The sequence below is a fragment of the Aegilops tauschii genome, chromosome 1 (assembly GCF_002575655.3).
Source record: "Aegilops tauschii subsp. strangulata cultivar AL8/78 chromosome 1, Aet v6.0, whole genome shotgun sequence".
Classification (NCBI taxonomy): domain Eukaryota; kingdom Viridiplantae; phylum Streptophyta; class Magnoliopsida; order Poales; family Poaceae; genus Aegilops; species Aegilops tauschii.
Window position 1 is genome coordinate 25,661,123 of NC_053035.3, and position 72,089 is coordinate 25,733,211.

The 72,089-nt window shown below is 47.8% G+C and overlaps 1 protein-coding gene across 7 annotated transcripts; it reads right to left on the reverse strand.

Annotated features, from left to right (window-relative positions):
* Window positions 1–38,438: 38,438 nt before the first annotated feature.
* LOC109787341 (disease resistance protein PIK6-NP) lies at window positions 38,439–45,010 on the reverse strand. Of its 7 annotated transcripts, none has more exons than XM_045228968.2 (5): window positions 44,502–45,010; window positions 43,966–44,089; window positions 42,682–42,881; window positions 42,351–42,590; window positions 38,439–42,158 (listed from the first exon to the last, which is right to left on the reverse strand). In XM_045228968.2, the coding sequence occupies exon 5, from the start codon at window positions 42,055–42,057 to the stop codon at window positions 38,707–38,709; it is 3,351 nt and encodes a 1,116-aa protein (XP_045084903.1). In that variant the 5' UTR covers window positions 42,058–42,158; window positions 42,351–42,590; window positions 42,682–42,881; window positions 43,966–44,089; window positions 44,502–45,010; the 3' UTR covers window positions 38,439–38,706. The 7 variants fall into 7 exon arrangements, with proteins under 7 accessions (XP_045084903.1, XP_045084887.1, XP_045084870.1 ...); XM_045228952.2 differs by having other exon boundaries at window positions 42,682–43,574; XM_045228935.2 differs by having other exon boundaries at window positions 42,682–44,089; window positions 44,696–45,010.
* Window positions 45,011–72,089: the final 27,079 nt, after the last annotated feature.

Below are 72,089 nucleotides of genomic sequence, written 5' to 3' on the forward strand. Positions count from 1 at the left end.
TGGCCTAGGAGAGGATCGCAGTTTGGCTGCATACACATCAACCGTGATAGAGCGGAAGGCCAAGCCAAGATCATGAGAGACTACTTTGATCCAAAGCCAACCTATCTAGAGAAGTACTTTCGCCAACGCTTTCAGACGCACACGTCTTTTTCTGACCATTGCAAAAGCCGTTGAGAGATATGATGGCTAGTTCAAGCTCCAGAGAAATGCATGTGGAGAGATAAGTGCAAGCCCTCTGATGAAGTGCATTGCGGTTGTTCGAGTCTTGGCATATGGGTGTTCGGCCGATGCAATTGATGACTACGTCCGCATTGCTGAAGGCACAGTCTTGGAGGCTATTTGAAGGTTCATTAAAGCAGTGATCACTGTTTTTGGCCCGGAGTACTTGAGAGCACCAACCGAGAAAGACACCCAGAGGCTGATGACTAAGAGTGAAGCAAGAGGATGGCCAGAGATGCTTGGATCATTTGACTATATGCATTGGACATGGACGAATTGTCCTGTAGGGTGGAAGGGTCTGTACAAAGGCCACTGCAATGATCCAGATCATTCTTGAGGCAGTTGCATCAAAGGATTATTGGATATGGCATTCATTATTTCGTTTTCCCGGCTCTCACAATGACTTGAATGTGTTGGCGAGATCGCCACTATTTTCTAGATTATTACAGGCGATGCTCCTGCTTGTAACTACTCGGTCAATGGGCACAACTACTCGATGTGTTAATACCTTGCGGATGGCATCTATCCACCATGGGCTACCTTGGTCAAAACAATTTCGCATCCAAAAGGTAACAAACACATTCACTTTGCCCAATGTCAAGAAGCTGCTAGGAAAGATGTTGAGAGAGCCTTCGGTGTGCTTCAGAAGCACTTTGCAATTGTTCGTGGCCCTTCCTAGTATGGTCGCTCCAAGGTTCTATGGCGGATCATGACTTGTTCTTGTTGCATCATATTGCATAGCATGCTCATTGAAGACGAGAGGGATATGCCTGAGAACTTTCGGTACATCGCCAACGGGACTCTGATTGAGTCAGAGTATAATATGAATAGGATCCTGATATTCCTTGAGGAGCATCGCAAAATCGAGAACCGACAAGTTCATGCTTAGCTCCAACAAGATCTTATTGAGCATCACTGGCAACGTCTTAGAGAGTCCTAGTTGTTTTATCACATGCTATTTGCTACATTTGGACCATTCGGCGTGTTTAAATTTGAATAATTTGGTTTGCAAACTTCGAATTTGGTTTGTAAACTATATTCATGATTTGCTTGAACATTCAAATTAATGTTTAGTTTCGCTATGTGTGCTAATATATAGTTGCAATGTATATTAGAATTGCAAAGTTTAGAAAAAACAAAAAATTACTCCGTTAAATATAGAAGATCGGTTAAGTCCAGCCAAAACTTAGTGGAGTAAATATACCCCACCAAGGGTTTAATCCACCGGACACTCCACTATTTTTAAAGTATCGGTTAGAAATGCCCTTAGAGCTTAAAGGAAAAATGAAAAGATACAACTATGTGTTTAAAGATAGTCTTTCAGGATGGCACGCAAGAAAAAAAGAACAAAGATACACCATCCAACAATGTCACAAAAGCATGTGTGAGTAACCACGGGAGCACACATTGTCTATTGGCAGCCGAGCATGTGAAGAGTTGTTTACTGTTGGAGCCTTTATAGAGCGAGTCTCCACGAGTGGTTGGTATTTGGAGGTACTATAGTACTGAAACGATTTGTTTTCTGCTGCAGGTTGAGTAGTAATTAATGAGATGGCCTCTGGAGCTATTCAAACGAAATATTTTCTTGTTTGGGGTCCAAACACCGAAGTTGTTTCTTTGGGGGTCCAAAAACGAAGCCGTACTTGGCATATCAATCACGCTAAGGTCCATGGTATGTCCAGAGTCAATTTTCACACATATGTCGTACTCCCTTCTTCATCTATATAGAGCCTAATGCGTTTTTCAAGACCGCCATTGACTATTGATAAGATTAATAATACATGAGATGTATAATGTGAAAATTATATCACCGGAAGCTCCTTTCACATATGAATTTGACGGTATGCTTTGTGTAATTTGCATGTCATATATTATTGCTCTAACACTTGGTCAAAATTAGCCTCAAAAAATGCATTAGGCCCTATATAGATGGAAGGAGGGAGTAGTTTAGGCGAGCAGATATCTCACATCTATATCTATACCAATATAGAAAAACCCAGTGGGGCAGATCCAACAGATCTCAGCCATCTATTAGCGTTAATCCGACAGTCCTTATTGTCCTAATGGTGAGCAATTAAACATGTTTAGCGCTAAATGCGTTTATGCTAATCAATCCTTTCTCTCCCCGATCCCCTTCCTTACGTACCCTTTCACACGAAAGGAAACTGCCACAGTTCCCTAAAAAAACTGCCACAACGAACCGCCCCACGATGCCGTCCCATCACCTCACTTCAGCGACGCACGCCGCTCCCATAGCCTCGACCCACAGCAGCTTCAAGGACGCCGCCCCTCACATCTCTGTGCCGCCCCTACCCATCGCCTTTGCGTAGCCTCGGCTGTAGCGACCCCCACCGCAACTTCAAGGACGCCGCCTAGACCGCCTGGCCGACCGGCGGGGGCGCGTCGGAGGCGCCGCCTGGACCGCCAGGACGCCCATCGCCGTCGGACTATCAGGGATGCCGCCTGGCCGTCCGTTGGCGTCGGGCCGTTAGACCATCAGGGACACTGCATGTACCGCCTGCCCGTCCCTCTCCGTCGGGTCGTCAGGGGACACGCCGCCTTCAAACACACAGCCGTCGGGCCAGAGGTCTTTCATCTTTGCTTTCTTCATTTCTTCCGGAGAAGATTGATTCACGTTTCACTGAACAGAAATGCAGCCTGTAAGCACTAAAAACTGAACCCATATCAGGCTTCAAAAACTGAACCAAAAGCAGCCTTGTGTGCACATATTCAGCAGTAATTAAGCTTTATTACCAATGTGCTATGAAACAACTAGGTTATATAGTGATATGGAACTTTTGGTAGCCGCTGGGTAGGGGATCAGTTGTGCTGATTTGAATAGATTGTGCTTAGATTTTTGGATTTCTCTTTTAGCCGCCTAACGACAAGGTATGTCCTCCTTCCCCTGGTCACTTGCATACCATTAACTACTTTGGATTAGTACAATTTTCAACCCATTTGAAGGAAGAGATGGACCTGCCGCTGGTGGTGCTTACACAAACTATTTCTTTTGATGCTACTTTTTTTTAAAAAAATTCAGGTATATCTTCAAGCCGGATTAAGATTACACGTGCGTTGCACATGCGAATTTACTAGTTGAATGAAGGAAAAGTGTTAAGAGCATCTCCAACAGCCATGCCAAATATCGCGCGCATGGGGGAAACATGTTTTTTAGCACGCGCGGAGCGGTTTCGCACGCTCCAGAAGGCGCGGGAGATTCCGGCGAGCGGGAAAAAATCGCGCGCGCGAGAAAAAGCGGCACGGCGTGCGGTAGTTTTGGCACGCGATGTCCCGTGCACGCCCGAGCCTGCCAACCGCACCCTCTAGCTCATTCTTCTTCCCCGCCGCCCCCTTCTTTCTTGCATCCAGCGCCACGCCGCTGCCGCCGCGCCCTTCTCCCGACGCCGCCGCGCCTTCTCCCCCGCCGCCGACACGGCATCGCGTAACCAGAGCAGCACTGGCTTCCGCGGCGTCCGTGACCTCCCCTCCGGCATGTTCTACGTGGAGATCTGCTCCGGTGACGTACGTCTCGTTCTCGGGACGTTCGACTCCGCCCACGAGGCTGCCTACGCGTACGACGCGGCAGCGTGGCGCCGCAACCCGCCACGTGGGTAGATGAATTTCTCGGACGTCTGGACAGGCGAGCAGGCGCAGGACCTCGCGCCTCCGCCGCGGCTAATAACCAACGAGGACTGCCGAGAACACCGTAGGCGGGAGCGCCGCCTCCTCGTCGCCGAGGCGGACGAGTACGCCATGGCGGAGTGGCGCCAGCGCTACCCGCAGGACGTCGCCACTGAGGAGGCCTTCTAGGGGGAGAGGAGGGCAAAGCAAGCCGCGGAACGGGGAACAGGCGTGCTCGGAAGGCACTGGCGGTAGTGCAGTGCGAACTTGGACATGAGTCGACCTTCGACGACAACGATCCTCGGTGGGATGACATGTTTCTTCTGGGCGTGCCTGTGCTGCTTCCGTCCCAGCACCTATCGTTGGTTGTATCGGTTGGTTGCTTTGTAATACAAAGCGGGGGAAACCTTTTTTGTCATTGTCATTGTCAGCACATTTTGTACCCTTCGTTGTTTCTTTTTTCCCTACCTTTCGTGGTTTCTCTGTTTTTTGTCATTGTCATTGTCAGCACGTCTTGTACCCTTCGTTATTTCTCCTTTTCTTCTCTGTGAGGTCTCTTCTCGCACTGTCGTTTGGCTCCGCCATGGACCAGATGAGATTAATTAGCCAGCGGTGCTACTTTCTCCGTCTCGGTTTATAAGGCATGCGCATTGTTCTAGGTTGACAATTTAACTAGCTAATTATGTATTATATTTGATGAAAAATATACATTTAGAAACTAAATCCACTTAAGAAGCTAATGATATATTTTTGGTGACATATAACTCATATTTAGTTAGTTAAATTGATGACCTGATCGCCTTTAGGCAGGCCGAGGTGAGACGGACGGTAAAGGGATTGGCGCTGTGCCATCTCAATTCTTTCCCCGTTCCCTCGCGTCGCCCTCTCGAGGGCGACTCGGGGGCGACCGATCTCCCCGTCCGCCTCCACCCTTCTCGATTCCTTCCCTCGCCGCCGCCGGAGACGGGCTCCGGGTCCCCCGCGCGGCCGCCGATGAGGGTGGCGGCGAGGCCCTCGGCCGCGACGCCGCTCGGGCTTGGGCCTATGGTTTGAGGCGGCAGCCTCTGCTGGTGAGGGCGGCGTCGTCCTGGGCGGGCGGCGCTCGCCGGTGTTGAGGGCGGCGTCTACTCGGCCGCGTGGGCGGCGAGTTGGCGGTGGAAGCGGGCGCCGCGTTGGAGGGATCCCCTGCTGCTCTCCTTCACCAGATCTGAAGACGGCGCCCCCGTGCTGCTGTTTCCTCTTCATCAGTCCCGCCGGATCCGGTGGCTGACTGTGCGGATGTGGGGTTGCGAGCTCTGGATCGGAGTAATTTCTTGGCCGGCTGCGGCGGCCACGACGTCGGCGGCGCTCCGGGCGTTGTTTCCTTCTTGAAGGCGGCTTCGAGATCCATCTCCCTCCCCCTCGTCCTCCCCCTGCACCCGGGTGAAAACCCACAACTTTGGTTAGGCGGCGGCGGTGCCCGACTCCGTCACCTTCTTGAAGGCGCCGCTTTGGGTCCGCCGGGAGGTGGGACAGCTGCAGTGCGTTCTTGGCATTCCTGATGGCGGCGGTTCTCTCTTTAGTGGTGTCGCTTCGCCATGGAGGTCGGCTGGTCCGGCTCTCATGATGATTGTGGTGCTCAACGCTTTGTCGTGTCTTCCTGGGTGCTCCCGTTCAGAGAGGCTGGAGGTGGAGCGGCTTCATCTTGCATGGAGCTTTGCTGGAGATGTCAAGTCATGCCTGACCGACAGGTGCTACGCTTTGTCATGCCTGGTCGGCAGGTGCTACGCACGACAGATCTTCCAAAGACTTCAAGCTGTGTCGGCTGGTGGTACTTGGCAGCATGGTGCTGAGGTGTATCAGTGACGACCGCGACGTGCTTAGCTGATTGCGCGCAGGGAGGAGGTGCCGTTGGGCGCCGTGGTGGCGTCGACGATAGCTGGACCGAGCAAGGTTGATGCATCAGTACAGTTCTGAAGATGGAGCGGTGGCAGTTAGCGGCGGCGGCCTCTGAGTGCACGCCGGACCGGTGAGACCCATGCCCGGCAGGCGTCCTGGATGGGACCCTAGGTCTTAGATGTTAGGTTTGGCTGCGATGTCTGTTTGGTATTAGGCCCAGGCTATCTGCGCCCCTTCATCAACTGGATAGGTGTAGCGACAGTCTGTTGCTTAGACGGCGGCTTTAGTCTTACTGTTGTATTTCTTTGTAAGGTCTTGTGAGAATAATTAATAAAGTGGCCGTATGCATCGCCCAGATGCAGAGGCCGGGGGTCATCCTCCTTTTCTAAAAAAAAAAAGTTAAATCGATGACCTACAACTACGCGCACGCCCTATAAACTGAGACGGAGGAAGTAGTTAGATTGTAATGAACCTCCTTGATTAATGAAAGCTTACTTTTTTTGCACAGAAAAGTTGGGTTAGGCACGAGCCCTATGTCGGGCTCGGCCAAGCCTTTTCTCTAAAACAATAATTTACGTGGAAAAAAGTTCGTCGAAACCTATCATTGTGAGATTTAGTTGTGAAGGTATTGATGCGAGGAGCGCAGTGATGAATACGATTCGTAATTTGGACGCACGCTGAGCATGGTATATTTTAAATCTAGAACTAAAAAAACGTACAAGTTCTTCAATCCCTTTCCCTAGGATGAGGAAGCCCACAAAAATTCTCTAGCGGTGACAAGTGACGCATAGGCGCTGCCCTACCTACGCCAACAGAGGAGTTTGGAGGTAACCTTTAACCAGCGATGATTTCGTATTCCACTTGCTCATGTTGATAAGTGGACGATTACATAGGCATGTTTACCCTGTCGCCCAAGATGGGCAAGGGACCACTGGATTCGGCTTTCTGTTCTGCATAGGAGTGGCTCGTTCCTACCTTGCTGTGGTTCGTCAGTCTTGTGGCTGACATGGGCGCTAACAGATTATCATCGTGCAACTAAACCTAATGTTATGAAAGAGGTACCGCTGCAGCCTATTCAACTCAGCATACATCCAACACAATCGGCCAATGTTTTTGATTCCTCTCACTCCTATTGAGAAGACTCTAAACTTGAATTACATCGCTCTTTTATCTTGTTTTTCTACAGCCAAGCTCTCCTCTATGGAGGGTGGGTATGAGAAATGAAAGAAGGAAAAACAAGCCACCTCCTCTTTATATCCGTGTGGACTGAACTGAATACACATGTCAAGTTCACTTGTTGGAAGAACTAAGTACTTTGTACGTACAATGAAGGCATTTGATGGTGCTAGGCCCCTACTAGATTTTGTAGATGGAAAAAAATCTTGTTCATTAGGTTTATATTTACTCTTCACTCACAGGCTTCTTACGTACCTTCCACTGTCAGCACTGGTAGAAAAAAGCCCTTTAGTCCCGGGTCGCAACAGCCTTTAGTCCCGGCTGCGCAACCGGGACTAAATATGCGCGACTAAAGACCCCCCCCCCTTAGTCGCGCCTCTTACGGACCGCGACTAAAGGCTTTAGTCCCGGTTCTTGTGGCTGACCGGGACTAAAGGCCCGTCCACGTGGGCGCCCGTGGTCCGTCGGGGCGGAGGACCTTTAGTCCCGGTTCTCGTGGCCAACCGGGACTAAAGGCCTCCTCCGCAGGTTTAGGGTTTTAGCCCCCCTAAACCTGGTTTCTTTTTAATTTGGAGTGTTTTATTTCTTTTATATTTTATTTTGTGTTTTATTTTAATTTTGATGAAGTTTCAGTACACATATTCTACGCTACTGTATACATGCATATGAAATTTCAAACAAGAAGAATTCAAAAGGAATATATAATATATATTCAATCTCGGGTGACCATATACAACTTCGAATAAGTTTCCATACACAATTAGGATGGATGACCATATACAACTTCGAACAAGTTTCAATCTCGGGTATGCATATAAATTTCTTCGTCCTCGGTATAGTGTTCTCCTTTAGGATTGATGACTTCCCTCATGAAAAATCCTGCTAATTCTTCTTGAATTGGTCGGAAGCGAGCTTCTGGACTAAGCCTCCTCCGCAAGTTATCCGTCGCGTTCCGCACGCTATCCGATGCCTTCCGCTCAGAGGTGTGTCTCCGGATGTTCTCACAAACATAGTATCCACATAGATTGGTCCCCGGTGGCTGCTTATCCACATTAACTAACCTTCTGAAATCTAGCTCATGTTTGAATTCACCGACAATTTCTTCTGAGAACCGTCTCCAAACCCTACAGGGCAAAGAAAATTAAATGAACAAGGGAGTTATTAGTTACTTTATATTAGGAAATGAACGAAAGAGACCGATCGATATAGAGCTCAAATGATTGAAAATAATTACTTTTGCAGCATTTTTCTCATGTCGGCCCAACGCTTTGGATCCGAATCCATAGAGTCCATGATTAGAACTCTGGAGGTGTGAAGTTCAATATTTAGCAGAATCCAGTGGAACCTGCGGACACGTTACATGCACAGTCATGCATAACTCATCGATTAGACATACCATGCATGGAGTAAACAAAAGAGAATGGGCACAAGAGAGAAACACTCACCCAAAATGGTAAGGAAATAGAATATGACTTTTGAGTTGATGCTTTCTAAGAAACTTGTACAAGTCTTTCTCCACGTCTTCGGGGTGATGTTGTAACACATGTCCATTAACGATATGTGGGTCAATGAACCCAACATCATGGATGTTTCTTATTTTGCATTCCCAAATCTTCAATCTGCATAATAGCGTACGCAACAATATAGTTAGGACAATATATATATATATATATATATATATATATATATATATATATATATATATATATATATATATAGTGCAGGCAATGAAGAACGAGATGAGGTAGAAATAAATCACTTACAGAATGTAGCAACTCAGCATAGATTTGTCGAGGTCGCGCAGATTGAACAACTGGAACAATTCACTCATATGAACTTGTACAGAGTACCGTTTGGCGTGATGCTCATCTGTAACATCCGCATAAACATATTCTTTGTCGGCCCATGTTATGAATTGCTTGTACCAACGTAGCAGATTTCGCATTTGTGGTGGTAGACTCTTTTCCCGCGCAGGCTCGACGAGAGGCCCATTCCGCACATATTGTAATGCTATCTCACATACTGGCGCATCCTCAAGGCCTAAGAAGGCACGAAGAGTCAAACCCATCTCGGACGCTTGTTTCATGGCACTCGCTACAGTCAATCCAAGTGCTGCCGCAGCTGCTATGATCTCGGGGTCCTCTTCCGGACCGACTTTCACTATGAGCGGGGGGATCGATTGTTTCTTCTGCATCCCGAGCTGGTCAACTTGTTTCCCGCTTTTTTATTTTCTTCTTTCTCCTCCTTCAATATTTTTGCTTGCCTACGAAGTTCATGTCCATAGTCGTCAGGCATATTCAGCTCGGCTTGGGACGGTGTCGTCAAAAAATCCTTAGCCCACTTCTTTTGCTTCTCAGTGAATACTTGCTTCGGCTCAGGCTCTTTTACCGCCTTCATATCCGCCTTCCATTTCTCATAATCAGCAGACGCGGCCAATTTGGTTTCAGCTTCACTAGTTCCCAAGGCCTTGGGAGGAGAGGCTTCAGTGATGGCTCCGGTACCCTTGTGGTCTTAGGTACATAAGGGTCCGGGTTAATAGTCCAGGAGCGGGTTTCCTTGCTGTCCGCCTGCTTCTGCTTCTTCGCCGGAGGTGGATTGGGGGGCGTCGTACCCGCCGGAGGAGGATTGGGGGGCGTCGTACCCGCCGGAGGTTGTGGATCGGGGGACGGCGTCGAATGGCGTGAAGGAGGTGTAGGTGAACCACCACGACCACCACCACCGCCACCACCACCACCACCACCATCGGAGGGGGGGTGGACTTGCTAGCCTTGGCGCCTCGCCTGGAAACACTATGTACTTCTTTTTCCATAGAATGATCTGGCGCTTGACATCTCCAAGTCTTCTCTCCCCTTCGGGTGTAGGTTTGTCAATCTCCAGGTCCTCAAACCCTTGGACTATGTCTTCCACCGTGACACGAGCATAGCCATATGCAATGGGGTTGTTGTGGTGGAGTGCTCCAGGTGTACAGGGTAAAGCACTGCCGCTAGCTACCTTCGTGGAAACATTCCCCACGGGATAATGCAGATCACATTCTTTCATCTCCTTTACATCATCCACGGGGTAGTGAGGCTCCGTTGCACGAATCTCGATCATCGGTGCACTAGCACCAGGCGGGGCATCCGTGGAAGCCACGCTGCTTCTCCGCTGCTGGCTTCCGCGATCCGCTTCATGATCTTCATGCGGCCCTGTAGCCGATTTTTCTTTTACTAGTTCATGCACGGTCTGCTTCAACTCATGGAGTTCCGATGCAAACTTCGTCATAAGATCTGCATCCCGGTCCGTCTTTCTCTTACGGCTTCTGTAACAGTACGGGTCATTGTCCTGGGAAAACCCTACTTTCCACGGAACTTTGCCTTTGCCTCGTACACGTCCTCCGTGTTCATCATTCCCGAGGGCTGTTGTCAGTGCGTCTTTCTCTCTGTTGAACTTGATCAAGCCCTCTTGAGCTTGGGTCATTGCGTCAATAAGGGCTTGGGTGGGAGCAAACTGTCTCTGCCGGTGAACACACACCCCTGTCTCCGGGTCTAGCGATCCCCCATGCCCGTACCACCAGCTTTTGGCCCTTGGGTCCCATCCCTCTGTACCTAGAGGGATTCCTCGCACCCTCAGGTCCTCCTCCATCTTCTGCCACCTAGGCTCCGAAAGGCGGTATCCTCCTGGCCCCATAATATGATGGAACTTTTTCTTACTCGCATTATCCTTATTTTTTTCGATATTTCCTTGAAATGCTCCGATTGCTTTTGCCTCACAAATTCTGGCCAATCATCTTTCAGTTTCTCATGTTGTCCATTGAAATCCGGAGTCTTGCCCTTGTTGACATAGTCACGGGTTAAAATTTTCTTGAAGTTCCGGAATGCTTCGCCCATCTTCTGAAGAGCGAACTCTTTAACTAGCCTCCTCCTCTGACGTCCACCCGGAACCTCGTTACCGAATTCATCGACTTTGTTGTATTCCGGAGGTAGAATGAAATGTTCCATAAGCTTTCTCCAGCAATCCTTTTTCGTTCTCTTGTCGACAAAACTGAAACCAAGACGTGCCTTCTTTGGCTCCTTCCATTCCTGGACGGTGATCGGGACGTTGTCTCTAACAACGACTCCGCATTGGTTGATAAACTTTGAGGTGTGCTGTAGGGGCTTGCCGGTTTCACTAACAAACTCAATGGCATATGTTCTCCTGTTTTCATCGCCTTGGATTTGCCACGCTTTGTCGTACTCGATCCGGAGGGCTAAAAAAAGAAAGAGAGTCGCGCGCATTAATACATATGTATTCACATTTCAGTAAGTTTGTATCACGAGAGGCTCAATCTATATATACCTCGCCGGAGGTGGTTGCTACTTGCAATTCGAGATCGTCGTTTGTTGACGGTTGACCTCCGTCGACAATGTCCGTTCCTTCACCTTCTTGATCATCGACAATCTCTGTTCCACCGTCAAGGTTCAGAAAAGAAGAGACTACATCCTCTTCTTGCTCATATTCTGAGCCCGGCACATAAGGAATCTCGTTGTTGATGATGCCCATTAAATAACGTTCAGCCTCCGGATCCCTAAGCGGCTCGGCTCTATCGTCCGCCATATGTCACTCCTGCATGTAGTAAAAATTCTTTAAGTATAATGGAATTAAAAAATAAGATTAAGGGGACATAGAGGAGGAGGAATTAAAAAATAAGATTATTGAGCACTGCCAAGTATTTTGTTTTGTTTTCTTTGTTTTTCTTTTTGGTTTTCATTTGGTTTCTTTCTTCTTCCTTTTTTCTTCTTTTTTTCTTCTTCTTCCTTTTTTCTTCTTTTTTTCTTCTTCTTCCTTTCTTCTTTCTTTCTTCTTCCTTCTTTCTTCTTTCTTTCTTCTTCTTCCTTTCTTCTTCCTTTCTTCTTCTTTTTTTCTTCTTCCTTTTTCTTTCTTCTTTCTTTTGGTTTTCATTTTTTTCTTCTTCCTTTTTCTTTCTTCGTTCTTTTGGTTTTCATTTGGTTTTCATTTTTTTCTTCTTCCTTTTTCTTTCTTCTTTTTTTCTTCTTCCTTTTTCTTCTGTTTTCTTTTGTTTTTCTTCTGTTTTTTTCTTCCTTTTTTCCTTTTTCCTTTTTTCTTCTGTTTTTTTCTTCTGTTTTTTTTCTTCTGTTTGTTTTTCTTCTGTTTTCTTTTTTCTTTCTTCTTCCTTTTTCTTTTGTTTTCTTTTTTTCTTCCTTTTTCCTTTTTTCTTCCTTTTTCTTGTTTTTCTTCTGTTTTCTTTTGTTTTCTTCTTCTGTTTTCTTTCTTCTTTCTTCTTCTTCCTTTTCCGGCGGCGGGAGGCGCGCAGAGGACGGCAGGCAGGGGCAGGCGGCGGGCGGCGGGCCGCAGGGCGTCGGGCGGCGGGCGGCAGGGCGTCGGGCGGCGGGCGGCGGGCAAGGGCAGGGGCTGCGGCGGGCAGGGCACGGGCGGCGGCGGCGCTCACTGGGGACGGGGGCGGCGGCGCGCAGGGCTTCGGCGTCGGCGTCGGCGTCGGGGCAGGCCTTCGGCGTCGGCGTCGGCGTCGGGGCAGGGCTTCGGCGTCGATCGGCGTCGGGGCAGGGCTTCGGCGTCGAGAGAGGAGAATGGGAAGTGGCGGAAACTGCTAAGTGCAGTATATATAGACATACCTTTAGTCCCGGTTGGGGAGGCGGACCGCGACTAAAGGTACCCTTTAGTCGCGGTTGTCCACACCAACTGCGACTAAAGGGTACCTTTAGTCGCGGTCCGCCTCCCCAACCGGGACTAAAGGGTTTTGGCGCCGCTTTCGTTCCCGCGCAGAAAGAGCCTTTAGTCGCGGTTGGGGACAACAACCGCTACTAAAGGGTACCTTTAGTCCCGGTCCGCCTCCCCAACCGGGACTAAAGGCATTGTGCTGCTACGCCCGCGTCGAAAGTTTAGTCCCACCTCGCTAGTTGAGAGGGGCGCGCAGTGGTTTATAAGCCCCACTGCCGCTCCCCTCTTGAGCTCCTCTCCATTGCAGGCTTACGGGCCTAATTGTCACTGCTATGCCTGATGGGCCTACTAGGCCTTCTGCGGGCCTAAATCCTGGCCCATCGATGGGTTTCTAGTCGTATTCAGGCCGTGGTGGCCCAGTAGGTGGCATATTTTTTATTTTTTGCCTGTTTTTTGTTTTATTTTTTGCTTTATTTATTTTGTTTTGGTTCTACTTACAACAAAAAACTTATTTATTTTATTTTATTTTGTTTCTAATTACTTATTTATTTTACTTTATGCTAATTATTTTTGCTATTAAAATGTTAAAAATACAAATAATATATCAAAAAAATCTGAAAAATAAAACTAATTCATTTTAAAATCTTAAAAATACAATTATATATCAAAAAAATCAGAAAAATAAAACTAATTCATTTTAAAATGTTAAAAATACAAATAATATATCAAAAAAATCAGAAAAATAAAACTAATTCATTTTAAAATCTTAAAAATACAATTATATATCAAAAAAATCAGAAAAATAAAACTAATTCATTTTAAAATCTTAAAAATACAAATAATATATCAAAAAATTCAGTTCATCGATCCCTTGAAGGTTTGACAAAAGGTTTGATACATCATTCAGTTCATCGACCAAATACAAAGTTTGGTACAATAAATTATTACACATCAATTCTTCCCTTGTGTCCCTGCTTGCTTACGATTGTGCCGTATCCATGGAGCATCCTCATCATTTAACTTAATGCTTGGGTCAGTGTTCACTTTGAAGGGCGGAATTTTACCAAACATATTATAATCTTCTGACATGTCTGTCCTGTCCTCCACTCCCACGATGTTTCTTTTCCCTGAAAGAACAATGTGGCGCTTTGGATCATCGCATGATGTACTGATCGTTTTCTTATCTTTCCGTTTCCTCGGTTTGCTACTCATGTCCTTCAAATAAAAAACATGAGTGACATCTTTGGCAAGGACGAATGGTTCGTCAAGGTAACCAAGATTGTTGAAATCCACCATTGTCATTCCGTATTGCTCGTCCACCTTTACCCCACCTCCTGTTAGCTTGAACCATTTGCACCGGAACAAAGGGACCTTAAAGGAGGGTCCATAATCAAGTTCCCATATCTCCTCTATGTAACCATAATATGTGACCTTTCGCCCATTCTCGGTTGCTGCATCAAAGCGGACACCACTGTTTTGGTTGGTGCTCTTTTTATCTTGGGCGATGGTGTAAAATGTATTCCCATTTATCTCGTACCCTTGGAAAATCGTTATAGTCGAAGATGGTTTCTTGGCCAACATGTACAGCTGATCTCCAACATCATTGTCATTCATTAAATGTTTTCGCAACCAACTGCCGAAAGTCTCCATGTGGGCCTTTCTAATCCAGGATTCAGGCTTCCCCGGGTTGTCCGAGCGTAAAATATTCTTGTGTTGCTCGAAGTACGGAGCCACAAAGCTGGAATTTTGCAGAACTGCGTGGTGTGCTTCAGTCATAGAATGACTGTCCATACATATCGTGGATTTCCTTCCGATCTTGTCTTTTCCACTTAGTCTCCCCTCGTGCCGCGATTGAGGAATACCAATCGGCTTAAGGTCAGGAACATAGTCAATACAGAACTCAATTACCTCCTCATTTCCATAGCCCTTGACGATGCTTCCTTCTGGCCTAGCATGGTTACGAACATATTTCTTTAATACTCCCACGAACCTCTCAAAGGGGAACATATTGTGTAGAAATACAGGACCGAGAATGGAAATCTCTTCGACTAGGTGGAGCAGGAGGTGCGTCATAATATCGAAGAAGGATGGTGGGAACACCAACTCGAAACTGACAAGGCATTGGACCACATCGTTCTGTAACCGTGGTAGATCTTCTGGATTGATTACCTTCTGAGAGATTGCATTGAGGAATGCACATAGCTTCACAATGGCTACTCGAACATTTTCCGGTAGGAGCCCCCTCAAAGCAATCGGAAGCAATTGCGTCATAATCACGTGGCAGTCGTGAGACTTCAGGTTTTGGAACTTTTTCTCCGCCATGTTTATTATTCCCTTTATATTCGACGAGAAGCCAGACGGGACCTTCATACTGCTCAGGCATTCAAAAAAAATGACCTTCTCTTCTTTGGTAAGAGCGTAGCTGGCACGACCTTGAAACCATTCCAGATGCCGGTCATCTGGGTCTTTCAAAAGTTGCTGGTCATGCCGTGCTTCCTTTGTATCATTTGTCTTCCCATACACGCCCAAGAAGCTTAGCAGGTTCATGCAAATATTCTTCGTAACATGCATCACGTCGATTGCAGAGCGGACATCTAGGACTTTCCAATATTCTAGCTCCAAAATATAGATTTCTTCTTCCACATGGGTGCGTGCCTGTCAACTCCCCGCGGAACTGATTGTCCGCCAGGACCCTTTCCAAAGATGACTTTCAAATCCTTGACCATATCAAATATCTCAGCACCAGTACGTTCCGCAGGCTTCGGCCGGTGATCTGCCTTGCCGTTGAAATGCTTGCCTTTCTTTCTTACGTTATGATTTCGGGGAAGAAATCAACGATGACCCAGGTACACGTTCTTCTTACAATTAACCAAACGTACACTTTCAGTCTCATGTAAGCAGTGCGTGCATGCATTGTATCCCTTATTTGTCTGTCCCGAAAGGTTTCTAAGAGCAGGCCAATCGTTGATGGTTACAAAAAGCAACGCTCGTAGGTCAAATTCCTCTCCTTTGTGCTCATCCCAGACACGTACACCAGGTCTGGCCCACAACTGTAAAAGTTCATCAACTAATGGCCTTAGGTACACATCGATGTCGTTCCCGGGTTGCTTTGGACCTTGGATGAGCACTGGCATCATAATGAACTTCCGCTTCATGCACAACCAAGGAGGAAGGTTGTAGATGCATAGAGTCACGGGCCAGGTGCTATGGCTGGAGCTCTGCTCGCCAAAAGGATTCATGCCATCAGTACTTAGACCAAATCTTATGTTCCTTGCGTCAGCTGCAAAATCTTTGAACACTCTGTCGATCTTTCTCCATTGCGTTCCATCAGCGGGGTGTCTCAACTCCCTGTCGGACTTACGGTCCTCTTTGTGCCATCGCAATGACTTGGCATGCTTTTTGTTCATGAACAGACGTTTCAACCATGGTATTATAGGAGCATACCACATCACCTTGGCGGGAACCCTCTTCCTGGGTTTCTCGCCCTCAACATCGTCACCAGGGTCATCGCCTCTGATCTTATAACGCAATGCAGTGCATACAGGGCATTCATTCAAATTCTCGTATTCACCGCGGTAGAGGATGCAGTCGTTAATGCATGCATGTATCTTCATAACCTCTAAACCTAGAGGGCAGACAACCTTCTTTGCTTCGTACGTACTGGCGGGCAACTCGTTATTCTTCGGAAACATATTCTTCAACATTTTCAGCAAATTTTCAAATGATGAGTCACCTACACCTTCCTGTGCCTTCCATTTTAGCAAATCCAGTGTGCAGCCCAGCTTTTTCAGACTATTATCGCATCCTGGATACAACGACTTTTTGTGATCCTCTAACATGCGATCCAAATTCTCCCTATCCTTGTCAGTTTCGCACCACGGTAGAGGATGCAGTCATTAGGGAATGCATGTATCTTCTGCACCTCCAATCCTAGAGGGCATACGACCTTTTTTGCTGCGTACGTACTGTCGGGCAATTCGTTATCCTTTGGAAGCTTCTTCTTCAGTATTTTCAGTAGCTTCTCAAATACTTTGTCAGGCACAACATTCTCTGCCTTCCACTGCAGCAATTCCAGTACGGTACCGAGCTTTGTGTTGCCATCTTCGCAATTGGGGTACAACCCTTTTTTGTGATCCTCTAACACGCGATCGAACTTCAGCTTCTCCTTTTGACTTTCGCATTGCGTCCTTGCATCGACAATGACCCGGCGGAGATCATCATCATCGGGCACATCGTCTGGTTCCTCTTGATCTTCAGCAGCTTCCCCCGTTGCAGCATCATCGGGCACATCGTCTGGTTCCTCGTATTCAGGGGGCACATAGTTGTCATCGTCCTCTTCTTCTTCGTCGTCTTCCATCATAACCCCTATTTCTCCGTGGCTCGTCCAAACACTATAGTGTGGCATGAAACCCTTGTAAAGCAGGTGGGTGTGAAGGATTTTTCGGTCAGAGTAAGACTTCGTATTCCCACATTTAGGGCATGGACAACACATAAAACCATTCTGCTTGTTTGCCTCAGCCACTTCGAGAAAATTATGCACGCCCTTAATGTACTCGGAGGTGTGTCTGTCACCGTACATCCATTGTCGGTTCATCTGCGTGCATTATATATAACTATGTGTGTCAAAAGTAAGAAAATCAGACAAGTATCTATCTAAAGTAAGAAAATAAGAAAGAAGATAAGAACAAGAGGCTCACCACGGTGGTGCCGGCGACGAGATCGGCGCGGGCGATCGACGGCGGTGAAAACGGGGACGGGGTGTGACGGACCGCTAAACCTAGAAAAATCCCGGGAAAAATGAAGCTCCAAGGTCAAGCTTCGAGAGGAGAAAGCTTAACTAATGTGAGTCGGGCATTTCATCGAACACCTCGTGTGCATAGGAGGTGAGCTAGAGCACCCAATGCCCTCCCCCTCGCCGGCCAGCAAAAAACAGAGCACTGTGGTGTGCTCTGCTGCGGCGATGGGGTATATATAGGCAACTTATTTGTGCCGGTTCGCGGCAGGAACCGGAACTAAACCCCCCCTTCTGTACCGGTTCTAGGCACGAACCGGTACCAATGGCTATGGGCCAGGAGCGCGGCCCATTGGTCCCGATTCGTGCCTAGAACTGGGACAAATGGATCCAGATGAACCGGGACCAATGCCCACGCGGCCCCGGCCGGCCCCCTGAGCTCACGAACCGGGTCTAATGCCCCCATGGATCCCGGTTCGTGAAGAACCGTGACTAATGGGCTGGCCAGGCCCGAACCAAAGCCTTGTTTTCTACTAGCACTACAAAAAAAACACATCCGTGACATTTTGGGCCGAATGAAATTTTTTTCTGTCATACATATGACACTTCTATGACGATAATTGTGACAAAACCCGGTATCATCATAGATGTGGTGGGCTCCTACTTCTATGACAAAAAATCATGACAGAAAATGGGCTTTTCGTCCTGGGCGGGCAGGAGACGAAGCTGCATGACATTCTTTGGGCCGTCCATGACGGAAAAAACCGTGGTAGAAGCGAGGGCGAGGAAAATTTCAGGGAGTTCCCGGTTACGGTGGGAGGTCGGGGGCCGAGCGATGCGCGTTTCTCTCGTACACGTACGCGCGTGTGTGCGAGGCGTTGGCTCTACCTGAACCCGAGCGAGGCGTTGGGCTCTAACTGAACCCGAGCGATTGCACTGCAGGATACGCGTTACTGAACCCGAGTGATCGATCGATGGCTGTTAACTGAACCCGATCGAGCGATTCCTTCGCTACTGCTGCTAACTGAAGCCGATCGATGCTGCCTCTGGGATGAACAGTGAGCGTTGCGGGGGGTTGGGGGGGTTTGGATGAACAGTGAGCGGTGGCGTTGCCTCTGGATGAACAGGACCCCGTGGTGTGGTGGAGGGCTGGATGAACAGTAGACGGTGGAGGGGTGCCCGTGGAGGGGTGGTTGAACAGGACCCCGTGGTGTGGAGGGCTGGATGAACAGTAGACGGTGGAGGGGGTGCCCGTGGAGGGGTGGTTGAACTGGACCCCATGGTGTGGAGGGCTGGATGAACAGTAGACGGTGGAGGGGTGTTTGAACAGTAGCCGGTGGAGTAGCGTGCGGTGGAGGCTGGATGAACAGGAGCCCGTGGAGGCTGGAGGAGGTCGACGGTAGCCCGTGGAGGCTGGAGGAGGTCGACGGTAGCCCGTGGAGGCTGGAGGAGGTCGACGGTGGAGATGAACAGTATCCCGTGGAGTCCCGTTTTGCGGTACGCCACACCCCTCCCGATGAACATGACCCCCGTTTCGACCGTAGGAGGTCCGTTTCGTCCGTTTTGAGGTACGCCACACCCCTCCCGATCAACAGGACCCCCGTTTCGACCGTAGGAGGTCCGTTTCCTCCGTTTTGGGGTACGCCACACCCCTCCCGATCAACAGGACCCCCGTTTCGACCGTAGGAGGTCCGTTTCCTCCGTTCTGCAGTACGCCAGGCCTCGTTTCCATTGCCTGTTCCGTCCAAGCCCTCCCGATGAACACGACCTTGCATTCCGTTCCGACCCAGCCGGTTGGCTCCCACGCGTTCCGTTGCCTCCTGCTGAACACGATGCATTCCGTTGCCTCCCCATGAACACGACGCATTCCGTTGCCTCCCCATGAACACAACGCATTCTGTTGCCTCCCCATGAACACCACGACGACGCTGTTTCTCCGTTCTGACCCAGCCATGTACACGAGCCCTGGCCGTACGTATGCGCGAGTAGGCGTTCGAGACCCCGCCCGTATGTACACATACGTGGCCGTATTTTCTTTCTTGCACCCTGGCCGCTGTACGTACGTGTACATGCTGCGTGCGCGCCTCTACTACGACACCTACGCGCCTCTACTACGACACGTGCGCGCCTCTACATCCACCACTATATATGTACGTACACGTTCGCGGCCAGAATGACAACGCTACGTACGCTTCGACCAGGTGGGTCCCAACTGTCAGGCACTTCCTTGCGTGCGAAGATGTAGCTGGTGGGTCCCAGCAGTCAGGGGGCGAATCGTTTTGTTATTTTTTTTGCCCGGACGCACTTCCTTGCGTGCGAAGGTGTAGCTGGTGGGTCCCAGCAGTCAGGGGGGAAACCTTTTTTTCGTGAAATACGGTGGCCCGTCCGGTGGGTCCCCGCTGTCAGGTGGAGGAATAATTATTTTGCACGTAATAAGGAGGCACTTCCTTGCTGCGGCCGTGGACCCAGCTGTCAGCCTCTCCACGTACAGTCCACGTCCGATGGAAGCCGTTCCTTGACCACGTTGACCACGCCGCGCCGAGAGCACCAGGGCGGTGGACGACGGCGAGGCCTAGGAAGGGGACGACGCGGAGCCGGGGAAGACGCGGCAGTGGAGGCCCACGCGTAGAGGAGTACGAGGGTCCACTGGTTCGCTGCGGTGGGAGGCTGCCGTCGCCGCAAAATAACAGGGGGTGTGGGTGAGTAGAGGGATGTCCTGGCCAGCGGTGGGAGTAGTAGGGGCGGTGAGGCCTCCGCCGCATCGCAGCCAGCCACGGGAGGTAGGAGCACGAGGCACGACCGGCGCTGGTTTGGGCGGCTGGAGCAAGAAGACCAGAGGTTGAAGAAGCACTACGGTCGTTGGATGGACATCGTACGGTCACTGGAGCTAGAATCGTGCATATTGACTAAGTTGACAAAGCCCTCCGTCCCCGTCAACTTAGTAGGCCCACAAGTCTGCCTGCCACTATACTGGGTCCCAGCTAACAGGGGGAGTATTCATTTTTTTGTTCGTAATAAGGAGGCACTTCCTTGCGTGCGAAGATATAGCTGGTGGGTCCGAGCTGTCACCGGCGGTAACATTTTTTTCACGAAATACAGAGGCCCTTTCGGTGGGTCCCTGATGTCAGGTGGAGGAATCATTATTTTGCGCGTAATAAGGAGGTATTTCCTTGCGTGCGGCCAGGGCGGTGGATGACGGCGAGGCCTAGGAAGGGAACGACACGGAGGCAGGGAAGACTCGGCAGTTGTTTCCCACACGGAGGGGAGTACGACTGTACGAGGGTTTACTGGTTCGTCTGCCGTCGCCAGAGAATAACAGTAGGTGTGGGTGAGTAGAGGGATGGCTAGGCCAGTGATGGGAGTACGGTGGGGCGGTGAGGCCTGCGCGGTAGCAGAGCCGGCCGCGGGGAGGAGGGAGCAGGCAGTCCCGCCGGCGCTTGTTTGAGCGGCTGGAGCAGGAAGAGCAGAGATTGAAAAAGCACGACAGCCATTGGATCGCCATCCAACAGTCATTGCTTGTGCGTCAACCTTTTTTTAGGAAAGCCCCAAATCTGTGGAAAACAGCATACAGCCCATCTGCCATTATTTCTAATAATTTACAGCCCATTTGCTAATTATTAAGGTTTTTTTGGAGCCCATATTCTTTTTGTTAGCATTACAGCCCATATTGTGGCCACGGTTAAAAAATTATATGAAATTTTGCATGTTTCAGTGCAGTCCGAACTGTTTTTAATCCCGAAATTTTGACTCATATTCAAACTGATTTTAAAAATAAATGTATATCAATATAAAATCCAACAAATTCTCCACGCATAAAAATTAATGTAATTTAAAATCTCGAAATGAAAAAAAGATATTTGAAACTAATTGCCGGTTTGATGTGTTTTAAAAATGTACAGGCCATTTCACATTACTGATGGGCCATTTCCTCGGCCAGCCGAGTGAAAGCTCTCCACGTCTTGAAAGATTTGCAGCCCAACACGCCTGACAAAGCGACTTACTTGGCAAATCACAAAAAACTGGGCTGTGGCCGTGGACCCAGCTGTCAGCCTCTCCACGTACAGTACTCTTCCGATGGAAGTCGTTCCTTGACCACGTTGACCACGCCGCGCGGAGAGCACCACGGCAGTGGACGACGGCGAGGCCTAGGAAGGGGATGACGCGGAGCCGGGGAAGACACGGCAGTGGAAGCCCGCACGGAGAGGAGTACAAGGGTTCACTGGTTCGGCTGCGGTGTGAGGCTGCCGTCGCCGCAGGTCCTGGCCAGCGGTGGGAATAGTAGGGGGCGGTGAGGCCTCCGCGGCAGCACAGCCGGCCACGGGAGGCAGGAGCATGCGGCACGACCAGCGCTGCTTTGGGCGGCTGGAGCAAGAAGACCAGAGGTTGAAGAAGGACTACGGCCGTTGGATGGACATCGTACGGTCACTAGAGCTAGAATCGTTCATATTGACTAAGTTGACAAAGCCCTCCGTCCCCGTCAACTTAGTAGGCCCACAAGTCAGCCTCCCACCATGGGGGGTCCCAGCTAGCAGGGGAGTATTCATTTTTCTGTGCGTAATAAGGAGGCACTTCCGGTGGGTCCGAGCTGACAGTGGGGGGAACGTTTTTTTCGCGAAATACGGTGGTCCGTCCGGTGGGTCCCAGTAGTCAGGGGCAAACGTTTTTTCGCAAAATACGGTGGCCCGTCCGGTGGGTCCCAACAGTCAGGGGGGAACGTTTTTTCCGTGAAATACTGGTGGCCCGTCCGGTGGGTCCCTGCTGTCAGGTGGAGGAATAATTATTTTGCGCGTAATAAGGAGGCACTTCCTTGCGGCTGCCGTGGACCCAGCTGTCAGCCTCTCCACGTATTGTACTCTTCCGATGGAAGTCGGTCGTTGGCCACATTGACGACGCCGCACCGAGAGCACCATGGCGGTGGACGACGGCGAGGCCTAGGAAGGGGACGACGCGGAGCCGGGGAAGACGCGGCAGTGGATGCCCACGCGGAGAGGAGTACGAGGGTTCACAGGTTCGGCTGCGGTGTGAGGCTACCGTCGCCGCAGAATAACAGGGGGAGTGGGTGAGTGGAGGGATGGCCTGGCCAGCGGTGGGAGTAGTATGGGGACGGTGAGGCCTCCGCGCAGCACAGCCGGCCACGGGAGGCAGGAGCATGCGGCATGACTGGCGCTGCTTTGGGCGGCTGGGGCAAGAAGACCAGAGGTTGAAGAAGCACTACGGCCGTTGGATGGACATCGTTGACCACGCCGCGCCGAGAGCACCAGGGCAGTGGACGACGGCGAGGCCTACGAAGGGAACGACATGGAGCCGGGGAAGACACGGCAGTGGCTGCCCACGCGGTGGAGAGTACGAGGGTTGACTGGTTCGGCTGCCGTCGCCGGAAAATAACAGGATGTGTGGGCGAGTAGAGGGATAGACAGGCCAGGGATGCGAGTATGATGGGGCCGTGACGCCTGCCCGGCAGCACTGCCGGCCACGGGAGGTGAGAGCAGGCGGTTTTGACGGCGCTGGTTTGGGCGGCTGGGGCAGGAAGATCAGAGACTGAAGAAGCACGATTGCCGTTAGATTGACATTTAACGGTGTGACGCTGGTAGAGTCGATTGTTGACTAAGTTTCTTTTTGAGAAACCTTGTGTACGCATGCACTTAGTAGGCCCACAAGTCAGCCTCCAAATATGTGGAAGACAACATAAAGCCCATTTGCTATTTTATATAATTTGCAGCCCATTTGCTAATTCTTAAGTAATTTATTACAGCCCATTTTCTGCCCAGGACCACGGTCAAAAAGTTCAACCTTATTTTGCATATTTCGGTGGAGTCCGAACTGTTGTAATCCCGAAATGATAAACATTTTTTAAGAACTTATTGATTTGCCAAAAAATCGTTTTGTTTTTGTAAGCAAATAAGACGTGGTTCAATTGAGTTGGTTTAAGGGAAAACCAGTGGTAAAAAAAATCAGCGCTGGGTGGGAAAGAACAACAAAAATAAGGATGTAAATATGAAAAGGGAATTTTTTGTGTTTTCAATATAATGATATGTGTATATGAACTAGTAAAACTATAGGTAGAGATTAGAAAACGGATCTAGGACATGCGTTTCAAGAGGAAAATAGAACTGGGCTGTGTGTTTGATTCAGTAAAAAAAACTGCCTGCAGATGTTGTAAGACAAAATATAACTAACGCTGGCGAGCCAGAGGCCAGTAGATACCTGCTGGATCTTTGTGCCCCGTTGTCGTCATGGGCTGGGCCTGTTAAAAACAAAACCAACCCTGGGCAGTCTACAGCCCAGTTGAAACTTGCTCGACCTGAAAAAACAATATACGTGCTCAATAAACGAGAGAATTCTGCAAGTACAGACTGATAACTGGGATGCAGCACGGATATTGTTTTTTTATCGTGATAATAAGTGCATGCACTTGTTTCGAAAAAATTGGAGAACTGGGAATTCGAACGGCGGGTGCTTATGCTACCCATCAAATAAAATCAGGTGCCTGAAAATTCGTTTCGAAACAAATGATTGAGCTTTATGTCCACGTCGACCCTCGGCATGATGGTTGGAAGAAAATGCAAGTTCATACCAAAAGATCGTTAACAACAGTACCAACTTGCGGACGACAAGGTAGTACAGCTACCAATACCAAACTAACTTATAATCTTTTTACTCCTGGCCCTAGTGTTCGTCTGGTAGAAAATCTTGCAGAGGACCAGCTCCCGCTCCTTCTCTTGCTCCAGGTCCCCGAGGTGGTACTGGTGCATCACCCAGTTGGTCCTCTACTGGTCGAAGTTCTTGTTGGTGTGCAGCACCAGAACCTTTTTTGCTGCCCCTCTTGTCGGCCGTTGACCATCACCGGCAAGGTATTGCCGGTCTTGTGCCACATCGCGTGCATGCCGCACTCCGACTGTATCTTGCGACGCGTCTACGTGCCCCTTTTGAACGCCCTGGAATTGCGCTGGAAGAAATGCTTCCTTAGGCCACTCAGTGTGATACCTGCAGTATTGTGGAATACAGGTTTTAGTGTACCTAGTTGGCATTTTCATAACATCTTCGGCATGTTGCAGTCACTTGTTTCACTTTTTATTAACTGTTAAATTGTAATTGCTTCACCAGGTCTGCGTCTAAAAAGAAAAATAGAGCTATAAACAAAGGAATATGTTTGTGCAAGTAGACAGCCGGTCGGTGTCTTACTTGGAAGTTTCTCAGGTTGGGTGTAGCATATGACGTGCTCGCTGTCGATGGTTGGTATGAACAAATCGATGAGAGACCGAAATCTCGCGCTGTCAGCACTCACTTTGGCCTCAAGGTGCTCGATCAGCTCCTGATCCATGGGATCGAACTTGACGCCAGCCGGCAGCACCAGCCAATCCTTCTTCGACTTGCATCGGTAATTCCAGTTATATGGTACTCAATGTATGATCAATCTACTGTTTTAAGTGAATGATGAAAGATTTCGACAGATAAGTGGTACTCCAAATCTGAAGTCCAGAATACCCGAACACGCCGTCGGGATTCTTGTGTCACCTCACGCGCAGCGTGTTGTCACGTCAATTCAATGTGTGGACATGATGAATAATTTGACCGACGTATACTAGTACTGCTACTAAACTACTTACTAGTCGTATTTAGTGTCACAATTTATACATAGGTTTAACTAACAAGTACGCACTTGAATCCTAACTGATATATATATGGCTTCTGTAGAGCATCTCCATCATCATTATCAGTACATCCTACGCAGGTGAGTTAGGATGCACTTGATCCCAGGAAGGTATCTATCCTTCAAACCAGAGGAGTGCTTCAAACTAACAACAGTACATAATATCCAACAAAAGAGGGTCGTGCTACAGCAGCAGAATACATGGCTCAGTCTAGATATCAGCACGAATCAAGTTGTGCATATTTGCTGTTGGCATGAACCACATCGCCGCATGTCGGGTTTGCAAAAGCCATCCATCGCATGGAAGCTTGATGCCTTTCACACACTGAAGATTATCTGGCAACAAGCTGTGTCGACGAATCTCTGGATATGGTGATTCATGAAACCCATGGTATGATGTGTAAACACAGCCCCCCCTCGCGAATGGAAGTTGCATAGCACAATAATCATCGCCGGTGATATGATCGATGATTGGTTGGATGATCGGTGGTTGCCGAGGCTGTAAACCCGCCTCCAATTGAATACGCCTGGCCCAACAGAGCTGGGATCTTTCTCGAACACGAAGCAGTCATAGCCATCAATGTCACGAACGCCCCACGCATTGTACTGCATGTGGTTTGATGTACTGGTTTGGTCAATTTGGTACGTGCGAATGAGCATCAAATGACCGCCGTCAGCTGAACGAGCGATAAACCACCACCCATCGGCTGGTATGATTCCAGGTCCTGGAATCATGAAGGCCAGCGCATTTGCGTCTGCTGCAACAATTCAAATTGGAGACCAAAAGGACAAAAATAAACAATCATGTTCAGAGTATGTGTGGAATTAAGATTATTATAACAGTGACACATATCATGGACAGAGAATTGCAATGCCGTGGTCATAATCATACCCCAAGTTAAAAAAATAAGCCAATGGCTTTCATATTCTAGCAATATGTCATGGTTCAAACATCATGTAACAATGAGGGGAAAACAACTATGACAGCGCCTACTCATATTCTACCATAGCACTTACTACTACTGTTGTCATATCAACTCTATGCAATAACATGCGTTGTTATAAAAATCTTGTAAACGAGAGTAACATATAGCAATCATGATGTTATGCTCATAATATGTATTCTAACAATCATTATATGCCAATTGTTCTCATATCAACTCTAACAATAACATGTGTGGTCATAAAAATCTAGGAAATGAGAGGAACACATAGCAATGATGTGGTTATAGACATGCTATGCATTCTAAATTTGTAACAAATGAATAGGCAGTCGTATTCATAAGGTAAAGATGACATGAGATAGAACAATTACACGACGATAGATTCCACCAGTATAGGCAGCCAATCTGTGCGTCGACCGCGTAAACGATGCCATCGTGCACTATAGCATCAGACAGAAATGTTGCCTCAACAGGATTGATGATGAGCCATAACCATGTATGGCGACCGGATTCCAGATAGAAATCCCATGTTGAACAAGGCAATGAGCTTGTAATCCATGTACTCTTCCGATGGTGTGGGCACTTCGCAGATTACAACTTTCTGCAAACAGAGGTCGAGCCAAAAGCTTGACGCGCCTCGTGCGTAGTAGGCAGGAGTGTCCGGCGGGCCGCGAGGCTCGATGGCGGCGGTATCCAACGATGGAAGGGTGATCTCTCGCTGGGTGTAGATATCCACGAGACGCCACAGACTACCGGTGTGGTGGATGAGGACGATCCAGTTGGCCTTCATGCCCGCCCAGTAGTGGTCGTGCATGAAGGACAGGTGGATGGGTAGTGGTAGCATGTCGAGGGGAACCATGACAACCTCCGTAGGATCGTCAAGTCGGTGTATGGGCCACCTGCGAGGATCGGGCATCAGCAAGCAGGGTGTCTTGAAAAGAGTCGGCCGGTTGCAGACGAGTAGACGGTACAAAGACACCGAGCATGCGGCCAGACGGACGGTGCTGAGTAGGTCCATATGACTACAGATCTGCTCCAAGAGAACATCGGGGAGGGAATTCCAATCGCGGCTCTGCGTGTCAGTCGGTTCTGCCATTGGGGTTTTCGGTGCCTGCGAGCCAGCGGAGAAGTGGATTCGGGCGGGCGAGCGAAGAAGCTTCTCCTCGTGTGGCCGAGCAGTGAGCGGGGGGATATGGTATGCGCGAGCTACCAAGGAAGATGGCGCGGGCGGGCGAGCAGTGAGCGGTGGTAAATGGTGTGCGGCCGACGATGGGGAAGAGAGGAGGAAGAAGAAGAGAGGAGGAAGAAGAAGAGAGGAGGAAGAAGAGTGGAAGACGGGGAAGAAAGTGCATTCAATCTCAATTCTACTAGTACTACTACCAGGATATACCGTCCTTCGGAGTGTAAATAGTTACACCGATGACATGTGGGTCTACCACAACAGGGCCCATATGTCAGTTAATGGAGGACAGAGGTGGGTACGCGTATTTGCGGAAGCGTGCTCTACTGACAAACATGATGGCAGTACTGGGTAAGGCTGATTTAGTAACACCAACACGCTGGGTCAGCTTATTAATTACGTGTCCAATCTGCTGCAGCGTGTATTGTCACTTCACTGCGAAGACTAGTTGAATAGTTCTCTCTGACCGAGATGGGAATAATGGATCGCGAGGACTTCCTTTCTACAGCATCCCTATGCCTCTACGCTCACTTCACTCATTTTGCTCCGTACCTAGTCACTTGTTGAAATCTGTAGAAAGACAAATACTCCGTATTTGGGAACAGAGGGAGGCTTTTACTCCGTACTATTTGGGAACAGAGGGAGTATCACCATATGGAGGGAACAGATGAAGCTTGAAATATGAACATGTCAATGGGAGGGAGTAAGCCCCATGCATGCATGCATGCATGCAACATGCAACACTCACACGTACACATGGACGCACGCAACACTCACGCACCCATGCGGCACACAGCACACGACGCAACACACACGCTCACGCTCAAGTGCTCAACCTACTCCCTACGTCCGTGAAAGACTGTACATTTAGAGATTTACACATTGACCAGGGTATAATTAATGCCCAAAAGTAGCAGACTTATGTGTGCATGCGACCATTGAGATAAGAAGATTAAATGAAGGCCGTTGCATGCTGTAATTAAGGATAGACATGTAGCCTATACCTACAGCACAAGTTGGTGCATTAGTCAATCAATATCGATTTAGATTAAAGGCTAAATGCATTGGAAGTGTAGATGTACATCATGTACTACACTCTTTGTTTTATAGCCGATGTACACTCTTTGTTGGAAGAGCGAGGGAGGACACGTGCATGCACTCACATACACAGCGAGGGCGGTTCGCGAACAAGGGTTGGACTCGTGTCGCGCCTGCTTAAAGTTTTGTTTAACTGATTTCTTTGCTCTGTCAACTGACAGGTGGGACCCAGAAACCAGGTGACAATTTAACCAGTCAACAAAGTGCCACGTCAACTATGTGTCCGGTCAGTAGGGTGCAATACGGTGCTCTACGATGAGCTAGTGATCGTATAATCGCCGCCAAACTATATGTAGTGACCGTAAAGAGCGTATTGTTACATACGTTGACCGCCAGTGTATTTTTCTCGTTTCAAATTAAGCCATATTAATCGGAAAGGACGCAGTATGGACTACTACTACTAGTACTAGTACTGCTTTGATGTGTCCCGTCAACTCGCGGAACAAGGAGAAGCTTGCTTATTACGCCTCTCCCTCGCCCACGCGCGCGGTGGTTCGCAGGACGAGGAGAGGGTTTTGACTACAGCGCCCTCTCCCTCTCCCTCGCCCTAGCGGTGGACGTGTAGCAGTTCAATCGGTGTCAGATTGCCAGAAGCATATTGTACTGTAGTATCATCATTGTTGGACCTTCCGAAGAGGCGAAGAGTCAAGTGCAAGGTTCACACGAGTACGAACTGTTGAACCTCCCGAAGAGGCAAAGAGCCAAGCGCAAGGTTTTATAGGAGTTGTCGTCCTAGTAGGAGTGTACTACAACTATAGCGAACGATGCTACTCTATGATGCCGCCACGTCACGTATATCCAAAGCTGTGCCACCTTTTTTTCTCAAAGAGCGTGTTGGAGCCCGTGCAACAACCACACAAGTTGCACGTACACATAACACATTTACTAGTAATAAATTCTAAAGGACAAATGTCAGTATGCCACACAAGTTCCTCTCCAATTCATGTGATAAATTTGTGCACGACTAGTCTACATATATTCACAGCGCTACCGTTCACAATTACCGTACTCCACTTACACGTTATAGATGGGCTACATGTCCTCCTCCAGGTTCCAGTCCCAGGTGTTCTTCATGGATGGCACGATCCATAGCGGTGGGCAACGGGTATCATTGTCGCAGCTTTCTAGTCCAGTTCCACACGATGGAGACTCATCCAAGCTGAAGCGGCATAAATCAGGGATAGCGTGTCCCAGCATGACGTTCATCCGGCGGTGCGCACTGAAGACACAACCATGCTTCATGAATGGCAGGTCTTCTGTGTCGTGCAAGGAAGGTGGCATCCGCTTCACAATGGGGTAGCTGTCCCCGATGAAAAGCGAGTACTCTCCAAGAGTGTTCCTCGGCACCCACGTAGCATCACGGGGGTCGAACTCGGTGCCGTTCATCTGATACACGCGGCATCCCAGATCTGGACACATGGTGACGTACATAGTCAAGGTCCATGCATAATAATGTTGTGCTCAAATATGGCGGTCAGTAATACTGTGCAGCAAATAGTACTACTCCGGTATAGAGGAAGTAAAATAACCGGCTTATTATATATAGCCACTCTTGGCTACATGGATGAGATAGTAAGACATGGAAAAACAAAAACGGTGGCAGCTAGTGGGTTCAAGTCTTCAAGGGCCTAGCTAGCTATACGCGTCCTCCAAGGTAAAAAGTACTCCTACTAGTACTAGAAAGTATACTACTAGTACAACAATGAAAGAGAAGGCGAGAGGGTTAAAAAATGGAATACCTGGGTAGATGGTGACGGTCCGATCGTGGTAGATTGTGTGACCATGTTGCACATCAGTGGTACCATGGGTAACGACTGCTAAGATAGTTGATCCCAATATGCCAAAGTCAGCTACAAGGTTCCAGGTTAGACCGAATCGCGGATGCAAATGCACATCCAGGATCGGCGATCTTATTTTGATCGGGAGATGACTGGTCCCTGCAAAATAATGAAGTACCGTTAGGGATGCAAATGGTGGTTTGTGCATTCCGTTGGTAATCTCCCGTACCGTAGGATGGCAACCAGATGAAGCAAGTCCCCTGGCTTGTCACCGCGAAGATTCGGCCTAGATGGCGCACGGCGTCTTCGAACGTGTAGGGGTACAAATCTGCCGCCGCCAACATGCGCCAGCCTCTGCCGTTACTGCCTCTTGCATTGATGGCAATCCTTATGTCGAATACCGCAATGAGATAGTAATCGTCGTAGCCGCGTCGCTTTGTCGGCGGGTCCGCAATTGCTATCTTCTTCAATCTCATGTAGGCATCATCATACGTATTCAAGCCCAGCCAGTCCGGAAGGCCGATCCCAATGGTGGAGAAGGGGTCTACCGGAACGGCCACACTACTGTGGATGTTGTGCAAAATGATGGCGGTATCCGGCCGGAGGTATGCAAGCCAATCTTCGTTGGCACCGACCCAGACCTATATATAAGACGGTGGGCAGTGGAGAAATTACGGGATGAAAATGGAATAACTAAGTACTACATGATCAAACTCCATTACTGACCTGCTCATCGGACAAAATCCGACTACCTCTCAACGTCGGCAACTCTACCGGAGTCAACGTGCAACCATGGCCAGGGAGCGGTGGACTGTTCGAAGGATTGTCCCATAGAAGAACCTTCTCCTCGAGGACACATGGAAGACCAACAAGCATGGCCTTTTCCCAAGCCTGTTTAAGTAGCGTCTTGAAAAAGTTGGTGCAGGAAGCACCGAGTCTTGCGGCGGTGAGGACGTCGGAGCGGCGTGCGATTTCTCCCAGAGGATCGTCGTCCAAGGTCTCCCAGCCCCGACGAGGAGGAGAACCGCCTGGCGAATCCATGGGTGCAGCGATGAACTGCCTTCTCTTCGGGGGGAGGGGAACTGGCGAGGAGGAGATAAGAGCGTAGTAACCGCAGGGCCTCGTCCCTTCCAACTGTAGATCGTTCCTCGGCGAAGGGGTGAGGCTATTATTTACTACTAGTACTAGCATTATGGAACGTTATGGGATTGCATTATACTGTAAATAATAGCACTAGTAAGAAATTTTTTGCACTAGGTAGTAGTTTTTGGCGTGGATTAAGAAATTTTGGGTATGTTTTTGCCATTTTTTGTACACGCCAACTAGTGTCAAAAAACGTCTTACATTATGTGACGGAGGAGTACGTACTCGTACTGTAGCAGTACTAGTACTACTTTTCTCAACTAGTAGTGCGATGTACTGTACTTCTAGTCTAGTCTAGTATAGTGCACCAGTTTTGAACTCTTGAATCTCAGGGCCAAGGAGCTACAGTTGGAAGTGGAGGGTACTACTGTTCTCTAGAACCATCGATGTACTATCAATGCAGGGGAAGTACACCTGCGTAGTGGCCTAGTGGGTACTCTCGGTGCTCTATTCAGCCGCTCCTCTCACGTAGCTGGCCTACTCAGCCGCTCCTCTCACGCACACACTAGCAGCCTGTTTATCAGCGACGGTTACAGCGGGGGCAGAACATTTGAGTTATTTGATACAGCGAGACTAGGCTTTTCGCTTCCATTTGTGGAGGTGTAATGGATCTCGTCTAACTTTGTTAGTAGTTGCTTCTTTATGAATGAGATGAAGCAAAGCTTTTGCCTCCGTTTCAAAAAAAACACGTCAAGAGGAATTTCTTTTATAGTAGAGCCGATAATGGAGTGAAGTCCATGCGTGCAACGCCACAAGCTACAGAGTAGTAGTAGAGCACTTTACGTACAGAGCCGTATTGCACAGTTCCCAATGCCCCGCCAAGCTTTTCCGGCTCCTCGGGCATAATTGGGAGGCGCTAGTTTAAATATGCTACTAGCTGGAAGCTGCAAGCGAGGTGCGGCTAGGGCGAGCACGCGAGCCACGGGATGCTGGGAAGGAAAACCCGTTCACGTGGCTAGGCTGTCCAGTGCACCCAGATTGTGGGGCCACACGTCCGTTTGACTTCAAAACTCAAACTACCCGTGTAAAGTATTGGCTCGCAGCGAAGTGTAGTAGTACTATTTTTAAAAAAAGGCTACCGTGCGTTCGGCCGGGATCGAACCCACAAAACGAGGTATACACTCCGGCGACCACTAGTAGTACTCGTTGGAGTACAACGCAACCTAGAATCGCCTTTTGTCACTAGTAGTACATACATTGTTCCTTACAAGAAACCCCTAATGGTTAATAGTATAGCCAGCTGCTGGCTATAAGCCAGTACCATGTTATCTACAGCCCATCTTATAGCCAACATGTACAATACTAGATCAAAAGAGTGTACTACTTTTTTATTATGTGGCCCACTTCTCATTCTCACAAAGTGCCTAGGAGCACGTGCTAGAGCTGGCTCTTCACGAAGAGCCCGCTTACCTTCTCTCTCCTCTTCTCTTTCCTCCAACTAAGCAGAAATATACTAGTTTATTTCTTATAGCCCGCTGACTCAGCTCTATTGTACTTGCTCTAATAATGCAAGAAACCACTAAAATGCCAAGAAACTACTACCACTTGCATATGTGGCAGACTTAAGATAAGACTACCTTATCAACCATTGTACATGCTCTTACCAACAAAAATCCTCGAGTGACCTCCTACCTCCGACCCGTCCACCTAGTCATCCTCGGCCATGGGACGCAGCTACCGCCGCCGGCAGAAGGCGAGGTCAAAACCGCCGGCGGTGCGGAGCCCATGTTGCGGCAGCCCGGATGCCAGCTCCGTCCGGCGCTCGCGGCCGCTAGCTAGCCAAGATAGCTCCGTCCAGCTGCTTGTCTGCAAGGTTTGCTAGCTAGATTGGCACGGCAGCGCGGCGGCTAGCTCGCGCGCGCCGCGCTAAGGCCAGCCATCTGGCTCGAGCGAAGGCCAGCGCGGCGGCTTGCTCGCTCGTGAGTCACGCTCGGGCCAGCCTGCCAACCCGTGCAGAGGCCAGCGCGGCGTCCGGCCCGTCCGGCGGAGCGGCGGCCAACTCGCTCATCACCGGCGCCACCGACGAACACGCATCAGTACTGTTTGAAGTAATGTTCAGGAAAAATAATGATTTGAGGGGGAATAACAGGATAGAAGGTCAAATGTGGGTCCCTCGTGTCAACGGTCAAACAAAATGTGTTGGTTTAAGCTGCCTCTCAGCACGGACGTGTGGGCCAACCCTGTCATAAATGGGTTTAAACGAACCTAATCGGTAGGAGTACTAGGTAGTTTTTGGCGTGGATTAAGAAATTTTGGGTATGTTTTTGCTATTTTTTGTACAATAGATTCTTCCTAGGGCTGGTTGAAAGTGGTAGTTTTTTGTTAAATACTCTACATATTGTAAGTAGGAGTGAAAGTTAAGCTTTGGAAGCCAATAAGCAAGGCTAGTTACATAGTGCATATGTGTACATGATTGAAAGTAAATATCAACCATGAGTGACTAATATCTTGATGGAAAACTCAAAACTATGGAATACTAGGAAAAAAATGCATGGTTGGAAATACTAGCAATGTTCATGTCCGTTGCAACGAATCATAATTAGAATAATACTTATTCACAAACTTGGTACAAAACACTCTAATTTTGATATACATATGTCACTAGAGATATATTATGTTTCAATTAGAATATATTCCTTGGGCTGTTTTGGTGAGGTCAGGGAGGGATGTGGTTGGTTTTAAGATACTAATTATGGGTTTTTCTGCAAATTGGTAGACAAGTGGGATGTTGGTGAGAAAAGGCAACAACTTACCTCACAATCGTTAGATGTAGATCTAATGGTCAGAAACGACGGATGGCAGACACACCAGCATCACCAACTTAGTCTTGTGTAGGAGTACTAGCAAGATCCGTGCATTGCACGGAACATCAAGATGCATTTTTTTATAAAACACTTGTTGTGATTGACCCTTGTGGGAGTAATCCCATGTGTAAAAACTAATGATATCTCGGGAAATATGAGATAAGGTGAAGAGGAGTGGGGTGTGGTGGTGGTTGGTGGTCGGACTGAGCGGAGGCATGGGGATTGACAACGCCGGCAGCGGCCACCAGGCCAGTTTGTTCCAGAGGCTTCCTTTCTTAATTGCTCAACAATGAGGTTTGTTGGAGATAAGGATGAACGAGGGAAGGCCTTGTCTGCAAATGTGGAGAGGGGTGCGGGTATCTTTTAGTTTAATTTCCATCCGTCAGATATAGATCGGACGGTCTATATTGCAAGATGGCACACATACCATCATCACCAACTCAGTTTTTTATAAGAGAAGAAATATAAGTATGGAGATACAAACGTATTATCGATACTTGCTTCCGTAAACTAGCAGCTACATTCTATTCAACGCCTCGGCATGTGGGGCCTTAGCACAATGACTTCTCGACTATGTAAAACAAAGATTTTCCCATCGCCGACAAGGAGGGGGTGACGGCGGCGCGCTTTTTGGCTTGCTCTAGTCCTAGTAGTCATACTAGGTGGTCTAAGCATGTGTAGATTTATTCTTTTTCACGTCTCATGTTCGCCGTACTGCCACGACTATTGATGAATAGACGGTAAGTTATTCACGGGGAAACCCTTGTTGAGCGTGTTTGCGAGAGAGAGAGAGAGAGACAGTGTGCGTGTGTGATATGTTAGAGACTGAGGCAATGATAACAGATTCTTTGTGTCTATGTGTGTGGAGGATAGAGAGAGACATGTACATGGGGCTTTGTGTTGTGTAACGTGGAGACACATATACATAATTAGAGAGTGAGTGTGTGAGATACACATGCGGACATGAGGAGAGATGAGGATCCAGATAAATGGGTGTTTGTGCGTGTCTGTGTGTGTTTGTGCACGCGTTTGTGTGTGAGAGGGAGAGAGTGTATGTGGAGTAGAGAGACCACTGATGATGTAAACCTAGTATAAGGGAAGGGGGAATGGTGTGACATGTGTAGTAGCGAGATAGCACGGGTGCAGGCGGGGGGAGCAGACTATTTGGAAGAGACATCGAGTGTGTGTGTGTGAGAGAGAGAGGGGTGTGAGAGCGAGAGAAAGAGAGAGCTAGCGACGGAGAGAGAGAGAGAGGAAGAGAGGGGCGAGAGGGGTCGTTTGTGTCCATAAATGGCGTATAGATAGGGAGACAATGTTGATGTTGTCCGAAATTGGCCTATGAACGGAGACGCAAGGGAAGCGAGTCATCGTGTGTGTGATAGGGACTTCATGAGAGATCTAGAATAGATGTTGTAGAGAACAATGTGCGAAATTGAGAACGATTATACATTAGGGAGCTATGCAAAGAGTCACGACATATATGTATACAGGGAAGGAGCTGGGGCGGGTCCGCATGTGGGAGAGATAGAAAGAGGAGAGTGGTGCACAAGGAGACAAAGTGTGCTTGTTTGCAGTGGGGTGGTGTGTGAGGTGAGTGCGCGAGAACCACATGACTAGGGAGATAGACGTTTGGGGGCGACGTTTTGTGTGTATGGGAAATATACACTCTACATAGTGCGTGTGCTTGGGTAAGAGAGATAGCGGGAGACCTAGAGAGTGAGGGAAGAGATGTGTGCATGCCCGAGAGACAAAGTGATAGAGACCTATGTTGGGGTCCGGACTTTACAAGAGAGAGGGGTGTTAATGTGCTCGTGTGTTGGTGTTTGGGGGAGAGAACGACTTCTCTATGTGTGTGTGTGGTGGTGGGGGGGTTGACTTCAGATAAAGAGTGAGGTGTCTATATTTGAGGGACTTTAGCGTAATTGAGATATTGTGCATTCATGGTTAATCAATTTGTTTCACAGTTTGTACTATGAGATAACGATACTTTTGAACATGCGTGATATACCTTGATGTACGAGAATTACAAACCTAAGATTGGAATTTTGGAATTCGACTCCATCATTAGCTTTTGTAATTCATTTAAACGGAGGTACAAACCGGGATTTCGTGATTTCAAATTCATATATCAAACCTAGAGATACACACATACGGGCATGTTCAAACCTTATAATCATCCACTTTATTCATACACATACACATTTTTGCTTTTGTCATCATATTTAGGATAAACACGTTTGGAATTTCATTTGAATTGGACCGTATGATGGTATTTGCTTGTAGTAGTTCAATGATCCATATTTGAATTGAATGGACAATCTAAGTTTCGAGTTGGAGACATTGATTTTCAAAACTTGCACGTTTGGAATTTCATTTGAATTGGACCGTATGATGGTATTTGCTTGTAGTAGTTCAATGATCCATATTTGAATTGAATGGACAATCTAAGTTTCGAGGTGGAGACATTGATTTTCAAAACTTGCACATTTTTTTTGCGTGCAAAACAAACAAATTGTCGGCCATGATATCATTGTCGGCCGTACGAGAGCAGAATACTTATAATTTTAGGCGCCAAAAGCTTTCAAACTTCCCGCTCACATCGAAATATCACGCGCCCGAAAGTTTAGCCCTGCGATATTCCTGTTTTACCCCTGCCACATGAACGGAAAAGGGCTGCTTTGGTAACTCCATTGTTTTCTCCTCTTTGCCCCCAACATTCTTCCCCATAGCCCCTCCCCTTCCCCTCCCCGACCCCCCCAACCACGGCAAGCCGCCGAATCTAGTCCTCCGCCGCAGCGGTGGACCTCACACCCCGCCGGATCTACCTTCCGCACCTTGAAACCCCCAACTGCCAACACACCACTTCACCGGAGCCGCTTCAGCGACTGGCTTGTCCACCGCTCCAGATCTCCTTGACCGCCATCATGGTCCACCGCACCTTATCTGCTTAACCGGCGCCCTCGTCCACCACGGCGTAGGCCCTTCACTGACTCTCTCGTCCGCCCCTTCGCTAGCCCTTCATACATGCCCTCGTCCGCCGCAACAGATCCGCCTCACCGAAAGCACTGTACAACGCGCCCGCCGAAGCCTTCGTCCACTGCACCGGACCCGCTCCACGGACGCCATATTCAACTCCACCGGCCCTGCTTTACCGACGCCGTAGCCTCATCAGGTTATTTCGATTTGTACTCCTTCAGTTTTTCTCTTTATCGTGCAACCGTTCACTTACCACAGATGAGCTTTCTTGTATGTCGACAGGCGCCGCAACCGTAGCACCGGAGTCGCTTCAGCGACGGCGACAGCCGGCCCAAACTCAACAGCAACACGAGCACCATCGACGATCCTTAGCTATCAAGTATGACAACGATACCCATACGCCGCCGAGAATCAGGTACTATTATCCAACGGCCGGCGCCGTCGTGAGCGAGAGAGGAGGCGGCGGCGCAAGGGCTGGAGGCGGTTAGGGTTAGGGTCCGGCTCCTGTGCGAGCCGGGCAATAGATTTATTCTTATTGCTTCATTGTCAAAAATTCTTACAACTAGTATATATAACCACGATGGAAAAATAAGATAGATAACTTGTGGGCTAAGCCCCTAACTAAACCTGCCCAGTGGGCCTCTTACGGACATAAGTCTGCCCGGTCATAACAGCTTGTCTCGGATCTTTATTCGTCATTTCCGTTGTTGCAACGAACTAATCCCCGTCGATCAGTTTGTTACCACGGGAAGAAAAACAGACCAGAAAATCCTGCTATACTGGAGTAGAGTTAGTGCACTCCAGATGGATTACTGATTTGGGCAATTATGGTTAACCACAAACTGATAAGAAGAAAATGGAGATTTTTTTTAGGAGTGTAATTGAAAGAAGCATTTTGAGAATGCTGAAATGCCGTACTGAGGTTGAGGGAAATGATGAACTGTGTTGATAAGAGAAGAACTGCAGTAGGAGTAGTAATCTTTCATATAACAGGAAACATGCTCATATATGCAATCAGCCGTAGGATGAACCGGCACTGCTAGTAGAATTCAATCTTATATTATGGATCCGTCTGACAGGTATTAAACTTCAAATTAAACAATGCTAGGGAGAAAGAGGAAAATTAAGAACACGAGGCAATAGAAAGTCTCGAACAACAAAACAAATACTCCCTCCATTTCACAACGTAGTGCGCCCGCGTTTCCCGAGATCTAACTTTGACCATAAATTTAACCAACGAGACCGACTGCGGCGGGAGTAGCAATGTAGTGCGCCCGCGTTTCCCGAGATCTAACTTTGACCATAAATTTAACCAACGAGACCGACTGCGGCGGGAGTAGCAATGTAGTGCGCCCGCATTTCCCGAGATCTAACTTTGACCATAAATTTAACCAACGAGACCGACTGCGGCGGGATAGGTTACTCCCGCCGCAGTCGGTCTCGTTGGCTAAATTTATGGTCAAACTTGAATCTCGGGAAACGCGGGCGCACTACATTGTATAATGAAGGGAGTATGAAATTATAATTGTTTTTGAACTAATATAATGTCAAATATGTAAGTACAAAAATAGACACCAAAGATGTGGCTCATGCATTCGTGGGCTGCTGTGCTAGTTTAGGACAAATAAGCATACACCCTCACTCATGAGTCATGACACGTTATCGTTACATTCAGACACCCCTATTGGCTGTATAGAAATGATCTCGCATTTTTTAACACAAACACATATACGAGCATAATCAAGTTCACACACAAAGCAGAATCATAGTAAAGCTTGAATGAATGGATGAAGCAACCCTTGCTGACCACATTGTAAGGTTGAAATCAAGGAACCATAGATTCACTCCTGATTAGCATAATTCCCATATTCCATTAGTATCAATGAAGTTTGGATGTGCTTCTATGGCTTGTATCACCTGATCTGGTAGCCTGACACCATCATTGAACACCATTTCTTTCAACTTGGGAAGGTTGTTGATTCCCGACAGAGACACTATCCCGTCGATGAGCCAGGTGATGTTTTCAAGCTTAGGAGCTTCTCCAAGTTCGAAGTTGATGTCGGTGATGCCGCCCCCCTCAACGACAAGATACTTGAGATTTTGGAACCCATTAGTCTGGATTATAAGCTTGCCCTCAGTGTGTAAATTAACATGCTGGAGCCTGAGGCCGCGTAGGTTTGGCAAATCTGCGAGGGATTCCATATCATTGTGGTCTAACGAGGTGTTATGAAGAGTTACCTCAGCAAGTTTGCGGCAGCCTCTTGCGAACAATGGGAGAAGATGCTCATACACCGTGACTCCACTGATGCTCAGGCATTCAAGAAGCTTGGGTGTGTTTTTACAGTGTGCACTGATAGCACCGGCTGCAGGCACGTCAGGAGGAGTAGCAGCCTGCCTGGAAGGCGGAGGCTTGATCTCGATCGACAAAGACCGAAGGCACTCATTCAGATCGCTAATCCCTTGGAGTAAGTTCTCAAGTTGAGCTTTCCAATCATAAATGATCACACCAAGAACCCTTAGTTGCCATAGCTGGCCAATCTCTCTCAGCTCTGTAGCATGATGTTTCGAAGCCTGTACATGTGACAGCACTTCCAGGTCCATCATTTTTCTAACCTTGTGAGGCATCTGGACAGTGGAAAGTGTGCTAGCATCACCACCACCAGTGCCGGTGTGACCAGCCAGCAGACGCTTTAGCTTCAGTAGCATGAGCAGTTTTGTGGCGCAGGCATTCATAGGAGTGTGCCGGATGTCCAACACCTCCAGCTGCTGGAGCATGTTGATCTCCTTCGGCAGCTGAGTGACATCTGTGTTCCTTAGGCTCAGATACTTGAGCAGTATTAATGAGGTGCACACGTTCCTGAGCCATCGTTGGTTATCCCTAAGGGATGCACAACCTTCCAGATCCAGGACCTTGACGAGATTTAACTGAGATGATGCTCGGGATGGTTGCTTCAAGAAGTTGAAGATGCTATCCGAGGGACGGAGCCGGATGTTGCTGAGAACAGAGAAGTGGCGAGCCAGGTGCCAAGATAGGCGTGTGTCCAGAATGTGTTCTTTCCTGGCCATCTTGGTGATGAAGTTGTACACTAGTGGATGCAACGTAATGCTCTTGACCTTCCCTGCAGTACCAACGTCGCAAGGACACAGAAGCCATAGGTCGGCAAGTACCTCGAAACAATGCTCGGCCTGACTGACTGAACTGGGCCAGTCTTGTCTAGTTATCAGTCCTTCCGCAACCCACCGCCCAATTAACCTTGTCCGGTTTATCTTTTCGTCTTTATGGAAGATGGCTAGGTACAGCAAGCAGGTCTTGTATTCCCTAGGAAGATCATTGTACGAGAACTTGATCATCTTGTAGCCATTGGTCTCCACGGATCCTTCAAACACGAGGCTGTTGCTCAACTTGTCCAGTTCTTCTCTGCTCCTCATTGGATTGGCAAACAGAGCATGGATGAACATCTTTATGCAGAACTCATCCACCCTACATTTCTCCAAGATCTCATGGTAGATTTCAGCGCTGTACTTCTCGTCATCATTCACATGCCGATTTGTAAGTTGGAGCGCTGTTTCGCGATAGTATTCAATAGAAGAGTATATGATGGGTTCTGTCCCATAGCAAAACTCGTTGGCCCTCTGCATGTATTTTGTGGTAACTACCACTGCCATTGAACTGCAACCCAAATCTCGCAAGGCCTTTGCAGTCTCATCCCATTTGTAGCCAGAGGCATTGTGGAGAACGACCAGTGTCCTTGTACCCTGCAGATGCTCTCTAACCCTCCCCACGGTTTCTTGAATTAACAGATGCTCTTTGATCCTCTCTAGGACATGTTCAATCATCTCCCTGCAGTCCTCCTCGCCTGCAAACAGCTGGTCTTGGCCTGATTCTCCCATTGATTTATCTAGCTGGTGAAGTGACACTGGCAGCAGCAGCTCCGGTGTGATCTGCACATGAATCTTCAACGTGATGTCTTTAATATTTTTCACGATATGATCCTCGCCGGCTTGTTTATTTGTGGCTACTTTTCCCGGGGTGGTGTGCTGCTTGGGAAGCAGCTCCTGCAGGATGGCTATGTATTGGCGATGCTCAACACCAATCCTGCAGGAACTCGATTCACCCGCTGATTCCAGATACCTTTTCATCTTATCCACTGTCTCGTCAAGGATCTTTTCCTGGGTTTGATTTTGATCCTCACCAGCAGTTGCATCCTGGAGCAGCACCCCCAAGATGCCACAGAGTACTCCTAAGGGTTCAACCCGGTAACCTTTATTACCAGGTTTCTCCAGGTACTCTTCGATCTTCTCCTTGATTTTCCTAATCTTCTTGTCGATAGCTTCCTCGCCGAATTCTTCCACTGATTTGTTGGATTCCTCTTCAAGCTTCTCCAAGATATCACCAAGAAAATCCCAGGGTTCTTGCAGGCAAGACCGGCCATATATAGAGAAGATGTGGTCGAATTTTTCCTTAACGGCAACATGAGATAAAGCTTCATTTGGTATTTCGTTTCCATCCTCTTCATCTGGTGCTGCAATGGCAATGGCTTGGAATGGACCGTCCTCTTGTTGTTGTTCAAGCCAACGTACTAGCTTTTCAGTGCACTTGTCAGAAATGCGAGGCTCGGAAAAGGCTTGCTCCCTTCGTGGATCATCGGTTATCATCCGGTAGTAGTCTTCTTCGAAGTCATGGTCTCCTTCGGCTACAACTGCCCTAGTAGCTTGGAACAATGTTGATGACCACGACGCCTCCATCAGCTTCTTGTCGGCGTCCAGCTTCGCCGGGACCTCGACGCCGTACCTGAGCCGCCGCTCCCCAACATCACGAGCCCGGGCTTTGAGGTCGCGCAGCTGGGTGGCTGCGAGGTGCTGAGCCAGCGTCTTCTTGACGAACCAAGGCACCCACCACACATAACCCAGCAGTATTCCTCTGGCACGGTAGACTGCCGGATTGCCGCGCCGTAGGTAGACATCGATGCAGTTGCTGCAGTCATGAGCGAGGTCGCGGACCTGCTTCATCCACGTGCGGACCTGCTCGTCGTGCTCCCCGCTGCGGGGCGTCTTCCTGGCGAGGTGCAGGAGGAAGCTGTTCATGCTCTCCATCTCCTCTTTGATGAACTGCACATCGCCACGGACGCCACCCAGTAACTTAGCCTCGTCGTGGATGACGCCAAGCAGCGAGCGGACGGCGCCCCCGGCGAGCTCAGCCATCGCTGGAACCCGATCGGAGAGTCTCCACCGGTGTGACCGTGATTAGGCGCTGGCTTATCTTAGCATGGCACATGCGCATGTGTGGATCATGGATACCATACCTGGCAGGATGCAGTGGATGAGACACAAATTAATAGGATTCTTATGATGTGGTGGACACAAAAATGAGCTAGCAAGTCTACATCAGTCTTTTTTATACCACTCCAGTTGCAGTCTTTTATCGTCGCAATACTTCATTACGTTGCATCAAGCAGAGCTTAAGAAAGTGTTAGGGAAGTCAAGCACTTTCATACCTTAGGTGGAAGTCAAGCGCTACAGCAAATTAATGCACATTGGAGACCTTCTCAAGAGCAGCTTGCGTGGCCTTGAGGTCCATGACCCCCTTCTTAACAGTATCCTTCCCCCTCTGCTTCGAGGTTGTCGCTCAGCTCGGGGAGGAGGATGCCCAAGCCCAACGCCCCCTCTCTCTCTCTTTCTCTCAGTCTCAGGCCGGCCTGCTCGATAGCTTCTTGTTTCTGATTTGCCTCTTCCACCTGTATATCGCGGTGCAGTTAAGAGTAGCATTATCAGAGCAGCAGCCAGGCAGCTGGAGAAGAAGATGGCTATAAGAATTAAGGAAATTACCCGGGAAATGAGGCAACAGAATGATCCACCAACACCGATCCAAATGGCAAACTAGCTAAGGAAGAACAGCAGGAAGAAGTATGCAGGAGAGGCTTAGGAAGGTGCAAGGAAAATGTAGTTACTCCACCAGTGAGGAGTCAGTCAAGCGCTGCAGGCTATGCTCCACCCTCAGCCAACATTAATCAGACCATGGATGGGTCCTATGTACCATATGATACACACAGTTACACAGTGCATCAATGTTCCGGTCCATCACATTAACTACACTTTCTGTGTCTATACAGGAGAGATGGTCATACAACAGATTTTTGTTTTATATGTTTTTATCAGGAATTATGCGTGCCATTCGAGAAAATATGTTTAGAGGAAGATTTGCATGAGAAAACTGAGCGAAATAAAATATAATTATACTTCACAGAGGGGGTGTAAGCGCAAATTAATCAAATCCTTTTAGAACGGTGATCAATCAAACGTTCCAAGTGAGAAAAATCCAAGGTAGGGAGCTAGGCGGGCAGGAGGAAAGGAGTGGATGAGAGTCTCTGCCGTTCACACTGCGCAGTGAGTCCGGGCAGGCATGAGGAAAGGAGTGGATGAGAGTCTCTGCCGTTCACACTGCACAGTGAGTCCGGGCATGCAGCATGTGCCTACACAGTAGGAGCAGTACGGGACAAGAATTGAAGGGAGAAAGAATTAAATGCATGGACCAGGCCGGAGGAGGATTCTTTGAGCTTATTTCAACTACGAGGGTTAAATGTGATAATGCGATAAAATTTCAGATGTTCAGTTAAACAAATACTAATATGGAAGGTCATTCATTAGGAGGTAAAAGAAAACTCACAGCTGCCTCTTCTGTTCTCTCGTGCTGTGAACATGATATGATGGGGTTGGACATTCTGAAATGTTCCAAAATTGCACATATGGATTATACTACGTACCAATTTTTTATCAGGATGAATATGCATGACATTCTAGTCAAGTCTTTCCACAAGATTTGCATGTCAGACTTGACCAGCGGATCCAAGGCTAACTAAGCTAGGTGTCAACTAATTAGAATTGCAACATGCGAAAAATGACATGAAATCCATTAAAATCATCCCTTCAAAGAGATGTTATAGTGCAGATCAAATATACAAACTGAATAATAGTTGAAAGAACCATTCAAAAATGAATACTTGTTCAACTAGTGTAACTGTTGAGAGACAAGACAAGAAGAGCAGCAATTTGTGTAATCGAGATTGAACCAAAAAACATCAACTAATTAAGAGAGTTTACGATAGTGCTCACTCCATTTGTAGTGAGTCTAGTGACCAAGTGAAATTCCTCTTTGGCTTGAGCTTGGGGATCGTTCTCGTTTTTGTAGGAATAAAGCCCCAGATTACAGGTAAAATGCTTCAAAAGTACCACCAGCCTGCAAATAAAGGCAGCATATAATTGAAGGACGGCTATGTAAATAGGCAATACATATGCAATGCTATATGCATTCCGCAGCAGATGGAAAAACAGGTGTCAACTTTAATATGCTTGGTGAAAGAGAGGCCCATCAATTCAGTATACACAAATTATAAGGTAGCAGAATGTAGAGTACAAGTAGATTACGAGATGCAGAGTTGTACGGCCATATGCAATAAACTGATGTCTGAGGATTGTAATAAGCTCTATATCAGAGCTTAAACAGTTCGGTCAAAACCGATTGGAACCTCTTCAGAAATCAAGCATGCCACAGGAATAGACTAGAGGAATTAATGGAATCACAGAGTATGCTTGGTCAGTGTCATCTAAACATGTCCATGCTTGAACAGCCTTGCTTTACTAATTCGTACATTGGATAATTCATCAACCAATTGGAGGTTGTTTTAGGCTTGCTGCAGAACCACCGATCTGATCCATCAGGAGTGTCACCATGTAAGAAGGCATTTCAGCAAACAGGACATGTGCGTGAGAAGAAAAGCACTGCCGTGAGAAGAAAAGGGAAGTGTAGCAGTCGATTCGGAGAAAGGGATGAAGAGGCAACCACCAGCGTTCCATCGGCGAGGAAGAGAGCGAAGCACGCACTGTCGCCGGCCCGAGGTCAGCGGCGGGCGTCGCCGCAACGGAGGTGGAAGGCGACCGGGCGGGAGTCCTCCCATGAGAACTGAATAGCAGAGCCGTATGGAGGAGGCCGTGACAGGCGATGTCGACGTTCGCGCCGCGTGGGGGTTGAGCTTGGGTGGGCTGTCGGCCTGTCGCCGGAGGAGCACGGGGGCGGCGAGTCGCGGTGGGGATGACAGTGCTTGACTTCGTGGAAGGTGTTACAAAACCGTTGGATGGTACTACATCCCAGGAGTAAAGACCCGGAGGGAATGCATCCCTCACAGCGATTAGTGAACGTGGCCTTTTTCTATGCGATACAGGTCGTCTGATCTTGCGTCTGATCGTTGTGAGCCGCCCGGTTGTCACCGCGATCATCTTGGGCCGTTGGATAAAATTCCAATTGTATCTAAATGTAAAAATCCATGCCCCCACGCCCCACCGGGGCATTCCCGTCACTTCACTTTGCTGGTCGGGAGGTGATAGACGTGCGCAACCACGGCGGCATCCTGCCCTCTCTCCCCACTTTCCCCCTCGGCAAACCCTAAACACTCTCTGCTGCCGCTGCTGCTCGGCCCCGATCCAGATCTGGAGCTCCCTGCCACGCCACCGATGTCTTGTTCATAGTACTTGTTGGGATTGTCTTAGTGCCTCCCCTAGTGGAGACGGTAGGGTTCGGCATATATATGATGTTTTCATTTTTCAAACGTCATATGATGTTAGGGGCCCAAGACAATTTAGTTACTAGTCTTACTGAGGAGATATAACATTACTTTTTGAAATAAAAAATGTTAACACAAACATCTATACATGCAGAGCTTTAAAAGCGGGGCCTTCATTATTACCAAAGGTACTTGATATTTTGATAAGGATGCAAATAATATGTACTAGCAAATAAATATGAACGTGAGTACATCTACTAGGGTGGGTTGTGATAATGAGCCATTATCAACATCATTATGGTGGGATCAATGGCAAACGGAATGTGGGCCAGGTATCATCATTGCTACCGAAAGGCCAGCATATGTCTGGTCATGTCTGGTCACTGACATAGTAATTTGGATGTGGGCCAGGTATCATCATTGCTACCGAAATAACTGCCACTCCTGCCCATCTCCCCCCCCCCCCCCTCGATTGGAAGGATATCCCATGCTCCCACACATTAGGTGCTCCCATGATACAATTTTTCAAAAACTATTTAAATGTTTCAAAAAAACTTGAAAATAATTATGAGTGTTCATGTGACATATGTTGACAATTTGTAAAAAGTTCAAGTCAAAAATTCAAAATACACATGCGGAAACAAAAAGGAAAAATACTAATGTAAATAGTGTCATTCTGGCTTTTGTCTTTTTGTGGCACTATACATACTAAATTTGTCTTTTTTGCTTCTTGTTGTGTGTTTCGAATTTTGATTCGAACTATTTACAGATTGTAGACACATGCCTTTTGAACACTCACAAAATTTTTCAGAATTTTTTGAAACATTCAAATACGATTTTTGAAAAATGGTAGCATGATAGCATGTAATGTGTGGTAGCATTTGATATTTTCACCTCTCGCCTGAAGCTAGTAGCACATAAATGAAGAGTAATTCAATGCGTTCTGATCCACACAAAGCTGCAAGGAGCGTGTTGTAAGTACCCATTCGGACGTGAATTTTTGGGACATGCGGCTACGCGTTGCCGTTATCGTGGTCGTCCGGCGACGCGCTGTGATTGTTATTTTTATTAGCACTTGTGCAAATACGCACCGCGTGAATTCACACATCGGACGAATACACGCGTTATACGCCCCGGCCGCACAACCCACATTAAATGAATCAGACGAGGAAGAAACAAAAAAGCCCGGGCCCGGACGGGGAGATGGATTAACTCCCCGTCCTTCGGTGGATGTGTATAACTGAACCGTCGTCCCCGCAACACCTGTCCCTAGTATGTGCCTGTAGGTGCCCCTGGCGACGAACAGAGGAAGGAGCGGCGATGGGTTCCTCGCAGACGGAGATAAGGTGTTCTTGGTTCTCTGTTCAAGGAGCGCACACGCATGTCTTTGATCTTGACCCCGCTCTCCCCGCAGCACGACGACGCTCGTGGGGCCTGTTTTTGGATCTGAGACCTCGAGCGATATTCTGCGCTTGGATTTCCAGCCAGATCCAGACATTTTTTGCAGCCATACGGGCATGCTTGAATCCCTACGGGAGGTGACAAAGGACCACCCAGGCGGGACATTTGCAGATTCGTTAGATTCAGTTGATGTGCGTCCGGTGGAGGAGCAGATTCAGAGGGCAGAAAACAAGTACGTTGCCCTTGATGACGAAGTGGGATGGGTTAGGAGGTATGTTTTCGTGTGATAGCAAATTTCTTCGTTCTCTAAACACCGAAGCTCGGTTCTTAAAAAAGTGACATTCAGAACTACAAAATATTAAATGTTCGATGGGTGGCTTTATGATTTGCAGGGCAGGTGGAGGAATTGATTTCGCTCGCAGGATTTAACTTCGCCATGACTCGTTTGATAATTGCAGCGTCGTGGGTGCCATGCAAGCAGTGTCCCGCATGCCTAAAAAAAGAAACTCAGTGCTCAATTATATGAAAATAAACGCGCATCTGTATTATTGATTGGCCCTGCGCTTACATCACGATTCAACGACACAAACGTCGACCAGGCAGACAAAAACACATAGTACTCTGAAAACCAGCTAGCTACAACCATACGGTGACCTACATCGACTCAAGCATGCTGGATACATGTGGGGTGGGAGGGGCCGGAATGACATTTAGAACTTCAGCAAATCATGGCCATGACCGCCAGGTTGACGACACCGAACACGAAGATGTTCTTCAGCCATGCTTGATTTTCCTCGAGTAGTGATACATGACGATGGACTGATGCATGTGAAATGAGGTGTCCCCAACGGGCGCTGAAGTACTGTATGTACTTGTTCTCCCACTTTCAAAGTCTGCAGCCGCCGAACTGCCAAGCTAAATGATCAGCCCAAAAGAGATGGGTGGGCGGAGAGATCATGGAGAACTTACTCCATGCCTTTCGCACTTGTAGAAGTGCCTCCCCGGGTTTTCTACTGTCCCTGAGACAAACCACACGACGAAACCAGCGTTGCATTCCGGGCAACGGATGAGAGGGAGAGGGAGCACCTGGTTGGTTGGCGGTGTGGTGCGATGCAGGAGGCGTGGAGCTAAGCTGTGACTTGGATGAACACATGGTGTTGAGCGGGGCGGGCGAATGAGGATTTGAGTGAGGAGTGCGAATATGATTTGCGCGAGGTGTTTATGTAGTCTGGGGAAGGGAGATGAATGCAACTAGCCGTTGCGCCAGCTGCAAGTAGCCGTTCGACAGCGCGTTCCTATACTGCGGCCCCACATCTGAGCGTGTCAGCTTCGTGTGAATACGCGGGATACAGATGTTTATACTAGAGTTTTGATTCATTATACAACGAGCTCGTATTAAAAGTGCACGAATCACGAGATAGTGTGTGGACTGGATAACGGCAGCGCGTAGCCGCATGTTCACTCAAGATTATTCGGTACCCATTCAGCCTAACAAAAACTCAGTGCGCTCAAAGCGGATAGGAAAACTATACTACGGTGAATAGATATTAGTATACGCGCTTTGTGTATTAAAATTGCACGAATCACATGGGAGCTGACCGGCAGGATTACATCTACCATGTCCAGTCGTGATTTATCGCCAGTTTGATCCTTTACATCCCAGACTTGATTTGTTTGATCCATGTGTGGTGGTAACTGTCCATTCCAGTTCTATAAACCATATTCCTGTTCTTGTAATCAAGTTAACTCAGAAAATGATGGACTCACTGCAGATAAATAAAGAAGCCCAGGAGCTTTTAAAGCTTACATTGTGCAAGACCCGAGTCAACCTGATCGTGAATACCATTTTAATCGGATTTTTATGGATTCTAATAGATCAGACCCCTTTAATGGTAAAGTTTGCTCAGTGAAGTACATTTAGGTCTCTATGTAGGAGCTTTTAATCCATATGGACTTGAAGTCGTACAGCTCCATCAAAAGTTTGGTCATTAGAATAGTACTCATGATGTGGAGTTTTTTTGTGTATGTTTAAGCAGTTATTAGGTGGAATGGTGATCTGAATGTCCTTGCTGGATAGGTTTACAGGTTCTCATTCGGTTTATGCTTAAAAAAAATATATATTATGCTTCTACTGGTAGAAAAAAGCCCTTTAGTCCCGGTTCGCAACAGCCTTTAGTCCCGGCTGTGCAACCGGGACTAAATATGCGCGACTAAAGACCCCCCCTTTAGCCGCGCCTCTTACGGACCGCGACTAAAGGCTTTAGTCCCGGTTCTTGTGGCTGACCGGGACTAAAGGCCCGTCCACGTGGGCGCCCGTGGTCCGTTGGGGCGGAGGACCTTTAGTCCCGGTTCTCGTGGACAACCGGGACTAAAGGGCTCCTCCGCAGGTTTAGGGTTTTAGCCCCCCTAAACCTGGTTTCTTTTTAGTTTGGAGTGTTTTATTTCTTTTATATTATATTTTGTGTTTTATTTTAATTTTGATAAAGTTTCAGTACACATATTTTACGCTACTATATACATGCATATGAAATTTCAAACAAGAAGAATTCAAGAGGAATATATAATATATATTCAATCTCGGGTGACCATATACAACTTCGAACAAGTTTCCATACACAATTAGGATGGATGACCATATACAATTTCGTACAAGTTTCAATCTCGGGTATGCATATAAATTTCTTCGTCCTCGGTATAGTGTTCTCCTTTAGGATTGATGACTTCCCTCATGAAAAATCCTGCTAATTCTTCTTGAATTGGTCGGAAGCGAGCTTCTGGACTAAGCCTCCTCCGCAAGTTATCCGTCGCGTTCCGCACGCTATCCGATGCCTTCCGCTCAGTGGTGTGTCTCCGGATGTTCTCACAAACATAGTATCCACATAGATTGGTCCCCGGTGGCTGCTTATCCACATTAACTAACCTTCTGAAATCTAGCTCATGTTTGAATTCACCGACAATTTCTTCTGAGAACCGTCTCCAAACCCTACAGGGCAAAGAAAATTAAATGAATAAGGAAGTTATTAGTTACTTGATATTAGAAAATGAACGAAAGAGACCGATCGATATAGAGCTCAAATGATTGAAAATAATTACTTTTGCAGCATTTTTCTCATGTCGGCCCAACGCTTTGGATCCGAATCCATAGAGTCCATGATTAGAACTCTGGAGGTGTGAAGTTCAATATTTAGCAGAATCCAGTGGAACCTGCGGACACGTTACATGCACAGTCGATTAGACATACCATGCATGGAGTAAACAAAAGAGAATGGGCACAAGAGAGAAACACTCACCCAAAATGGTAAGGAAATAGAATATGACTTTTGAGTTGATGCTTTCTAAGAAACTTGTACAGGTCTTTCTCCACGTCTTCGGGGTGATGTTGTAACACATGTCCATTAACGATATGTGGGTCAATGAACCCAACATCATGGATGTTTCTTATTTTGCATTCCCAAATCTTCAATCTGCATAATAGCGTACGCAACAATATAGTTAGGACAATATATATATATATAGTGCAGGCAATGAAGAACGAGATGAGGTAGAAATAAATCACTTACAGAACGTAGCAACTCAGCATAGATTTGTCGAGGTCGCGCAGATTGAACAGCTGGAACAATTCACTCATATGAATTTCTACAGAGTACCGTTTGGTGTGATGCTCCTCTGTAACATCCGCATAAACATATTCTTTGTCGGCCCATGTTATGAATTGCTTGTACCAACGTAGCAGATTTCGCATTTGTGGTGGTAGACTCTTTTTCCGCGCAGGCTCGACGAGAGGCCCATTCCGCACATATTGTAATGCTATCTCACATACTGGCGCATCCTCAAGGCCTAAGAAGGCACGAAGAGTCAAACCCATCTCGGACGCTTGTTTCATGGCACCCGCTACAGTCAATCCAAGTGCTGCCGCAGCTGCTATGATCTCGGGGTCCTCTTCTGGACCGGCTTTCACTAGGCATCCCGAGCTGGTCAACTTGTTTCCCGCTTTTTTTACTTTCTTCTTTCTCCTCCTTCAATATTTTTGCTTGCCTACGAAGTTCATGTCCATAGTCGTCAGGCATATTCAGCTCGGCTTGGGACGGTGTCGTCAAAAAATCCTTAGCCCACTTCTTTTGCTTCTCAGTGAATACTTGCTTGGGCTCAGGCTCTTTTTTCGCCTTCATATCCGCCTTCCATTTCTCATAATCAGCAGACGCGGCCAATTTGGTTTCAGCTTCACTAAGTTCCCCAGGCCTTGGGAGGAGAGGCTTCAGTGATGGCTCCAGTACCCTTGTGGTCTTAGGTACATAAGGGTCCGGGTTAATAGTCCAGGAGCGGGTTTCCTTGTTGTCCGCCTGCTTCTGCTTCTTCGCCGGAGGTGGATTGGGGGGCGTCGTACCCGCCGGAGGAGGATTGGGGGGCGTCGTACCCGCCGGAGGTTGTGGATCGGGGGACGGCGTCGAATGGCGTGAAGGAGGTGTAGGTGAACCACCACGACCACCACCACCGCCACCACCACCACCATCGGAGGGGGGTGGACTTGCTAGCCTTGGCGCCTCGCCTGGAAACACTATGTACTTCTTTTTCCATAGAATGAACTGGCGCTTGACATCTCCAAGTCTTCTCTCCCCTTCGGGTGTAGGTTTGTCAATCTCCAGGTCCTCAAACCCTTGGACTATGTCTTCCACCGTGACACGAGCATAGCCATATGGAATGGGGTTGTTGTGGTGGAGTTCTCCAGGTGTACAGGGTAAAGCACTGCCGCTAGCTACCTTCGTGGAAACGTTCCCCACGGGATAATGCAGATCACATTCTTTCATCTCCTTTACATCGTCCACGGGGTAGTGAGGCTCCGGTGCACGAATCTCGATCATCGGTGCACTAGCACCAGGCGGGGCATCCGTGGAAGCCACGCTGCTTCTCCGCTGCTGGCTTCCGCGATCCGCTTCATGATCTTCATGCGGCCCTGCAGCCGATTTTTCTTTCACTAGTTCATGCACGGTCTGCTTCAACTCATGGAGTTCCGATGCAAACTTCGTCATAAGATCTGCATCCCGGTCCGTCTTTCTCTTACGGCTTCTGTAACAGTACGGGTCATTGTCCTGGGAAAACCCTACTTTCCACGGAACTTTGCCTTTGCCTCGTACACGTCCTCCGTGTTCATCATTCCCGAGGGCTGTTGTCAGTGCGTTTTTCTCTCTGTTGAACTTGATCAAGCCCTCTTGAGCTTGGGTCATTGCGTCAATAAGGGCTTGGGTGGGAGCAAACTGTCTCTGCCGGTGAACACACACCCCTGTCTCCGGGTCTAGCGATCCCCCATGCCCGTACCACCAGCTTTTGGCCCTTGGGTCCCATCCCTCTGTACCTAGAGGGATTCCTCGCACCCTCAGGTCCTCCTCCATCTTCTGCCACCTAGGCTCCGAAAGGCGGTATCCTCCTGGCCCCATAATATGATGGAACTTTTTCTTACTCGCATTATCCTTATTTTTTTTGATATTTCCTTGAAATGCTCCGATTGCTTTTGCCTCACAAATTCTGGCCAATCATCTTTCAGTTTCTCATGTTGTCCATTGAAATCCGGAGTCTTGCCCTTGTTGACATAGTCACGGGTTAAATTTTTCTTGAAGTTCCGGAATGCTTCGCCCATCTTCTGAAGAGCGAACTCTTTAACTAGCCTCCTCCTCTGACGTCCACCCGGAACCTCGTTACCGAATTCATCGACTTTGTTGTATTCCGAAGGTAGAATGAAATGTTCCATAAGCTTTCTCCAGCAATCCTTTTTCGTTCTCTTGTCGACAAAACTGAAACCAAGACGTGCCTTCTTTGGCTCCTTCCATTCCTGGACGGTGATCAGGACGTTGTCTCTAACAACGACTCCGCATTGGTTGATAAACTTTGAGGTGTGCTGTAGGGGCTTGCCGGTTTCACTGACAAACTCAATGGCATATGTTTCTCCTGTTTTCATCGCCTTGGATTTGCCACGCTTTGTCGTACTCGATCCGGAGGGCTAAAAAAAGAAAGAGAGTCACGCGCGTTAATACATATGTATTCACATTTCAGTAAGTTTGTATCACGAGAGGCTCAATGTATAAATATACCTCGCCGGAGGTGGTTGCTACTTGCAATTCGAGATCGTCGGTTGTTGACGGTTGACCTCCGTCGACAATGTCCGTTCCTTCACCTTCTTGATCATCGACAATCTCTGTTCCACCGTCAAGGTTCAGATAAGAAGAGACTACATCCTCTTGTTGCTCATATTCTGAGCCCGGCACATAAGGAATCTCGTTGTTGATGATGCCCATTAAATAACGTTCAGCCTCCGGATCCCTAAGCGGCTCGGTTCTATCGTCCGCCATATGTCACTCCTGCATGTAGTAAAAATACTTTAAGTATAAAGGAATTAAAAAATAAGATTAAGGGGACATAGAGGAGGAGGAATTAAAAAATAAGATTCTTTAAGTAAAAATTCTTTTTTTGTTCTTCTTCCTTTCTTCTTCCTCTTTCTTCTTTCTTTCTTCTTCTTCCTTTCTTCTTCCTCTTTCTTCTTCTTCCTTTCTTCTTCTTCCTTTTTCCTTTCTTCTTCTTTCTTTCTTCTTCTTCCTTTCTTCTTCTTCCTTTCTTCTTCTTCCTGTCTTCTTTCTTTCTTCTTCTTCCTTTTTCTTTTTCCTTTCTTTCTTCTTCTTCCTTTCTTCTTCTTTTTTTCTTCTTCCTTTTTCTTCTTTCTTTTTTTCTTCTTCCTTTTTTTTTCTTCTTTCTTTTTTTCTTCTTCCTTTGTTTTTCTTCTTCCTTTGTTTTTCTTCTTCCTTTTTTTTCTTCCTCCTTTGTTTTTCTTCTTTCTTTTTTTCTTCTTCCTTTTTCTTCTTTCTTTCTTCTTTCTTTTTTTCTTCTTCCTTTTTTTTCTTCTTTCTTTTTTTCTTCTTCGTTTGTTTTTTTCTTCTGTTTGTTTTTCTTGTGTTTTCTTTTGTTTTCTATTTTCTTTCTTTTTCCTTTTTCTTTTTTCTTGTGTTTTCCTTTTTTTGTTTTTTTCTTCTGTTTTTTTTTGTTTTCTTTTGTTTTTTTCTTCTTCCTTTGTTTTTCTTCTGTTTTTTTTGTTTTCTTTTGTTTTTTCTTCTGTTTGTTTTTCTTGTGTTTTCCTTTTTTTTTCTTCTTTGTTTTTTTCTTCTTCCTTTGTTTTTCTTCTTTTGTTTTCTTCTTCCTTCTTTCTTCTTCTTCCTTTTTCCTTTTTCTTTCTTCTTCATCTTCCTTTTTCTTCTTCCTTCTTCTTCTTCTGCCGGCGCGCGGAGGACGGCAGGCAGGGCCAGCGGGCGGCGGGCGGCAGGGCGTCGGGCGGTGGGCGGCGGGCGGCGGGCAAGGGCAGGGCACGGGCGGAGGCGGCGCTCACTGGGGACGGAAGCGGCGGCGCGCAGGGCTTCGGCGTCGGCGTCGGCGTCGGGGCAGGGCTTCGGCGTCGGCGTCGGCGTCGGGGCAGGGCTTCGGCGTCGATCGGCGTCGGGGCAGCGCTTCGGCGTCGAGAGAGAGAGGAGAATGGGAAATGGCGAAACTGCTAAGTGCAGTATTTATAGACGCACCTTTAGTCGCGGTTGGGGAGGAGGACCGCGACTAAAGGTACCCTTTAGTCGCGGCTGGCCACACCAACCGCGACTAAAGGTACCCTTTAGTCGCGGTCCGCCTGCCCAACCGGGACTAAAGGGTTTTGGCGCCGCTTTCGCTCCCGCGCAGAAAGACCCTTTAGTCGCGGTTGGGGACAACAACCGCGACTAAAGGTTACCCTTTAGTCGCGGTCCGCCTCCCCAACCGGGACTAAAGGTCTGTGCTGGAACTGGCGCGGTGCGGTGGGATGTTTAGTCCCACCTCGCTAGCCGAGAGGCTTCGACAGTGGTTTATAAGCGCGGCTGCGCTCACCACTTCGAGCTCCTCTCAAATGCAGGCTTACGGGCCTATTCTGTCACTATGTGCCTGTGGGCCTACTAGGCCTTCTGCGGGCCTGAATCCTGGCCCATTAATGGGTTTCTAGTCGTATTCAGGCCGTGGTGGCCCAGTAGGTGGCATATTTTTTATTTATTGCCTGTTTTTTGTTTTCTTTTTTGCTTTATTTATTTTGTTTTGTTTTTCTTCTATTTTTCTTCCTTTTTTCCTTTTTCCTTTTTTCTTCTGTTTTTTTCTTCTGTTTTTTCTTCTTTTTTTTCTTCTTTTTTCCTTTTTTCTTCTGTTTTTTCTTCTGTTTTTTTCTTCTGTTTGTTTTTTCTTCTGTTTTTTTCTTCTGTTTGTTTTTTCTTCTGTTTGTTTTTTCTTCTGTTTTTTTCTTATGTTTTTCTTCTGTTTGTTTTTTTCTTTTGTTTTTCCTTTTTTCTTCTGTTTTTTTCTTCCTTTTTCCTTCTTTCTTCTTCTTCCTTTTTCCTTTTAAAATCAGAAAAATAAAACTAATTCATTTTAAAATCTTAAAAATACAATTATATATCAAAAAAATCAGAAAAATAAAACTAATTCATTTTAAAATCCCTTGAAGGTTTGACAAAAGGTTTGATACATCATTCAGTTCATCGACCAAATACAAAGTTTGGTACAATAAATTATTACACATCAATTCTTCCCTTGTGTCCCTGCTTGCTTACGATTGTGCCGTATCCATGGAGCATCCTCATCATTTAACTTAATGCTTGGGTCAGTGTTCACTTTGAAGGGCGCAATTTCACCAAACATATTATAATCTTCTGACATGTCTGTCTTGTCCTCCACTCCCACGATGTTTCTTTTCCCTGAAAGAACAATGTGGCGCTTTGGATCATCGCATGATGTACTGATCGTTTTCTTATCTTTCCGTTTCCTCGGTTTGCTACTCATGTCCTTCAAATAAAAAACCTGAGCGACATCTTTGGCAAGGACGAATGGTTCGTCAAGGTAACCAAGATTGTTGAAATCCACCATTGTCATTCCGTATTGCTCGTCCACCTTTACCCCACCTCCTGTTAGCTTGAACCATTTGCACCGGAACAAAGGGACCTTAAAGGAGGGTCCATAGTCAAGTTCCCATATCTCCTCTATGTAACCATAATATGTGACCTTTCGCCCATTCTCGGTTGCTGCATCAAAGCGGACACCACTGTTTTGGTTGGTGCTCTTTTTATCTTGGGCGATGGTGTAAAATGTATTCCCATTTATCTCGTACCCTTGGAAAGTCGTTATAGTCGAAGATGGTTTCTTGGCCAACATGTACAGCTGATCTCCAACATCATTGTCATTCATTAAATGTTTTCGCAACCAACTGCCGAAAGTCTCCATGTGGGCCTTTCTAATCCAGGATTCAGGCTTCCCCCGGTTGTCCGAGCGTAAAATATTCTTGTGTTGCTCGAAGTACGGAGCCACCAAGCTGGAATTTTGCAGAACTGTGTGGTGTGCTTCAGTCATAGAATGACCGTCCATACATATCGTGGATTCCCTTCCGATCTTGCCTTTTCCACTTAGTCTCCCCTCGTGCCGCGATTGAGGAATACCAATCGGCTTAAGGTCAGGAACATAGTCAATACATAACTCAATTACCTCCTCATTTCCATAGCCCTTGACGATGCTTCCTTCTGGCCTAGCACGGTTACGAACATATTTCTTTAATACTCCCATGAACCTCTCAAAGGGGAACATATTGTGTAGAAATACAGGACCGAGAATGGAAATCTCTTCGACTAGGTGGACCAGGAGGTGCGTCATAATATCGAAGAAGGATGGTGGGAACACCAACTCGAAACTGACAAGGCATTGGACCACATCGTTCTGTAACCGTGGTAGATCTTCTGGATTGATTACCTTCTGAGAGATTGCATTGAGGAATGCACATAGCTTCACAATGGCTACTCGAACATTTTCCGGTAGGAGCCCCCTCAAAGCAATCGGAAGCAATTGCGTCATAATCACGTGGCAGTCGTGAGACTTCAGGTTTTGGAACTTTTTCTCCGCCATGTTTATTATTCCCTTTATATTCGACGAGAAGCCAGACGGGACCTTCATACTGCTCAGGCATTCAAAAAAAATGACCTTCTCTTCTTTGGTAAGAGCGTAGCTGGCACGACCTTGAAACCATTCCGGATGCCGGTCATCTGGGTCTTTCAAAAGTTGCTGGTCCTGCCGTGCTTCCTTTGTATCATTTGTCTTCCCATACACGCCCAAGAAGCTTAGCAGGTTCACGCAAATATTCTTCGTAACATGCATCACGTCGATTGCAGAGCGGACATCTAGGACTTTCCAATATTCTAGCTCCCAAAATATAGATTTCTTCTTCCACATGGGTGCGTGCCCGTCAACTCCCCGCGGAACTGATTGTCCGCCAGGACCCTTTCCAAAGATGACTTTCAAATCCTTGACCATATCAAATATCTCAGCACCAGTACGTTCTGCAGGCTTCGGCCGGTGATCTGCCTTGCCGTTGAAATGCTTGCCTTTCTTTCTTACGTTATGATTTCGGGGAAGAAATCGACGATGACCCAGGTACACGTTCTTCTTACAATTAACCAAACGTACACTTTTAGTCTCATGTAAGCAGTGCGTGCATGCATTGTATCCCTTATTTGTCTGTCCCGAAAGGTTACTGAGAGCAGGCCAATCGTTGATGGTTACAAAAAGCAACGCTCGTAGGTCAAATTCCTCTCCTTTGTGCTCATCCCAGACACGTACACCAGGTCTGGCCCACAACTGTAAAAGTTCTTCAACTAATGGCCTTAGGTACACATCGATGTCGTTGCCGGGTTGCTTAGGGCCTTGGATGAGAATTGGCATCATAATGAACTTCCGCTTCATGCACAACCAAGGAGGAAGGTTGTAGATGCATAGAGTCACGGACCAGGTGCTATGGCTGGAGCTCTGCTCGCCAAAAGGATTAATGCCATCAGTATTTAGACCAAATCTTATGTTCCTTGCGTCAGCTGCAAAATCTTTGAACACTCTGTCGATCTTTCTCCATTGCGTTCCATCAGCGGTGTGTCTCAACTCCCCGTCGGACTTACGGTCCTCTTTGTGCCATCGCAACGACTTGGCATGCTTTTTGTTCATGAACAGACGTTTCAACCGTGGTATTATAGGAGCATACCACATCACCTTGGCGGGAACCCTCTTCCTGGGTTTCTCGCCCTCAACATCGTCACCAGGGTCATCGCCTCTGATCTTATAACGCAATGCAGTGCATACAGGGCATTCATTCAAATTCTCGTATTCACCGCGGTAGAGGATGCAGTCGTTAATGCATGCATGTATCTTCAGAACCTCTAAACCTAGAGGGCAGACAGCCTTCTTTGCTTCGTACGTACTGGCGGGCAACTCGTTATTCTTCGGGAACATATTCTTCAACATTTTCAGCAAATTTTCAAATGATGAGTCACCTACACCTTCCTGTGCCTTCCATTTTAGCAAATCCAGTGTGCAGCCCAGCTTTTTCAGACTATTATTGCATCCTGGATACAACGACTTTTTGTGATCCTCTAACATGCGATCCAAATTCTCCCTATCCTTGTCAGTTTCGCAGCGTCTCCGTGCATCAGCAATGGTCCGACCAAGATCATCAGCGGGCTCATCATGTGCCTCTTCTTCACCTTCACCTAACCCTTCCCCACCTTCAGCATCATCCTCCATGAAAGTATCACCGAAATGATCATGATAGTTGTCATCGATATCATCCCCTTCTTCATCTTCTTCCATTCTAACCCCTCTTTCTCCATGCTTGGTCCAACAATTATAGCTTCGCATGAAACCGTGCCGAAGCAGGTGCATGTGAACGTCTGTTGAGGAGGAGTAACCCTTCTGATTCTTACAGACAGCACATGGACAGATAATAAAACCTTGCTGCTTGTTCGCATTTGCCACTACGAGGAAATCTTTCAAACCCGTAGTGAACTCGCCGGAGAGTCGGGGACCGTACATTCATTGCCGATTCATCTGCATTATTATGATATAAAGTATATAATTAACCATCATGCATTTGTTAAACTAACTAGCTAGAAATAATACAAATTAAACAATGAACTACACACATGCATATTTTATCAATGACACATGAAAGGTTCAAGTTGCTAACCGCGATCGCGGAGGAAAAATAAATGAGAAAGCTCAAGTGTGGCTCGGACACTTCATATCATGTTTGTTTCAGGCTCTCGGGCATTTCATCGAACACCTTGTGTGCATAGGAGGAACCAAAAGCAAACCCACCACCCCCTTCTGAAAATTGTGAAGTGAGCTGAGTGAAGTGAAGTGAGCTGAGTCCTATATATAGGGATGGGACCTTTAGTCCCGGTTGGCCAGGCCAACCGGGACTAAAGCCCCTCCCGTCCGCCAGCTGGATGGGCCTTTAGTCCCGGTTGGCCTGGCCAACCGCGACTAAAGGCCTTCGGGGACCTTTAGTCCCGGTTGGCCAGGCCAACCGGGACTAAAGCCCCTCCCGTCCGCCAGTTGTCGACCGAGCGCGCTGGGCCCAGATAGTTGGTCGCGGGTCTCCTCCCGAACCGCGACTAAAGACCCCTTTGGTCACGGTTCGATTGTTTTGGGGACTAATGGGGGCGTATGGAAGCCTCTTTTTCTACCAGACAAAAAATAAGTTGCCATTGTATTTTTAATTTCTAATTTTTGGGAAGGCCATTCGCCTTGAGAATCGCGGTCCATATCCACAAGAGTTTGGTCTGGTAATTCCTGTTTACTGTCCTAATTATAAATAATGTGTCTGTTTTGGATGTTTGCCTACATGATATGCATTTTGTGACAATTCAGTTTGTATTATGACAAGCAAAACTCATCTGCTTTGGATATTCGGCCAAGTACATGGGCATAGTTGTCCTGAGCATATGTGTTGCAAGTGTTATATATTTTAATCTAAATATGTTCCAATTTTTCAGACTACCAGCTATAAAGGTCAGGGGAGAATATCTATCTATCTATCTGAATATTCATTTCTGAGCTCAAGCTCATTTGCACCCGCGTTGAAGAAAAAAATTTAAAACAAATACTAGATTTTTTAAATCTCATTTTTTTGCATGGTAGATAATTTGATCCGTGAGGTCCGCTCCAATTTTCAGATCATTTGAACATCTGAGCAGCTCTCGACAAAAGGGACAAATTTGGGATGGGGTCTGTAATTTTTTTACTGTTCATCTACTGTTCTGACATGATTTTGTTTTTTTTTTTGCTGAGAGCTCCTCCGATGTCTAAATGATCTGAAAATTGGAGAGGACCTCATGCAATAAATTATCTACCATGCAACAAAAATAGAATTGTTTGAATCTTTTGTGAATTATTTTCTGACCGGATGTAGATGAGTCTGGGTACCGAATCGCTGCACTCCTATCTATCTATCAACTACCCCTATAAAAACACAAAGTGCAGAGATCCAAATCTACCCTATCCATCCATAGAGTAAATCCTACAGCCTAAAATCATCCGATCTTTAGTGCTAATTGCAGTTAGCGCTGACGCAGCTCAGTCGCGGCCCCGCTCCTCAAGAAAAGAAAAACACCCCTTGCTTAACATGACCCCCACGCGCACGACCCTCGCTTGAACGTCCCACACGGCCACGTCGCGCGTGGATGGTTTTGGACATGTCACCACTGAGGGCTTGTTCAAGCGTCGTGAGAGCATCTACGGTATGACCGGACAAATTCGACCACCTAAATGTCCACGGACGCGACAGGATGAACTCACAAACAACGTCAACCATCTTTTTATTTGCCTTTTTTTTTAGAAAAGGCATTGGCCGAGCCCGAGAAAAGGCTCGAACCTAGCCCGGCTTTGAATTAACAATGCCATCAACCGGCCATGAATATATAGGAATTACAAAACAGAGAAAGAAAGCAATGTGGAATAAGATACATAGTGCTGCGAGGAATGACTCAAAGGCTACAGCAAGCGCCGATTCCATCGACCGCCGCAAAGCAGAAACCAACTAACCAAACTAAGGCCTTAGAAGGAGGGCAACACCGGGCAATGTATCGTGCCGCTGACTACAACCAGAGGGCCAAACATGAGCAACCGCAAGGTCTGTTTCCGTCGCCGCAAAGGACCACTACTCTTTCACCTAGGCTCGATAGGTGCCGCACCGGCGACCGACGGAGATGTTCCATAGAACCCAGACCAAGGAGCCCAAGCTGCCATGAAACACAACAACATCAGACACATACGCAATGGAGACCGACCACTAGAGGGCCATCGTCGGCAGCGGCAAGGTAGGGCGCCGGCCGAGACTCGTTGATCGAAGACGGAATACCATAGAGAAGGCCAAAGAGGGACCAAGCCTTGCACCGGTCGTGGATTGGAATCGTCGGAGACCGGGACTCCCACCAAGCAGGGTACCACTGGCGCCAGAAAGGAGTCACGAATCCCCTCGCATGGCACCAGTGGCAGAGACCATCCGCACCAGGGACCACGCAGGCTGCCGCATAGAGGATCAGGCCGCCACACCCTTCACCGCACCACCAACAGCCCCACCAACGCAAGAGCAAACCCCGGAAGACGCCTTCAGGAAGGAGCACGGCACCGAGTGTCGTCGTCCAAGCAGGGGAGGGCAGGCTTTCACCTGTGCTCGAGGGGGGGGGGGGGGGTGGGAGGGAGGGGATCCACTCCAAAACCTCAAGGAAGGAGAACGGTGCCGGAAGATGTCGCCTTTGGATTGGCCGCTGTGTCGGCCAAGGGTTTCCCCCGGAAACACGCCCAGCCACCAGATCCGCCCGGTAGAGCCCCGGGGACGACGACCGCCGCCGCCAGAGGGCAAGGTCGGCATGGACCCGGGCAGACCGGGGTCGGGGAAGGGTCTTCTCCATGATTTGCCAGTAAACCACAGCGGGGACGCCGAACCGCTGATGACCGCCACCCCCGCCCGCGCGGCCAGGGAGGCTGCCCACGCAACATGATCCTTGGCTCGTCCATTTCTCTCACAAGCCTTTCTCCCCCTTAAGATTTAACATAAAATTGAGAGATGATGTGACACCAGGGATGTAAGCACAATACTAACTTGGCTAGAAGTTTTAACATGGTATGGGCAGCACCACCATTTTGGTCACACACTTATTTAACTTCTACAAGAATGGGTCCGCATAAAAGTCCACCTTAGTTTGATTAAATTTAAAAGCAGTAACGAATAGCCATCCACAGGGAAAGTTCAGTTTTCCTGCCACCCTTGACGCGATAAAGGAGAAAAATGGTCCCCTCCCGGGCCACCACCAACATCAAAACCATGGGTTCCTCCCTCCCTTACCTGTTCTGTTCTGGTGATGTGATGGGCAAGGAACCCTAGTGCTCGAATATTGCCATTAAATAGTTAGGGTTTCGCGGGGGTGCGGCTTGAATAAGGTCTCCTTGATCCTCCCCATCTTGTCGATATCGATGGCGTTGACCCCTCGCCAACTATTCTAGCCAATGAGGTTAGGACTTGCATGGTTTGTCAGCTAGCAACATCTTTAATTTGCAATTTAGTCCCTGATTCCAGCCCCTTCACAAGTCACAGAATTCAAGTTTGTTTGAGGAAAACAACAGGACTCTGCATGTGATGAATAATTGAGATTTTTGCATCTTGGATCTGCTGTTCTTCCAATGGTGCCGACTTTTTCTTACCCAGGGTGTTGGTCTGGTGGGGGAGTGGCCTTCGATGATGTTAGACTACGTATTATAGCCTTACTGTGTAAACCATACCTTATTGGTATTGGACTTGTATGTCATCATTATATATATATATGTGTGTGTGTGTGTGTGCGCGTGTGGGTGTGTGATAGGCCACCCCTTTGAGGGTTGAGCCAGTTCCCCCAAAACCTACGTTTTACATAGTATCGAGTCTAACCGAGGTCCTCCACCCCACCCACCGTCGCCGCCGCCGCCGCGCCACAAACCCTAAACCCTAGGGCCGCCGCCGCCGTTGCCGACGTCATGACCGCTTCCGCTTTGGGCGCCGCAAGCTCCGGGTCCATCCCCGCGTCGCTTGCCGCCCTCCTCAACCTCCCACCTCGCCCCCTGGCTCCGTCGGTGCCCCAGTTCTTCGGCACCACCGCTGTGGGCTCCATGTTCTTAGCTCCAATCCCGCCACCGTCGCCTGCAACCTCCGCAGCCACGACGGCGATCCTGCCTGTGGCGCCACCCGTGGCTGCTTCCTCATCACTTGCCGTCCTCCCGACGGCCTCGGGGGAGGTTCCGCCCGCGGTGCCACCCGCGGCCACGCTCGCGACGCTGCCTGCGGCCGCGATCCCGCCCCTGCTCGCGGCGCCACCCGCGACATCGGTCGCGGCCGTGGATCCTGTCGCGGCTCCGCCGCCAACCATCCCTGCTGCTGGCGCAATCACGCCCACCGGGCCATTCCACTTTGACAACTTGATCGCCATCCGACTCACGCCGGACAACTACTTGTTCTGGTGCGCCAAGGTCCTACCGCTGCTACGCAGCCGGTCTCTCCTAGGGTTTGTTGATGGTTCGCTACCGTGTCCTCCCCAGGTCATCCCTACCGTCCACGGCCCGGCCATCAACCCGGAACACCGTATGTGGGTGCAGCAGGACCAGGCGATCCTCTCTGCCATCCAGGGTTCCCTCGGCGACGGGGTCGCTGGCCTTTGTCTCTTCGCCGCCACCTCCATGGATGCCTGGACGACCCTGGAGCACGCCTTTGCCCAGGTCTCTACCTCCCGCTCCATGGCCCTTCGCAGCGAGCTCGCCGACATCAAGAAGCTGGACACTTCCGCCACGACCAACTTCAACACGATGAAGGTGCTAGCGGACATGCTCACCTCTATTGGTCGGCCGCTTAGCGATGAGGAGTTCGCTGGCTTCGTCATCAAAGGCCTTGACGCCGACCATGACAATCTCGCCGAGGCCGTTCACAACGCCAAGCCAGCGATGCCTCCTCACGAGCTCTACTCACGCCTCCTCTTCACCGAGAAACGCGTCGAGGCTCGTCGCTCCTCCGCCACCATCACCGCCCAGCCGGCGGCCTTCTGGGCCTCTCGCGGCCAGCGCCCCCTGCCCCATCACCTGGCAAGGCAGCCCCGCCCCCTGCATCGACCCTGGGTGGGGGCCCTAACACTAGGGTGGTGTGCCAGCTATGTGGTCGTGAACGCCATGTCGCCTCCAAGTGTCACCGCCGCTTTCAGAGCAGCTTCCTTGGCATCGGCAACGACGGCAAGGGCAACAAGCGCTAGTTTGCCATGGCAGACTTCGGTCCTCCCGCCGCCGCCCCGGCTGCCCACATTGCTGCCACCCTGTCTGCCCACATCGCCACCAAGGGCAAGGACCCACGCGTCGAGCAGGGATACACACCATCCTACCCTGTTGATCCAGCCTGGTACATGGACACCGGCGCCACGGATCACATGACGAACGATCTCAACAAACTCTCCACCTACCAGCCCTACTACGGGCACGATCAGGTTCACACCGCCAATGGTGTAGGTATGCCCATCTCTCATATTGGCCAAGCATCTCTTTTAACTAGTCATCCCTCTAGGCAGCTCCATCTTCGTAATGTTTTACGGGTACCCTCGGTGACTCGTAATCTTTTATCTGTCCCTAAGCTCACCCTTGACAATCATGTCCGATGTGAATTTCACCCTTTTAATCTTTTTGTTAAGGATCGAGCAACCCGGGACGTTCTGCTTAGTGGCCGGTTGAGCCAAGGCTTGTACCGTTTGGAGGATCCATCCGCCCCGTGCGTCTTCAGCGGTGTTCGTGTGTCACCTTCCCAGTGGCACTCTCGCTTTGGTCACCCCGCCACACCCATCGTTCGCCACATAATCCACCGTCATGAGCTGCCATTAGTGTCTAGCAATAAAGAGATGTCCGTGTGTGATGCCTGTCAACAAGGCAAGAGTCATCAGCTACCTTTTGTTTCATCTACTAGAGAAGTAAAGAACCCTCTTGAAATTGTGTTTTCTGATGTGTGGGGTCCGGCACAAACATCTGTTAGTGGTCACAACTATTATGTCAGTTTTGTTGATGCCTATAGTCGCTTCACGTGGCATTATCTTCTTAAGCGCAAATCTGATATGTTTGATATATTCATACAGTTTCAATTGCATGTTGAATGTCTACTCAAGCATAAAATTATTCATGTTCAGTCTGATTGGGGGGGCGAATATCGCAACCTCAACACTTTCTTTAATAAGCTTGGGATCTCTCATCATTTATCATGCCTGCATACACATCAGCAGAATGGCGTTGTTGAGCGCAAACATCGTCATATAGTTGAGACCGGCCTCACACTTCTTGCTCATGCTTCCGTACCCTTTCGTTTTGGAGTGATGCTTTTACCGCGTGTTTTCTCATTAACAGATTACCTACGCGTGTTCTTAATATGAAAACTCCTATTGAGCTTCTCTTAGGTGAAACTCCTGACTATACCTTTTTTAAGGTGTTCGGGTGTGCCTGCTGGCCTCATCTTCGTCCTTATAATGATCGCAAACTTGAGTTTCGCTCCAAAAAGTGTGTGTTCTTAGGGTATAGTTCTCTCCATAAAGGCTACAAGTGTCTCCATGTCCCAACCAATCGAGTCTACATATCCCGGGATGTTGTTTTTGATGAGACCGTCTTCCCATTTTCTGCCATGCCTCAGTCATCCACCACAGCACCATCTATGCATTCATCTCCTCTTATGTCTGGCCAATTTGAAGATGTTGCATATTCGCCTGTGTTGTTACCTAATCATGGTGCAGGAATTGGACGTGGAGCTTGCCTGGAACTCCTCCCTGACGGACCTACTATGTCGCCTGTGGTGCGCGTCGACCGCCTCCCGCCCTCGACCCCGCACCGGGCGCCCCGTCTCCAACCGCGCCTGGGCCGGAGCCCATGCTGGCTACTGCGACCGGGCCAGAGCCTGCGACGGCCTCCTCTGAGCAGTCTTCATCGCCGCCTCCTCGCCCGAACTCCCCTCCATCGTCGCCTTCGCCATCCGCGCGGGCGTCCCTGGTGCCTCCTTCGCCTGGGTCTGCAGCAGCTCACACGCCGCTGGGGCCTATGTCGCCTGGTCTGCCATCGCCCGACCCGACGTCACTCGGTCCCTCTTCGCCGGAGTCCCCTGGACCGGCCTCACTTTCTCCGGACATCCCGCCGGCCCCGGTGTTTGCTCCTCCGCGGCGTCCACACACTCGCAGCCGCAGTGGCATTGTTCGTCCCAAGGAGCGCACTGATGGCACGGTCACCTATCTTGCTGCTTGTCTTGCTCATGTTGTGGATGATCCAACCGCCGAACCACGCAGTTATCAAGCCGCTATGAGTATTCCACACTGGAGGGCTGCTATGGAACAAGAATATCATGCTCTTATGAAGAATAAGACCTGTACACTTGTTCCTCCTCCGTCTCGCGTCAACATCATTGATTCGAAGTGGGTGTTCAAGGTGAAGAAACATGCAGATGGTTCCATTGAGCGCTACAAAGCGCGCCTCGTGGCTAAGGGCTTTAAACAGCGTCAGGGCCTGGATTATGAGGATACATTCAGCCCAGTTGTCAAGCCTACTACTATTCGACTTCTTATGTCTCTGGCATTTTCTCGCGGATGGTCTCTCCGCCAGCTTGATGTGCAGAACGCTTTTCTTCATGGATTGCTTGAAGAAGAGGTTTACATGTGGCAGCCACCTGGATTTATTGATCACACTCAGCCTCATCATCTCTGTCATCTGACGAAGGCCATATATGGACTAAAGCAGGCTCCCCGTGCCTGGCATGCTCGCCTGGCTTCAGCTCTACGCACTCATTGTAGGGGAACGCAGCAGAAAACAAAAAATTTCCGACCTACGCACCAGCCCAGGACCACTATGGAGACTGCATACATGGTTTGATCTTTTTCGTTACCGACTCGTAGCGCAGCGGGAAGTAGAGTCGATGACGATCGGCGGTGCAGATCCCCGCAGCTAGGATTTACAACCTCCCAACCGCGAGGATGTATACCCTCATCTGCTCCTCAGACAGCCCTTCGGGAGGCGGTCGAACAGCCCCCCGGACGGTGTTGCGGACAGCCCTTCGGGAGGACCTTCGAAACTCGAACGGTCACTCGGACAGCCCTTCGGGAGGACCTTCGAAACTCGGACGGTCACACGGACAGCCCTTCGGGAGGCACTCACGAACTAAGACCGAAACTACGATCTCTCTACAGAGTTGCACACATACGGTGTCATCTATCCGGCAGGGCTTCTCCGTCCAGAACTAGTTCCTGCCGGAACCCAGACAGCCTTACGGCTCTACGAAACTCTTTTCGTGGGAGGGAGAGAAGAAGCCAGATAATGCATGGCATGTGTATGAGAGCAAGGGATGAGTGTGGAGGGCTGCCCCTCCACCTCTATTTATAGGAAATCCCAAGGGGGTAGGGTAGTTTCACAAAAAACCCAAAATGCACATGAATGAAGTCCTTCCACAAGGACCTAGGAGTGAAACCAAGGAACTAGAGGGTCCCCAAGGGGGGATACCCCATGTGGCCGGCCACACCCCCATGAGGGGCCCCAAAAATGGCTCCTATCCATCCATGTCATCCCCAAGATCTTTTGGAGCAAAGCCCCAAAAGGTGGCTTTCCATAAAGTAACCATAAAGCTGATTTTCACTATTCACGACGACATTTTTCAGCGTCTGATCGAACTGAAAATATTTATGTGGGCTAAGAACATTTCCAGTACCCACTAAAATGATTTTCAACGCGTTCCGAAACAATTCCGGTTTTAGTGATTTTCATCTGCGAAACGCATCTGAAGTGGCTCCGGCAGCTCCGGAACATTTCCGGTTTTTATCTCAGAAAATTCCAAAAAGCTTCCAGAATGATTCTGGCATCCTCCAAGAATTATCAGGCATGTGCCGAAACCAATTTGACTTAATGGTGTATCCCGAAACAACTTTTTGGTATCATCGAAACTTATCCGATGACCTCTCTCTGCGGTACGATTCCGCTGTCCGAAACTTTTCGGTGTCCGAAACTTTTTCGGTGATTTTCTCTCAGACTCCCTGTCTAGTATTCAGCAGATAGATGACCCTTAAGCGTGTGACCCTATAGGTTCGGTGAAGTATAGACATGACCCGGAACCCCTTCCGATCAATGATCAACATCGGAGCCGTGGACACCCATATTGACCCCTATACCCACACGAATAAATATTCGAGTGAACCTCCAGTTGCCGTGTGCTATTCCTGTTGCTTCGCGATATGTTACAAATACCCGAGGTGAGACGTGTTGGCATTCCCGTGGATCAACAACTTGTCCACTATGCTAGTTACCTCGTTACCGGTATTGTTCTCTTTTCTCGTTATCGTGTTCCGGCATCCCCGTGATCAAATCACAAAGTGTCTGGCCAGACGATGATGGATACCGTAACACCGAGAGGGCCTAGAGATATCTCTCCATCGTCGGAGGAGCAAATCCCAACCTTGAGCTATCAAGTTACTTGACACACTTTTCCATGAACCCGTAAGCCGCCGTAATAGCCACCCATTTACGGATGACGTTTAACAAACCCCAAAGTTCATGAAGCAAGCATGAAGAAACTCGATACTCTCATGGTCTAAGGAATCATGCAAACGTTAACCATCTCTGTGTTATGTACCAATAAACTTGTGACGAATGAATCTCATAGCATAACATCAATCCGGGTCGATTCAACACAAATGTTCTCTTAACATTGTGCCCTCAAGGTTGCTGACATAGACATGCCCATGATCAGGAAAACATAACCATCAAGCAACACTTGAGCTAGTCTTAGAGGCCAGACTAGGAATACATTTTACCGTTTATTATTCCACACGTGCATATGAGTCTTCCTCCGAGCCTCGTGGTTATTGCAGACTCGAGAACCATAGCAGTTATAGCATGGAACATAAACATAATTATGAACTCGGAGATAAATAATATCATTTATTATTGCCTCTAGGGCATATCTCCTACAGACTCCCACTTGCACTAGAGTCAATAATCTAGTTAATGCTAATGCACTTTACACCTGTGGCACACCGGTGTAAATATGCTTCGCTTGTGGTATAGCCTGATGTCCAACGGATCTGACGACTTCAGTTCCGTGTGTATCATTGCATGTCCTCGTGTTTTCACGTTTTCAAAAAATTCATATTTTGTGTGGACTTGGCTTTGTATGTATGTGAATCACAGGTCAAACCTGGATTCCTCAGACTGAGTTTTGGAGCAACTACCTGCAGTAGTGTCCCATTGTCAAAAGCCATCTTGGAACTATACTAAGTTCATGAATGAACTATATGATTCAACATCTTCTTTGTCTCTTCTAAAGCGTCAACATACTTAGCCCTTGTTATAGAATTTGCCACAGTAACTAGTTTGAACAAATTCCAACTAACTGTGCCACCACAATGTGTGTTACACAAAACCCTTAACTTAAATCGAAAATCGCACGGTGAAAAGATGAAGACTATCGATGTAACATTTTACAACGAACTCTTCATGATCTCCGCTTGCAAGAAAACATATCATCAGTACTTACTCTAGTACTCAATGACATCTTTCACTGTTGTCCCACGATCAGTACTTTGATCACTTTAGTATCCATACTCGCAACACCATGGGAGTATCGGACATATCTGGTTGTTTTACATACCATGGAATACATGATTAATCCAAACACAAAAGTGTGTGGAATCTGCATCATGTATTTTACTCATCAGTGTTTTGGGACACCGAGTCTTGCAAAAACTCTTTCCATGTGACTTTGGCAAGAATCACTCCTTGGCGTTTTAAATGCTAAAAGGTTTTAGCATCTTGTCAATATGTATTCATTGCTTAGCCCCATTAGGTAAATCTATCTCCATAGATCATCATGCCTAATATTGAGGCTATTTAGCCTAAGCACTTCATCGAAAAACTATTTTCAAATGAAGTCCTAATTTGTGTCAAGAAATTTATTTCCAATTACCAATGTGCCAAGCACATAAGGTTTTTAGAAATATTATTACGCTCCCACTTACTTTCTTGAATTACAAGCATCTTCGTTACCCATTGATGAAGTCAAAACCCCTTTGACCATTTCATCAAAACCCGAAGATTCCAACTCCATTTTGCTCTCTTCTGTCCATTGCTGGAACTCTGAAGTTTGCATACCTACTAGCATCCTCTGGATCGACAAATTACTTTGGACTGTATCATATACAAGTCCTAGCTTTCATTTCCATTAGATGGAAATCCTTTTATCATCCATGTTTCATATCTCATGATTGAAATATGTATTAATTGCTAGTTCAACCCGAACCGACTTTAAGCATCGCTACGATGAAAACAACCTCATCGTAGTCAACTCTTGAACTTGTTATTCCAACAAGTCGAGCTTTATGGATAAAACATTTTATCCGTATCAGTTTTAAGTTCCATAAATATTCTTTAGACTCTAAGTCTTCCGAAAGGTGTATCAAGGTTTTAATCTTGAATCACTTATATGGAAACTAACTCGGGTTGTATTGGCATTTAGCCAATTCCGGAGTCAGGGCCCATCAATGCTTCCTTGTGTATCGTAGGTATAATGTTGTCTAACAACAATATCTCGTTTGCGCACCTGAGAGGTTTGCACGAGCCTTGCCTACGTGGTTCAGCTGCAAGTTCGACCGAAGTTCATACATTTTATTGTAGAGACTTCCGTATCAGTCGCGGTAGGAAACTATGGAATTACTTCCAAGGTCTCTTTCCTTTGATCTGATGACGTAGATACTGTTTATCTCGTCGAGTTGCACTATTCTCCCACTCACCTTTTTGAAAGAACCATTCTCTTTAAAAGCACACCGTTTCGCGGCAAAACTATTTGCCTCGGTATAGTGAGGGAGGAATACCCAACATTTTGGTATAACCTACAAAGTAGCACTTGTCTGATTTGGAATAGGTTTGTAACCTTTTACACAAGCCCCATATTCCAAATGTTAAGAAAAGATATAACATGGTTGGGCGTACCATACCATGGCTTCATTTCAACAGACCCGATGTAGCTCTTTTCAGTGTAAAAACCGCAATCTCTAAAGCATCACTTTAAAAGGGATAATGGCAAATTTATTTATGTCATCTTTCACCTTACATTATATGACAGGCGTTCTTCTGGATCCCTTTCCCAACAGTCAAATGCATAGTAAACACTTTTACTAATACTTGCAAACAAACATTGCTTTGTTTGTATCTGAAAATAATTTTCAGTTCCATGAATATCATATAACTATCCCAACTTTCGAAGTTTGGGTTTCATGGAAGCAAACATATTCCACTTGACTGTAACAGAATCCTAGCTTTTGGATCGAAGGACGAGAGTCACATGATCCATAGCATTAGCGGGAGGATACGGAAAGCATGCGATAGGACAATGTCCTTCTCGGCACTTTTGAGGACAATCCTCATATTACGTTACCAATCGTAAAGTTTTAACCAGATATTTAACAGCTATTCAATTTTAATAGGGAAGGTGGAAATGCGAGCCATTATTCTACAACTATTATGCAAGAAACACTTAGACAGTGTTCATAATTAATTGCACTTAGAATTAAACATGTTAATTCAACAGTGCGCTCCCACTCAAATCAATATCTCTCACAATTAATTTTGAGTGATACAAGATCCAGACTTCAATTCATCGCCATAGAATCATCATCTCATAACGGGAATTTTAATCGGTAGGCCAACTTGCCGATCACATCTCTATGTGACTCTTGCTCATCTTTCGATGCGTGTGTTCCGAGCTCAGGACGATCCTGCCATGAACGTCAAGACAACCAAGTGATCTTGCTGCGAGGTCTGACCTCACCCGCCTCACACTTCTCTAATCGTTCGTACCCATGCATCCATGGCGCACCCCGAAAAGATAGGTGCCGTGACGGTGCTACACTTGGGAGAACACTAACTACTTGATATTTTAAGTGAGAGATCACCCTAATAAAAGCGACTACCGCGCAATCAAGAAGGGTGCATCATAAGGGATAAACATCTCAGGCAATTCATAATAGCATGATATGGTATAGCCCTTTCTGACGGAGAAGTATTTCATTTCTTCGTCTTTGGCATTCGCGTCGGTGTTCACCTTCGCGAAGATTGCCACCACCTTGTCGATGCACCAGATAATATTGCTATCTCTATAGCTAACAAAATAATGCATTACAACAAGGTTGACACGCAGGTCATTAAAGTGCAATCATATGGCTCCAGCCATCATGCCGAATCATGACACGCAGGTCATGTTAATCAAATTACATCATATAGTCATCTCATACATAATCGAATTAGTATGAGCACTGCTATACCACATCACATGCACATCCTGCAAAACCAAGTTAGACGCCTCTAATAGGTTTATGCAAAATTTTATTTTACGTGGCTTCTAAGGTTTTG

What these genes read in the sequence shown, in the direction of transcription:
- LOC109787341 (XM_045228935.2), bottom strand. Translation starts at nt 42,057, where the DNA reads ATGGCTGAGCTCGCCGGGGGCGCCGTCCGCTCGCTGCTTGGCGTCATC.